The sequence below is a fragment of the Ricinus communis genome, chromosome 3 (assembly GCF_019578655.1).
Source record: "Ricinus communis isolate WT05 ecotype wild-type chromosome 3, ASM1957865v1, whole genome shotgun sequence".
NCBI classification, from domain to species: domain Eukaryota; kingdom Viridiplantae; phylum Streptophyta; class Magnoliopsida; order Malpighiales; family Euphorbiaceae; genus Ricinus; species Ricinus communis.
In genome coordinates, this window is record NC_063258.1 from 30,488,710 (window position 1) to 30,559,510 (window position 70,801).

Consider the following 70,801-nt stretch of genomic DNA (forward strand, 5'->3'; position numbering starts at 1 on the left):
TTTCATTAAAATTTTAAACTTTAAATTAGCATAATTAAACTTTAAAATTTAAATAATATTGAACAATTAAGTTTCTGTATATAATTTCGGTACTACTACCTTAACTATTTTTATTAATAATGATTCATATAAAATGACACATCTAGATTATTAATTTTATTTTTTTATATTTCTAAAAAATAATACAAAATTAAAAGATAATGCAAAATTAAAATTATTATTTAAATAAAAAATATACAACCTACATTTCTACATCTAAGTTTTATCTTAATCTTTTTATTTTTCATATCTAGATTTTATCTTTTTTTAGTTTAAATATTTTTTTAATATTTATATTATTTTTTAAAAATATAAAAAATAGAATTTATAATCTAAGTGTCTTATGGTATTGGTTGTCATTTTATGTGGTCATTATCAATAAAAATAATTAACGGTGGTAGTAATGAAATTGTATATAGGGATTTAATTATGCTATATTATTAGATTTAAGGATTTAATTGTTCTAATTTAAGTTTTAATAGTTGAATTGAAATTTTACCAAAATTTAAAGAGCTATATGTACCTTTGCATAAAATGGTTTAATTATTTTATATTATTTAATTAAATGGACTTAATTGTTTCAACCTAAAATTTAAGAGTTTAATTGAAATTCGGCCAAACATTTAAAAGATTATCCGTATCTTTTTACCCTCAATAAAATATTTATTCAATAAATTATTTATATAATTAGAATTATTTATTAAATTGATTTAAATTAAAATTGAGTTTAATAATTTTATGGAGTCGAAATTGAATCTAATAGAGTGTAGTTCATTAAATTGTGAATTTATTTGTTAATTAGCTTATGAGTTCGAGTCTATAAAGGGTTTATGATTTGTTTTATGATTAAATTTGTTTATAATTAATTTTAAAAGAGTGTTAAGGACTTTCTGTTTATTATATTTTTTATAAATAAGACATGTCATATTTCATAATCAATTTTAATTTATTAAAAAAGACAAATAAATATTATATTTTTGTATATACTCTTATAAATTTAGGATCTTTTTATTTTGAAATATTATATTTTATTAATTTATTTTATATTTTTTCACTTTTTTAATCTATCTTTAATTTTTTTCATTTATTTTATTAGTACGGTTATTTTTTAAATAAAATATTTCATGATTCTATAGACATAAAAATAATTGTAAATATATTAAAAGTATAATTTATAATTTAAAATCTTTTTGATATAATTCTTTAATCAATTAAAAATGTAATTTCTGTAAAAACTTGAGCTTCAATCTTTTGAACAGTCATTTTATAATAATAATAAATATTCTATTGTTAATAAAATAAAATATCTTTTAATTAACAAATCTATTTAGAGATATTAATAAAGTGCTGAAATAAATATAAAAACTAGATAATAATATTAAGTTTGTATGATAGAATAAAGTAAGAAAATTTTAATATTTTAAGAGTATTACAAAAATGCTATTATTATTATTATTATTCACTTTAATTACGGATAAAAGATAAAAAGAAGATGCTTAGCATTCCTTTTAATTATTATTATTAGTAGTATTATATACATACATTTTTTATCCAATTTTAATAGATTATGTTTTCTTTTTAATCTATCAATAAATATGGATCAGTTTTTTTCTTAATTGTTAATTTAATGATTAAACTTTTAAAATATTTTTTAATTAGTTAGTAATTAACATTGAAATAAATAATTAATTTTTATTTCCTTAATTTTAAAATAAAAAATTATTATATAAACATTTTTAAATTCTAGTGTAAATAGGTTCTTATTTGAAACTTAATAATTATGATATTCATCCTTACTCAGTTGAAGAGTTTATCAATATTTAGATTATTATATAATTTTAAATAAATAATAATAATAATATAATCTAAAAATAATTTTTTAAAATTAAAATTAATATTAATAATAATAATAAATACTAAAAACATTTAAAACAATTGAACTTTTCTTTATATATAAGTATAATCACTAAATATTAAAATGGAAATAAAAACCACATATGCCCTAACGCATTAAAAGAGAAGCACAGATATTAAGTAAAAGCGTCTAAGTATAAGGTTTTTTGGTCAATTTATTTTTTACAACATAAATTTTACTTTTACTATATAATATTTTATTTCTTCTCCTTTTATTTTTATTTTGGAATAATTATATATTTTTTATGTTTAAATTTATCAAAGAATGACAATCGAGTAGTTGAATTTTTAAAATGAATAATTAAGTATGACAATCTATAAAAAAATAACAAGTTTAGTATTTTTAACAGGTCATACATTATAAATACTGGTGCAAATTTTTTTTTAATGTCAGATGAGATGAAAAATAAGAAATATATGGTAAAAATATGTTTTAAATAAAATAATTAATTTATTCATCATAGTATTTTTACTAAGTCATTAAAATTTTACAGCGCAATAAATATTAAGATTTATAAATTAAGAATTAAAATGATTATAACTATTAAATTGAGGATTAATAGAAGTTAGAGAACGAAAGCTATATAAAATAAAATTTACTCTAAGGCTGTATCACTCATAAATATATTTTAATTTTTGACGTGTTTAATAATTTTTGCTCTCTTATCTGCATCTGTAAAAATTAAAAATAAAAATAAAAATGAAAGTCACATGCTAAACACACCACTTTATTATTATTTTACTAGTTGTCACGCTCAATTATTAGTTTTAAGAAGAGTTTAACAAATAAAGTATAGAAAATATTAAATAAAAAAATTTAATGAAAGAAAGAGTAGTAGTAGTCCATTAGTAAGTGTGTAATACAAAACAATATCAAACTTACTAGTTAATAACAATCAACAACAGAGAAAGATAATGAGTTAAGGTTGGTAATTATTCTCAAATTATAAAGTAGAATCCTCCAATTTCGTAGCACATCGGGGAGCTTAAATAGAACGAAACTAAAATTGGCAATCATCCTCAAATCAAATAGTTAAAATCCTCCAATCTCCTTGGATTTCACATTCTTAAGTAGTAATTAAATGGAAAAAGGAGAAAGGGAAAAGAAAAAAGAAATGTTGCACCAAATATTTATATCTGGAAACCCTAATGAGGCTGGGCTACCCAAAGAGGATTTTTTGGTGCTAATTGGTGTCTCATTCCAGGAGTGGACCGCCAAAAAATACTAAATCAAATACAGTTGATATTTAAAAGAAAAGTTAATAGCCGAAAATTGGAAAGCCCATAATTAACAGTTAAAAGAAGGCCTACCAACTGAAATCAGTGACCCACCACGTGTCACAACCACGTGACGTTGAGCGATCTTAAGACACTGAACCGAAGACGCTCCCCTTCTCTGTAAAGAAAAAAGAAAAAAGCCACCTCAAAAAGGACAAAATTATTTTGAAAAAGAACTCGAGCGGGATTGGGCCACGTGGCCTACGCTACTAATTCGACCGTTGTGAAAGCGTTTATTGATTGAAACCAAACCAGGATTTCCCATTCTTATTCCTTTCCTTCTTTGTCTCTCCTCATCTTCTCCACCAAATCTCTCTCTCTCTCTAAATCTCTCTCTTCTTTACCGGTTCTATCTGATGGCGATTGCTGCAGAGACCCAACCTCAAGACAAGGTATTATCTCTCTTTAGATTTTTGTTTGAAAAGAAATAATAAGAAAGGAGTTTCTTTTCTTGATTCTTTACATGTATTTTCCTTTAATAAAGAAATCTGCAATTTTTAGGGGTTTCATGACTAATTTAGGTCCAGCTGAACATTGTAGGTCCAAATTTGCAATGGGTTTGTGGTTTCTTTGTTGTAATCTTTTATGTCTACAATAAAATCTTTAGGAATTAATGATGCGGGTGTGTATTTGGATTGGGTACACAGGCAAGTACAGAGGTGGCGGCGACGGAGAAAAGGAGATGGACACTTAATGATTTCGATATAGGGAAGCCACTTGGGCGAGGAAAGTTTGGACATGTCTATTTAGCAAGAGAGAAAAGGGTTAGTTGCTTCTTACAACACCCATTTCCTGTGCTAGTTTTTGATGTTTATGGTTATTTATTGCCGGTGCTTTTGAAATAATCAGTTTTCATTTATTGTCAAATGCATGCCCTTTTTCTTTAGTGTTCGATTGCCTTAGTTGAGTTGCTACAATATGCAACAACGTATGTCAGATCGTAGCATATATTCTTGGATTTAGCCAATGCCTTATTGAACAGCATTGATCGTGGATTTACCTGTATCCGAACTGAATATTTTAAAGTCTGCACTTGTCTAATTAATTGGATCTATGTGGGAACAGAGCAATCATATTGTGGCTCTTAAGGTGCTCTTTAAGAGCCAGTTGCAACAGTCGCAAGTTGAACATCAGCTCCGACGCGAAGTTGAAATTCAAAGTCATCTTCGACATCCCAACATTTTGCGCCTTTATGGTTACTTTTATGATCAAGTATGTTTCTAGGATCCGTGTATATATTGCCAGTCTCTTAAAAACAATGAAAAGAAAAGTTCAATGCTTGGAAATGATATTGATGTGTCTTTCGTGAATACAATTACTACAGAAGCGGGTTTATCTGATACTGGAGTATGCAGCGAAGGGGGAACTCTACAAAGAACTGCAGAAGTGTAAATACTTTAGTGAAAGACGTGCTGCTACGGTGAGTTATTTTATACCAAAGCTCTCTTTGAACTTCAGTTTACATTTTCAAACAGTGAAAGTACCTGATCTTGTTCTTTTTGTTTATTTAATTGCTGATTTAGAAACATGGCACTATTATGTCATTTGCCATGCTACTCATGGTGTGATAGGAAGAGACAAGTGCTTATCTATATGGATGACTCGATTCTTCGTTTTTAACTTACAATTGAACTTGCTATGATTAAATACTGATTACAGCTTTCAATGTTCATATATGTTATGAATGTGGCAGTATGTGGCATCATTGGCTCGGGCCCTCATTTATTGCCATGGCAAGCATGTAATACACAGAGACATCAAACCAGAGAACCTTTTGGTTGGTGCACAGGTGCTGGCAAATATCCTCCATAATATCTCACTTGTAGTTCAATAATGATAGAGTTGTTATGTGATTTTCTTTCTCTTTTATTAGGGAGAGCTCAAGATTGCAGATTTTGGTTGGTCAGTGCACACATTTAACCGAAGACGGACAATGTGTGGTACATTGGATTACCTGCCCCCTGAGATGGGTATGTAGATAAACTATTATTGTTGCTTTGATTTGCTTCTAACAGACCATCAGATTCATATTGACCATATGTTTTTGTTGATGGTGCAGTGGAAAGTGTAGAGCATGATGCTAGTGTTGATATCTGGAGTCTTGGGGTTTTGTGTTATGAGTTTTTATATGGTTCTCCTCCTTTTGAGGCCAAAGAACACTCAGACACTTACAGAAGGTGAGATGATGTCAATAGTAGACTAGGGTAAATATAGTGTGCAATTAAGCTACAAGTTTTCCTGCAAATGAGGCGGATGAATTTGCTCATAAACTATGAGTTTTGATGTAAATGAATGACTCGGGCTGCTGAATTTGCCTATCATAGAGGACTTTATTTTCTTGCAAATGCAATTGATAATTAGAGAGAAGGTAGAAATCTTATAATGGTTCTTTTTTAAGATTGCTGATGTGTTTGTGTATTGTCTATACAGGATTGTGCAAGTAGATCTTAAGTTCCCTCCAAAACCCATTGTTTCTTCTTCTGCCAAGGACCTTATTAGCCAGGTGAAATTCTTTTTAAAGTATCATATCCACAACAGCTTTAACAATATGATGTTTGAATTTTATGATGTTTTTTCTTTTACGACAGATGCTTGTCAAGGATTCTTCACAGCGCCTGCCACTACACAAGCTACTTGAGCACCCCTGGATTGTTCAGAATGCGGATCCTTCTGGTCTCTATAGGGGTTAATCTGCTTCATCAAATGTCATCTGATTAAATCATGGTTTAGTATTCTAAATGGAAATCTCACAAGAGCTCTATGGTTGGATTGTCAGAACTGGATCCCTCCCTGTGAACGACTTCTGGAAACGAAATGTGCCAGACAGACCTGTTCTTATGAGTTCATTGCACATGGTGTCTCTTAAGCTTTGTGGAATGAGAATCATTGCTTTATTGAATTATGTTAATTCATTTGTACGTTTTGGTATCCCACAATTAGTAAAAGCATATGTGTTTTTATATCTCCTTTCATTCTTTAGCATTAAGGCATTACCAACTTCTGAGATACAACTGCATGGCAATTTCAGTTGCACTGTCTCAGCTTCAAGTTAATCGCAAGTCTACTAATAAAATGCTGGTGAAAAGTTGTAAAAAGTTACATCTTGTTTAATATTATTATTATTTTAGTTTTTCTTTTCCAGCCAAATTCAATTGTTGAAGAGCCAAAATAATAACAGCACATAAAGATCAACAATGATAACAGCATAACAGCACCTGTTCCCCAAAAAATCATTCGGTACAACCAACCATTAACCAGCTATGATTTTCTCCACAAATTTCTCCAGAACTTGTTTAATCGCAAAACAAAAGAGTAAAAAAAGGTGTATAGGACAAGTATGTAAATCAGAAATAATAATAAAGTCGATATATTAATCCCTGACAGGACAGCTTCCGACTAAATATAGATCCTCTTAGCTTCTTTCATGTCATAGTCATATAAGGAGCCTATGTTGTTCCCAATTATTGGTTTCCGTCTTTCAAATTATCGCCATCCAGCTTGGTTGGAGGATCTTCCTGTTTCTTGACTTTAGTTAACACTTTGGGGCTCATGAAACTTGGCTGGTCAGTTGAAGATAGGAGCCTTGCCCACATTCTATCCGTAATGACAACATTGTTCTGCTTCTCAGTGATACGCTGGAAAAGAAAATTTCACAGAAATGAGTAATATAGAACCATTTGACATTTGTTTGGAGCTTGCAGGCAATCTCTAAAAGGAAATGCTCCTAACTATATCTGTGCAGCAAACTAAATTATGACTTCATGCATTAAATCCAAAAGCAGACCTATCTATTAATGATCAGATCAGAAAATATAGTTTGGGAAAGCTGGTACAAGTACTAATATTAAAAAAAGAAATATCATATTCAGTTCCCAAACTTGTTGAGCAAGTGATACAAGATCAAATAAGACTGATTTAGCTCATTAGGATTGACAAAGAGACTTCACCTGAAACAGTCAGTTGACACTTTTGTTCAAGTTTTGTTTTACAGCATAGTCTAGATGCAAAAACACTAGAGTCCAAATTGAAGAATATGCTGGAGCACGCATATCACTATTAAGCGTCCAGCACAACCGAAGTGTTAATGATATGAATATGCACCCAGTACTGAATTAGTAGTACTTTCCTAACAGCATGACAATAAAAAAAATTGTGGCAGTTGATACTATATCACCAATTAACTCCACAAGGTTTAGTTTTCTAATACAAAAGGTTTTTCAGAGCATAGAGGAACTTACATTGAAAGGAATATAAGCATGTCGACCATTAACAGGTCCAACCGTGAAGCCTGTGTATCCAGCCATTGCCCCATGAACTGCACTGTGAGCAAGGAGAGTGCAGTACACATTATCGGATGCGTTGCTTGGAATTGCACGGATCATGTATGTAGGATCTGCCAGATGGTTTAACATGTCATCCACATATGTATATGATTCGAATTCAAGTGGAAAGACAATGGAAACATAAAACAAATGAAAGGCACATACCAATATACTTCAGAGTGATGTTCATTCTATGTTCTCTCGCAAAATGATCCTAAAATAGAGAAAAATGAAAATAGAAAAGACAGTAACTCAGCCAACAAAGAATTATTCATAAATCCTATGTAATTTACAGGGAGTGCAATTTTATGTTTTAACTTTTCAACCAAGAGTGCAAATTCTTTATCAATAAGAACTAGACATCCGGCTCAACCATAAAATGGAGAGCAACTCTCACAAAAAGGAGTATCATAAAAATAAAACTCATGCGGAATGCTTAAGATGCTGTAGACAGACAAGAAAATCAACAAAGTACAAGACTGAGACACTGATTAAGAAATCTCTGTAGTAATTTTTTCAGCCAAAGAATTATAGTATCTAGATTTAGTCTAAACTGTCACAAGAGAAAATGACTAGTGCTTAAGAAATTTAATATGAGATTCTGTAAAATATTGTATATTATGATAAATACCTTGATCCTCTGAGATATCCATAACCCAACATCCTGAAGCAGCTTATTCCCTGAAGCATCCTGTTGGTTCATGGATTGCAGACTTTTTGAAACAAGATCCTGTCCTGCTCCCTCGGCAATAACAATAACCATGTGCCCATTTTCTTTAAGTCGTTTTCCAATAAATTCAAGAAGACCACCCTGTCCTTCGAGATAGAATGGTGACTCTGGAATCAGACAGCAATCAACATCCCGGCTGGCAAGTGTAGCATACATTGCAATGAACCCTATACCAGTAATTCCCATTAAACTAGAGAAAGGCTCTATAAGGATAGTACATAAATCCTAATGATGAAACCATATACAGATTTTACCATGTCAACATAGTTGTTAGAACTGAAATCCGCCTATGACTAACATTAACTTACCACTATATCGCCCCATTAGCTTCACAACACCAATACCATTCTCAGTACTTTCGGCCTCAACATGTGCTGCATTAATTGCACGTTGAGCCTCTTCAACCGCAGAGTCAAAACCAAAGGATTTGTCAATAACCTGAATCAAAAGAAGGAAGCTTAATCAAAACAGAAACAAGAATTTGTAAATGATTACTGTCGAGGAATGATAGGAAACAAATTAAATAGTCATAACAAGTCAGAGGTGTTGAAGATAAGCACAGGAATATCATTGTCGATGGTTTTTGGAATTCCAGCAACTGCAACTTTTAGGCCACGCCGTTGGATTTCCTGTACGGCAAGAACCATGCTGTTTAAAATTTAGTAGTAAATAGAAGCATATATATAAACAAGGCAATTAGAAGTGCTGAGCAATATCATAGACATAAAAGACAGTGTTGCAAATTCATATTCGACAGAGCTAAAAAACACTTCAGTAGGCATTGAAATCAAATTATAATTTTAACTGTCAAATCTTCAGAAACTTCCTGTACTGTGATAGAGACCATTCCATCATATATGGAGAGAAGTTCATTATAAGAGTCAAAATAGAACCTCAGAAGGACTACAATACTCTACTAATAGCTAACATAGAACAAATTAATTCTATTCAACCAAGTTAAAAACATGCAAATATATATTTTGGCCGGAAAAGAACTGAGCCTACTGAAGTTATACATTGCACAGAGGAGAAAATTAAATAGTTGAAGGAAACTTTGTACAAGTGTTTAGTATATGATCAAATTTATTCCTAGTAAAGATAGACTTGATCCTCTTTCTGTCGCATGTTTTCTAATGTTATTTACAAATATTGTCATGCTGTGTTTAACGTGATCTCAAAAAATGTAATCATTATCTTTCAGAAGTGGTGTACATAAAGGTTACCTCATAAATGACCGCTGCTCCTTTTTGAGTTCCATCGCCTCCAATTATGTAGACCTGGATAATCACAGGGGACAATCAGGACCTACACATAGAATTCAAATGCTACAACAATTTAAATTCACAAGGGATTGAAGTTTGTTCTGACAAATTTAAATTGAATGGAAAATCCTACCACATGCAGACCTGATTAATTCCACGATCCTGAATGCTGTCAACTATCTTGGATTTATCATGGCCACCTCTTGATGTACCCAATATAGTACCACCACGTTTATGAATGTCATTGACAACCTTAGGGGTCAAAGCAACGGTGTTTTTGGAATAGAAACCCCTGTAGCCTCCCTATAATTGTGGCAAGGAAAATGTGCTAATAAGTGAGACCCTCAAAATCATTAAGTACAAATCTTAACTTTAGAAAGATAACATGCATTAAAAGCATAAAAAGAACTTGATGCTTATCTGAGAAGCAATAACTCACATCAATTCCGAGAACTTTGGTAACACCGTACATATGATGAAGGCCACAGACAATCTCTCTGATCACCGTATTGAGACCAGGACAAAGACCACCACATGTTACAATACACGCGTGCACTTCATCAGACTTAAAATACACCTGATACCAGCAAACAGGTAAGCAACATAGTGAGTAATGAGCAAAATGCCAATAGCAAATGCTTTAATGAATCTCATCAATTCAACAGAACTAGACACACCAATAAAGTAGTAGAGATACCTTCTGCCGAGGTCCAGCACGCCGAAAGTGTGTCCCTCTTGGACCATCCTTGTGAACAACAATCTATAAATCACAGAACTAAATAATCTTAGATTACATTAATTTGAAAAATAAATGGATTAGAAAGTAAGAACACCACGAAAAAGTTTTTCTTTTTTTTAAATAACCTTTTGCGCAACAGTATCATCCACATTAACAAAGTACTGCCTGAAACACAAAAAACAATGATCAAATAAATAGGCAATAAGAACTAATAATGCCAAATCCAAAGCAGAGAGACACGAAAACTATATTCGAGTTACTTGACCGCTGAGTAGGCTGGATTATCTTGCAACGGATTCGGATACGTCTGCAAACCAGCACCATTCCCAAGAAAGAAAAAAAAAAAGAAAGAAACCAAATGCACTGAGAAAGATGCACGCATTACTTGCATATGACTAAAAAAAAAAACCAAATATATGAATCCCTAAGCGATAAAAGAGGAGGCAAGCGTTATTTACAGGGAGATCAGGAATATAATCAGTTAAGTGAGGAACATCTTCAAGCAGATAACCAGCTTCTCCATTTACTATTTTCATCATCTGCGACTGCAAATTACCGTCTGCGTTTCCCATCTCTTTTAAAACGAAATGACTGCGTGCTTTTTTTTTCGTTTTTTCTTTTCTGTTTACTTGGATTTGAAACAGAGAGGAAAGCAAGAAATGGAATCTGATTTGTAATTATAGCTGAGAAGTATGTATCTGTATTCGCGCATTTGCTTCCACTTACAAGGCCATGTTTAGAAGTGAACACGTGAGTGGAGTGATGCCTGCCGGGATGTGGAGTGCGAAAGCGATGTCGTTTTAAAGAGAATAAAGGAAAAACAGGTGGCGTGGATTTAGCATGTTTGCCCACTGGTTTTGAAAATTCCTTCACATTTTGATTTTGGTTTTACTTTGATACTGCTATTGCTATCCTATTTGCCATGGGCTTAGCTCATTGGTTTTCTAAATCAGATTTTATCTTGGCTATTCGGTACGAATTGCATTCAATCATTGGATAAAAATTATTCATGTCTTTTTGCCAAAAAAAATAAAATTAAAAAAACAAATTATAGATAATTCTAATTATAAATTTCTCTCTAATTATCGATTACTTTTAATTATTTATTTTTTGGATTATCAACGAATATATCCAACCAAAAGCTACATATTTAATTATGTTTATCAATTGCTTCAAAGAAAACATGTCTTTAAAGAATATTATCCAACGCTTTATGCTCAATTCCATTCAAGTAAATAATGTCAGAGTTTGAATCTTCACCGGCTGACACTATTTTTAATTTACATCTTTCACATGACAAATGTTATATTTTCTAATTGAGCTATAAGATTAAAATAAAAAATCAGTTCAACAATTTAGTCCCCAGAATTAATTGAATTGCACTTTAACCCCTTAAAAGCTTGTCAATTTTTTATATCTTTTTATGAATGGAAATGTAGCTTAAAAGTCGTATTTTGAAATAACAAAGGCAAACCTAAAGAGAATATTTGTAGTTTTTCTTCTCAAGTCTTTTCTTTTTGACTGGCTTTCTTCTTAATTTCCAAACCAGACAGGAAGTATCGGAAAGTTTTGATCAAGGGTCGAGTAATAAGCCAAATGGGCTTTTCACTTCTGGACTTTCTCTTTGAACTTCCTAATCATTGACGCCTTGAAACTTTTTTGATTAAGAGCTAATCAATCATATCATATGATTACTAATCAGTCTATTTTAAAACCATGAACGAGCAGTGTATACACCTAGTTATATAAACGGTCGACATATGTTTTTAGCTGTGATATATTTGGATTATAGATCATTCACCTGAGTACATAGATTGAGAGATATTCCTGAAGTAAATATTATCCAAATCTGAAAGCTTTATTACGTGAAGTTTTGCAATTGGGTCGGTAAAAATACTCCATGAAAACCATATGGGACCCTGGAAGGCAATGTGAACTTCGCAACTGGTTCAGCAGTGAACTTCTTGGCGTCAATTATATATGCCTGCAAAAGAAGAAGAAAAAAAAAAATTAAAATACAGAGGATATATTAATTGATATCAAAATGTAACTCTCATTTGTAGTTATGAAAAAAAAACTTTGGACCGAAAAATGTATAAAGACTTCAAAAACATATAAATATAAAATATGACTTACTTTAGAGACATTAGTATCTTCATTGTGGACGAAAGTGATGATCCAACCATCGTCTTCTTCAGGAGTACTTGCTGTTTTAGGAACAAAAGCAGCTCCAGTGCAAAAGGTGTTCTTCTCAAATTTATGGTATTCCACCTTTATCACCTCATCGAATTTGTTCTCTCCCTATCTCCAAGAATTAAAATTTAGTTACCATATACCAAAATGGAAAAATAAAAGTGCACTTGGTTTCTACCTCTTCAAAGTACAATTTGGCTAGACCTCCATATTTTGCCATGCCTGAAAAGTAATCATTCTAGCATAAGCCCCTGCAAATCTTCAGACAGTAATTATACACACAGAAAAGACTTTGTATTATCACCTGAGACATAACTAGCCTCAGAGTCCACAACTTGTGTGTAGCCATATTTATTTCTGAGACCAGTAAAGTCTGCATTGATTATTGGAAAGTCCATAGAGAATTCAGTTCCTGTAAGATATTTCTCCTTAACCTCTCCGGTTTGCATGTTTAATCTCCATTCGTGGCAACGACTAAACGACAAGCCAACTTCATTACTGCTATTAGTTATTTCTTCAACTGATGATGATTGTATAGGTCTAAACCTTCTTGAAAACCACTCAAATTTATCTAATCCCTTATCAGGTCCTGGTATGATTGAATCAAGAGCCTTACATCCCCACACCACGACCTGTTTCTCATATAAATGTTTAAAAACATAATACGTCAAGAATCTGATAGCAGGTGCATGTAAAATGAACCAGATACTGCAACCTTTGGTTTAACCGTATTGAATGAAAAAATATATAAAGAAAAGGAGAGAATTAATTTAAGATTCCTCGTGCATATCAGTTACCTCATCACCGTCCTCGAAGCAATTAAGGATGTGAAATGTGCAGTTTGGTTCCACCTTAAACCACTTGATGGAATTTGCATCACCATAGCGAGGCATTATCCCTATCCTTGAATATTCTTCCTTATTATACTGAATTAACCTATACAAAACATGGAAAGTTTTCTTTATTTGGCAACTGGAAACTCATTTCTACTCCAAAGTCTACGAAAAGTTTTGAAATCCAAGAATTTGTACTCACGGGCCTCCTCTAAGTAGCCGGGTTATGTCTATGGTTAGTGCAAAATCCAAGATCACATTGTACCTGCAAACATGGAAGAAACATTTTCATCAAAAGTATCTTCTTCTTTTCCTTTCCCTTTCTTTTGGTTATTAATCATGAAATATAATGGAATCGTCTTCTGAACTAGGAAATTAAGTGTGGAGAGAAAAGAAAAACTATTTAGTTTCCATGTCAGGCCGAACACACTCACCTCTCTGTAACTCCAATATCATGGCAAAGGGTGCATCTATTAAATCTTAGATCCGCTTTATGAACCAATCTCTTCCCATCAGCTGAAAATCGGATGTTCATTTGATGCATTAGAATTTAGAAAAAGTAAAATTCTGTACTAATTACAAAGTTTTGATAATGCAAAACTTGTTCTGGAAATAGATATTGAGAAGCAAATATACCAGAAATTACTCCCACTTCCATGAAAGGTTTTGTTGCATCCACTCCCATTATTACCAGCTCCCCAGTCCCTGGAACTCTCTATAAAAACTAAAAGGACAATTTAGAACCAGACAAGCAGGTTATCCTTAATACACACATATACACATAGAGTGCAGGCAGGAACCTTTGGGTGGCTAGTAAAAGGTCGGTTCCAGGATCCATTGACATCCCAATTGCCTAATGTTTTGAGTGTGAAGATGTCAATTTCTTGAGGAATGTAATTTTCAGCAACTGAGTAGAATCTCCCCGCATGCTCAAATACATTGGTGTTACTAAGGTGCTTGTTAATTTTTCCGAACCGCAGCTGAAAATATATATAGATATTATTATTAATTAGATGGTAATGCTTGCCAATTATGCCTAAATCAACTTTTCGATGAATTTGATCAAAAGATTAAAGCTAGCATATGGCTACCAGACAGACACTCGACTACTAAACTCTAATCGAATAGCACCAAGTAGGTTAGCTAATGGTAAATAATTTCAGTGATAAATTTAATTAGTATGCACGCACCAGATTCAGGAAGAAAGCTGATAAAATTGCTGCTGAATTGCCTTCTATTGCAGGAAGAAAAGATGGTTTGTTTCTATGTTTTTCTAGCTTAAACGTTTCGGTTTCGACATGTCGATTATTGTAGAGGACAGTCCAGCTTCCATCAATAGATTTATTAAAGTACAGAACATGAAGCATCCCTTCTCCTTCCACCCAAATGTTACTTGACCTTCCAAATAAAGAAACTGTTGATTTCAGTCCCCCGAAAAGTGGATTTGGTCCTGCAGTTAAATTAAAGATTAGCTGCATTTTTACCTTCCATGGTCGAAACAGTAAGAGCTTCGACTTCTCTTCCTATTTGTTGAACAAGTTAGTAAGCTAACTGGGTTTTGTTCTGTTATTAAAAGCATCATTGAATAAGAAATAGAGAGAATCTCTCTGAAACACTATTGGATTTGTTGACTTATTTAATCGTCGCACTGAAACTTGTTTAATTAATCTTAGATAGCTCCAACTAATCTGATCTGATAAAATTCTTTATTAATTCTATCTAATGGCCCTGTTGCTTCCATGGATTATCTAAAAGTTTCTTGTTTTCCACTGTAAATGTCTTTGGGTTTTTTGTCCTAACCTATGAGGATGCGACAATGACAAACTGTCAGGTATTAAGGCAGAGCGACTCTGTTCTATGTTTGATCTTATGTCTTGTTGCATGCTTTTCAAGGTATATCCACCGGAAAGATGCCAGTTTAACTTTCCAATGCTTGTCATCATCTAATAGGATTTCCTTGTTGGATTTAGAAAAGAACAAAAATGAATGATAACATCTTCTAAAAGATATAATGACGGATTGGGGAAAAAAAAACTATACATAATATACCATTTCTGATATAGACACCACCAGGAAAATCATCTGGAACCGTCCCTTCAATGCCGGTGACAAGAACAGCTTTCTTCAATTCATCAACCGGAGCAAGGTTGCTCTGCAAGGACTAAGTTAACTTAGTCTACGTCATGGCACTCGTAAACCAAGCCTGGCAATGTCTTATTATTGTAACAGGATTAATGCAATGAACCTGAGATGGGAGCAATGAGTGGTCAACAAACACAAAAACAGAATCAACAAAGGCATCCAACAGTTTCAAAGAAGCGTTCTTGATGGCTTTGGAGACGTCAATTTGCAGAGGATGTACCTGCAACTCTCTTGAGAATGGCTGCTCATGAGATGACGAAAAGAAACACATATTAAATTTGGGTACACCCTTAAATTTTTGCTAGTGAATACAATGTCAGAAAATGAATATCCTGGTTTTTGTTTTTTCTGGAGATTGGTGTAACTTACTTTGAGAGTAGAGAAGACTGTGGTTTTGATGCCATGAAATCTGTCTGAGAAGGAAGGCTTGTGTATGGAGCAATTCACTTGTAAGAAAGGTAATGAAGAGGCCATGGACATCTAATTGCGTAGCCGGTTACCAAGTTCATGACATGACAACTATAAATAGTACATCACTCGAGTCCTGAGGACCGAAGTGACGTGTTCAGTTTTCTCTTATGCCATAGAAATTTCCTCGCCACTACCTCTATGAAACCGACCGTCCTACAAAGCTTACTAGTCTCTTTAATTATTAATCTTTTCCAAATTTGTAAATAGCACAATTAAGTGATATATAGGAAATGAGGAAAAGGGAATTATCTCCATCAAATAATAGGAAGATTTAGATAATGAATTTTTTATTTTTAATTTGTTGTGATAAAAAAGATATATTCTATTTCTTACTAATTATGGAGGTAAATTTTCTTTTGGATAAAATGATGATTATTTTTACAATTAAATCTCTCTTCCTAATGAAAATGACTGAACATTAGTAAAACCAAAACTCATGATCTGTTTGTTATGTAATAAAAGTTTATCTCAATATAGAAAATGACACATGTACATCTTTATTGGGTTAATATATCTAAATTTATTTTTTGATAGAATATTTAAATTTATTTTGATAAAACTAGTTCTTATATATTAATATTATTATTTTCACAACCTAAATAATTACTATAATATTGAAAAAAATTGATATTAATATTATTTCAAGAGCCTATATAATCAAGTCTATCTTTTAGTCTTTTAATTTTTTTTTTATCTATATAGATTCATAGGGCTAGCAAATCGGATCATGCGTGTTAAAACACGTCTATAACATAAAATGGCTAATCTGAACACGACTCTTTTAACTAATTGTGTCAAAACATCAAATTAAAACATGAAGACATTTATTAACTAGATTAAATATATCAATTCTTATAACCCGTTTAATAAATTAAATTTTTAAAAATTATATATTTAAATAAAAAATTAATCATTATAATTCTTAAAAATATATTTATTTAATCATAGAATGACTCAAGTTTGAATTATTATTTTAAATCATAATTATATCTTTATAAATAATAAAATTAGTTAAAATAATAATTATATCTTTATATATAAACATATGAAGAGAAAGAATAAATATATTTATACATATATCGTATGTACTTATTAATTAATATATCCATTTAAGTAAATGTGTTTAATCGTGTGATTTGCGGATTAGGCAAGTCAATCTATTAAATTTAATTTTTTTCGTGTGATCCAAACTTTTTTATTTTAAATTCAAATAATGTTTAATTATGTGTCATTGAACATGTCGTGTTAAAGATAATTGGATATTCATCTCTTTTTTTTTTTTTATTAAAAAAAGATAATTATCTTTTTATATTTGAGATAAAGCTATAAATTTATTTAATGCGGAAGATGAAACTTGAATATTTCTAATTTCAACTAGAACTGGAGTATTAGCCTCTTAACATCTTTCATTATGTTTATTCAATATTATTCGTTTCATTTCCTTTCTTCTTAACTTTTCTTTCACCGTAAATCGTGTTTTGTTCAGATATAAAAAAGACATGGAAACCTAGAAATCTTTTTGTCTTGCTCACTACAGTCGATAATCATTTGGGTTTAAAATAAAAATAGTAGTTCTTGGCACCTCGGCTTGCGAGTGCATATGCTAGTGGGAAGTGTGTTTTGTATTTGGAAGGATTGTCTCCATTGTAAGCATTTTTGTTTTAGTATTATTAGTTAGGCTAATCTGGCAGAATTCTTCAATTTTCTGTGTCTTTTCAATTGCATTCTATTTTCTAATTCAGTAAGTACTGAAATTCACATATTAATTATTAATTATTATAAAAAAACCTGTTTACAATCGTTGACATACATACAATATATATATAATAAATAAATTTTGGTAGTTCAATAGTGGCAAATCCTCTAGAGGTCAAGTGGGTTGGGTCTGCAGAAGCAACTCAGCCACTGTTCCTTGAGGTTCCAAGAGATGATTGATGGGAATGCCGCATTTTGGATGTAGCAAAGGGAATAGACAGGCATTTGGAGATTTTGGAATATTCTCTTTGGGAAATGCACATACATATTATATAAGGACAAACTTGCAAATGTATGATGTCCAGGTAGAGATTATTTTTAATAATAATTGTGGAGCTGATCAGACATTGAATATGATAAGCACTCGCATAACAACTGAGGACTATTTTAATTATAGGATTACTTAATCATATACGTATGCTGGATAGTTGCCTTGCATGGTTTTATGTGCGGGGAATCATATCATTTCTAGACACAAAACATAGTATTATTATTCACTTTCATATCATATCTGCACTAGCCAGTGATTTCTATTATATTATCCATATACATCCATCTTTTCATGAATAAAAAAAAATTATAGAAAAAAAGAATTCAAGTCTTTTCATTCGTTAACATTTATTATTATTTTCCCCTGCTTTCGTCTAATTATGTCATCAAGGAGAGCATATTCTAAAAGATCCTCTTCTTCTTTTTCTAAGTAAAAAAATGAATTTTATTGATGATTTGAAGACAATGAGGTTCTCATCAATCCAAATACGTTCTAAACTTGGGTCACGTTCGTAATGAGCTAAACAATATACAATTTTATTATTATCTCCACAGATCCATCATGAATGCCACTGTCCTGAACAATGTAGAGTGCCATCTCCAGCCATTGCTTCAGCAATAACGCTGGTACAAATGAACCGAAATTCCTTATAAGTTTTTTTCTGACTAGTTCCAATGTATATTCCTACATATTTATTAATCTGATAAATAATTGATATGTATATATATATATTCTCACTGTAAGTAAGAATTATCTATCTCCTGTAGCACCAACAACCATGACCCCACCCCTTCCATATCCAATCACAAAATCAGAACCCCATTATTCCATCTTTGAGAATTACTGTTATCTTTATTCACTTTGCCCCATACCTTGAGGAAAGAGACCATAACTCATTCTTCTCCACTATAGGCGTCGGCATGTCCTATGCACTTCTACAAGATTGATATCCCAATCTTAAATTGATAGTAACAATGGTTCAATTGAGAAACAAAGCCTGATCAAGTTTATACCATAAAGACCATGCCACCATTTTAACTAGAAGGTATCAAAATTGTTACCTGCCCATTAATGAGAGACAATTTAATCCATCTCTTAAAAAGAAAAGGTCATTTGTTATAATTGAAGTTATGGCCTTATGGGTACTTTTTGATTATTTTTTGAAATTGAATAAGTGTTAAAATTATATATAGTTCAATGTAATTTGGAGAAACTTTGGAAATTGAGTGGTATGGCTAAGCAAAATACACCAATAAAAGATTTAATTGCAAAGAGTAACTCTCAATCCTTCCTCCTAAAAAGGATAAACAAAAAGATGGATTGACCTTTTCTTTTATTTACATAAAAATCTCCTCATATGCTCTTAGGATCTTAGAGGAGTCCATGGTTACATTAATGATGTAATCTGTGCAACTATTTTAACTGGGCAAAGGGATTGGCATGAAAGCTCCATGAAATCCGTAGGGTACTCTGCAAGGCAGTGTTATCTTGGCAACCGGCTTGTCAGAAAAATTCTTTGCATCAATTATACAAACCTGAAACAACAAAGTCAGGTTAATGATTTGATATATGTATTCTGTATTATTCAAGTTAGAATCCTCTGTTTTTGCTATCAATTTTGTGACTCTACTTCAGATAACTCCGTATCTTCATTGTGAACAAAAGTGACAATCCAGCCATCATCTTCTGCAAGGCCTCCTTCTTTAGCGATAAAGGTTGCTCCCGTGCAGAAGGTTTTCACCTCAAATTTATGGTATTCCACCTTTATAAAACCAAAATTCAGCCTAGCTAATAAAAATTATGGGGGCGCACACACGTATATATACATGTTTACCTCAGTGGCTGTCCCTCTGAAGTGTAGCTTGGCCAGAGCTCCAAATTTTGGCAGGCCTGAAACATGCACAATTGAGAACTTTTTTTCCTTTTCATACTAAATAAAAGATCAGCGCGCATATATATAAAGGAAAATTCATAGGACCATGGCCCCATTTTAGGTGGAAGATAAGATAGCATGGCCCGTTCCTGTACGTGTAAAGATGACGAGCACAAGATTTTTAATCAGGACAAACTTTTCTTCTATGTTTGTGCTGTGGACTTTAAAATTACCTGAGATAGAGCTTGCAATGGAATCAACAACTTGTGTGTAGCCATATCTATTTTTGGTCCCAGTAAATTCTCCATTGATCATAGGAAACTCCAAAGAGAACTCAGTTCCTGTAACGTTTTTCCCCTTCACTTCTCCTGTTCGCATGTTCAATCTCCACTCATAGCAACGACAGAAAAATAGCTCATCTTTTGTCAAGGTTTTCTTGTCTTCTTCGACTGTTTCAGTATATGTCAGTCTTCCTGAAACCCACTCAAATTTTTCCAAATTTGTATCAGCTGATCCTGATATGATCGATTCAAGTGACCTGCAACCCCACTCGACAACCTGTTCATCCACCAAAGTAAAGGCATATATTAAGCAATCTTTAATCATAATTTAACTGAACTAGATGGTCTTTTTTATTTTACTAAATTACCTCGTCACCATCCTCAAAACAGTTGAGAATGTGAAATGTGCAACAGGGTTCCACATCAAACCAACAGATAGAGTCTGCATTTCCATATCGAGGCATAATCCCAATCCTTGCATATTCTGTCTTATCATACTTCAACAATCTGTATATCGAAACAGATTAATTACACAACTAATTTACTGTACTTCAAAAAACAAATTTAATTCATTGTAACGATGTTCAAGAATTCAAATACTTATGGCCCGCCTTTAATGAGTCTTTGGATGTCAACCGTTAGTGGAAAATCCAACAACACATTGTATCTGCAACAGCATGCCATGAATTGTTAATGCATATCAAGACTACAATTTTCGTGCTGTACTTTCACTTTCAGACTGAAGAGAAGACAACAGATTATCACTTACTTCTGTGTAACCCCAAAGTCATGACAAAGAGTGCACCTATTGAATTTGAGGTCGACTTTGTGTACTAGTCTCTCTCCATCAGCTGCATATTTCAGGTTCATCCGATGCACAAGAAACATAGCACAAAGCATTTAATTCGCCTTATTTTGTATCGGAAAATATATCAAACAAAAACACTGAATCATTTCTAGAGTGTACATACTTCCTAAAGACAGGAATTGCCAGAGTGCCCCTATAGGACAAAGTATGAAACTTTTTAGCCACTGGCCCAGTGCTATAAAATTTTATCTTAAAAATGATAATCTTACCAGAAATTACTCCCAATTCTAAGAAAGGCTTTGTTGCGTCCAGTCCAATTGTGACCGATACCCAGTTCCTGGAGCTCTCTGTAACAGGAAAGGAATGATTTAGGAAACAGTCATTCAGATTTGATGTTAAATGTGGACGATGTTTTCTTTCTCCTTTTTTTGGAGTAAAATTTGTACTTTTGGGTGGCTGGAAAAGGGACGATTCCAAGCTCCATTGACATCCCAATTGCCTAAAGTTTGAAGTGAAAAGATGTCAATCTCTTGAGGCATGTGATTTCAGGCAATTGAGTACAACTTCCCCGAATGCTCAAAAACATTAGTATTGCTGAGGTACTTGTTAACTTTGCCAAATCTCAACTGAAATGTTCCCACAGAGAGATTCATCAGATACAATTACAAAATTTGATTAACAAAAAGGACAAAATATAGAATAAAAAGATTTATATGCTTCCAACATTATGGGCAAGTTTTTAATTTTATCAGAAGTGGTTTCTTATTTTGGGATACATGCAATTATCTTCTCTAGCTTTGCTAAATACGTCTCTGTCGTATATGCGGATTCCATATGCAGACTTCTTGTTGTGGCTATTACTTTTTCAAAAAAAAAAAATTATTAATTTAAATTGTATTTGGTTATGGATTAGTATTGCCTACCACATTCAGTAAATATGCCAATAAAATGGCCGGCGAATCACCGTCAATGGCCGGAAGAAATGAGGGCTTGTTTCTTTGCTTTTCAAGTCTGTACGTTTCAGTTTCCACATGTCTATTGTTGTAGCGGACAGTCCATCCTCCTCCATCATTATTTTTATCAAAGTAAATGGCATGAAGCATTCCTTCTCCCTCTATCCAAATGTGCCCCGTTTTTCCGAACACAGAAGATGTAGATTTTAGTCCTCCAAACAGAGGATTTGGACCTGCAATTACAATGGATTTTAAGCATATTATATATTACTTCGAATACAATTAATGAACAAGAAGCATAAAGACATATTGAGAAAGCTGACCATTTCTTATGTAAATGCCCTCTTGGAAATCGTCAGGAATTCTTCCTTCAATGCTGCTTACAAGAACAGCTTCTTTCAATTCATCAACAGGAGCAAAATTACTCTGCAGAAGTTTACCCGTGTATTAGGAAAAGAAATACTGATTAGTTCATTTTTATTCATTTCAATGGTACCTGGGATGGAAGCACTGGCTGATCAACAAACTCAAACGCAAAATCAACAAAGGCGTCCAAGAAGTTTCAAGGAAGCATTCCTGATAGTTTTCAAGATGTCGATTTGAAGGGGAAGCTGCTGCAAATCTTTCATGAATGTACTCTATCGGTAGATTACTGTCACATATTATTAATTTTAGATAATTAAATAAATATTAATTATTTAATATTAAAATATAAAATCTTTATATATAGATATTATTTATTTATTATAGTGTATATATGCAGTGTAAATAAAAATTAAAAAATGAAAAGTCCCGCTTTCTTTTAATAAGATAAAATAGCAAGTGAAACAAGTTTATATCCTTGGAATTATTAATATCCTCTGAATTTCAAACTAAATATTCACAAGCAGGCTGAGACATACGGTCAATTAAAAGCTTAAGTTTTTTCGTCCAAATAATTGAAGGGATTCAATAATAATAATAATAATAAATAAATAAATAAATAATCAAGAATACTTAAATATCATATCAGAACTCAAATAAAAAGAAAAATAAAGAGCCATTAATATAGCCTAGAAAGATATTGGTATCTTTTATAAGGATAAATCTTTATAGTTGAATTTGACTAAATTAAAAGAGTAATGGAAGCTGAGCAGACCACTGACAGCACACACGGCAACTTTCATGTGAATATCCAGAGAATTCAATTCTTTGCTAAGCAAAGATTAGTAGGAATTATAGGTGGCCGGATAAATTAAAATAGTAATAAATAGATTTGGAATGAGATTAAAATTTAATTTTATTATTTTATTGGTGGGTCGGTACATATTTAAACCGGTATATTAAAATTTATTATACTTTATTTTATTTTGTTATTTTAAATATATATTTTAAGTTTTATTAAATGTATATTTAGATTGTATTAATATATTGAATATCTAATATTAAATATTTAGATTAGTTTATATGTTATTATATTTATATTAGTTTTTATACATTTTACTAATACTATCAGCTTTTTCATAAATATGCCTAAAATTTTATTTTTATTTCTAAAATATTGTCCGGCCAACTGGAAATTATTTTTTCATAGAAAAGCTTTAAAAAATATATATATATTGCTGAGCCATCAAGCTCATAAAATGCACCGTATGTTAGAATGACTAATGCATCGCTTTAAATTCATCCTCTTGTATCGAAACTTTTTAATATAACAATGAACTTTAGTTTTGAAACAAAATCGTTTATTCTTAATATCTATTATGCCTTTGGCAAGCCAAAAATTATAGAATCACGAGAATCAAACATTATACATGGTGGGCGCATCAGATGTTAAAGTGTTGAAATTCAAAGCAAAATATTAGCTCGGATCTATATCAACAAAGAGCACATAAAAGCGACTCCAACAATAGATAAAACGATACTGTTTCTGTTAAAAAACCAGCTCCATTATTTGAAGAATTCTCAGAGTATCAGCTGGTTTTCCGGTAGCAGTATCTGGAGGAAGAGCAATGGAAAGAAAAGAGCTGATCGGTGCTCCGGTGGGGGCAGGTGTAGCAGGAGCGAAGACATGTGGCGCTCGGGTTAGAGCAGGTGCTGGAGTTGCAGCCTAAAGAGCAAGTGCAGCTAGTGATTTAGACGGCGGAGAAATTGTCGGTGCAGCTCCAAGAGCAGCAAAAGCAAACAGAGCTAAAAAGTATGAAAGTAACAACGCTTTTTGCGGCTATTATTTGGCAGATCAAAATGAAAACTTGATTATTAGCTTCTTTTGAAACAGAAAATTAAAGATAAAACTAATCAAAACATAGATGAATTAAGGAGAGAAAATATAGAGATAGTGTTGTTTAGAGCATCACATCTGTGGCCGCGGTTTTTAATATAATAAATTTGCATCTTAAAACATATTAAAATATAAAAAAATAAAAATATTTTATTTAAATTCAATAAACTTTTTATTTTTTATTTTTTATTTTTATAATATTAAAAATAAAATAGAGAGTCTTAAGAAAAAAAATACACCTAAACTATTATTTCATGATATAAATTACTAAAATTAAGAATTTTATGTATATTGAAAAGAATTAATGAAAGAAGTAAAATTAAAAGAGAAAACAAAAATGGGCACAAGCAATGCCTTTTGAGTAAAGTGGATGAATCTGTGAATTTAAAATGTGGATAGCCCAATTGTATTTTAAAAATAGAAAAGAAATATTAGGTATTAGGCCTTCAAAAATTTTACCAACCAAAATGCATTTAATCTCAGCTTATTGCTACGGAATTCTCTCAACATACAATTTCCTCAGAATGCATCTAAATATGCTCAATGGGACAACAAGAAAAAACAAAAACAAAAACAAAATATTAATATCAAAATCCATTATTTTTAGCACTAACAAAGGAAAATGCTGATATTTCTTTTTACAATTTGAAGCAAACATTTCAGTACAATTTGGTCAGGAAGACTACACAAAATGACCTCCATCTTCTTCATAAGTTCTAGTTTTACTACAATCATTACATTTACCTCTTTAAGTTTGGTTCACACTCGTATGTGGCTGCCAATTTCCCTGCTGCTGATGAGAGCAGACATATCACACGGGTAATCTCCAAAAATAGTTGCAACTTTATGCAGTATATTTCCGACCATATTACAAATCACCCAGCTTTAGAAAAATCACTTGGAAGATGCAATTTTAAGCTCCTTCTAAGAAAATCAGACAGCTTTGCACAGGCTGCACGCCCTCGTTGCAGACAACTGAGATATTCTTCCACTAGTGAAAGGGGTAAAGAGGAAACATATTACAAACAGATCAGGCAGGCATGACAAATCTTAAATTATTCATAACTATGAAGAGATACTTGAGATCAACGAAAAAGCCAAAGAATAGAAAACCTGCCATGATAACAGCCACTCTTTCAAACTTTAAAATCTTTCAATAATAGAAGGAAAACGAAAACAAAGGAGCCTCTTTATAACAAGAAAATTCAATAGTGGCCAATAAGCACCAGTAATTGATATATGCTTATCAATGTTAGCTTTACTGTTTGATTCTCAGGCTAAGAAAGGAGAAAAGGAGGGGTTAATTAAACTTTGATAAAAATATATGGGTTCTATCTATCTTTTTCTATGGAAAAAAGAGATACATCAACACTCTTGCTAAGCTTCCATTAAACATGGTCAGACTAGCTACCTCATCATAATCTAAATTAATGGGAAACAAATTCAAATAATGCATCTCTTCTTTTGAATTGCAGTAATCACCTTGTATCTCTTTGTTTCTTTTCGATAAAGTTTTAAGTCAGACAGGAACCGATACTTGATAAAATTGTAGGATATATGATATATGCTGATAATGTATGCTTAGTTTTGTACAAATAAAACTGAAGAACCGAATTAATGCTAACTTCTACAGGTTTGACTGTTTCAACAATGTAACTATTTTAAAGCATGTACCTGACATCACTCCGTGTGTAACAGAGGTAATGATCCCATGATCCATAGGTTCACCTTCTACAAGCACTGACTCTTTCTGTAGAACAGAGTGAACTGAGTTTGGGAAGACTAAATAAGTGAATCCCTTCATTTTCTGCCAAACGATAAAATGAACATGTAGAAATTAGGAAGGAAAATTCAAGTGTAAATAAGAAGCAGCAAGTTATCTATCTTCTATATAAACTCTTAGATTCTACATAACAAAGCATGAGTTCTGTACTAATGAAGTTGAAAATAAATTTATGGAAACTGAGATTTTTGATGGCCTGCTTGAGAATATATGCCCTCATCATAACTAATTACAGTGGAGAGAACATATAATGAACTTTAAAAGAAAAAATAGCTATTCTAAAACCTGTTCTTCCAGCTTGGTGGGATCCAGTATAACATATCCACTTTCTGATAAACAACAACAAATAGCAACTGCATAAACCAATATCACATTAGTCACACGCCAAACAAAAAAAATGAAGATGACGATAACTGTAAATCTAAATTACCGGCGAGATGCTTCATAGGAATTCCAGCATCAACCAGGGCAGCACAAGCTGCATTTATGGCACATGTCAGAAGCTACAAATTTCAGTCAAGAATATACTCATTGTATCAGATGCTTGAGATAAAATCAGAACAAAAAGAAGAGAAGGAAGTCACAGCTCAGTGTCCAGCACATTCACGTCCAATGTTCATAAGAAATTGCTTTTTTTTTTTTCCATCGACCAAAAAGGAAAAAGTTCTATGACCCTAACATGTAGCGCAGAGCAAACGCATTTGAACTGATTCAGGAAAGAAAATAAGGGAGGAAGTGAAGCAAAAATGTGCTCATTGAAAAGCAAATAATGGAATTGTTAGCCAGAAAGCAAAAAGTTCCATGATCCTTGTAACGCAGGACAAATTCATTTGAAATGATATAGGGAAGAAAATATGGGGAAGAAGTGAAGCAAAAATGTTCTCGTTGAAAAGAAAATGGAATTATTAGCCAGAAAGGAAAAGGAATGCATGATCCCCTTGAACATTGAAAAGTAACCACTTTTTCCATGCTAATAGAGGGCACAAGATAAGGATGGAAGCATAGGAAGAACATCAAGAACATAAGTAGAGATTACTAATAAAGATATTAGATTAGTGAAGATATATTTAAGAGGAAAAGGAAGAGAGAGATATCAGTGACCAGTGAGTTAGCCAGTGAGTGAGAGTATTGGACTGGTCTCTCATTAAGTAGAGATACAAAAATACAAAGGATACAGCACCATCATCATGAACAACCTGTACAGTAGAGATAAAACATTGAGTGGCATGATGTATGAGACTGGTTATGGGTTAACAGTATTAACGTAAAGAGAAACAAGTAAACTCTTCACTGCAAACATAATCTTCTAGCATAGTGTTTAATCAGAACAAGAAACACTAAACATTTTCACTATCCAAGCTACAATTTTATTTTATGCATGTCCAATAGTAAAAAATGGCACTAACAATTTGCATAAATGAATAAAAAGGTAACAAGTATCTACTCACTGACCTGAACAATAACTGACGTGGTGGTATTTGGATTGATAGTCAAAACACAGATGGTTTGCAAGGTTCTCTTCAAAATCATCTCATATTCCTTTTCCACTTTACCTAAAAAGAAATTGGCAAATGCCCATTACAATCACAGAAAAATAACTAAATAAGACTGCTAAATAAGTTTATAAGAAAAAAAACAGCATATAGAAAGCTAACACTCACCAATCTGTCCAGTTTTGGGTTTCCAAATAACTTCAATGCAAGCCTTTTCAGGATTCTCATTCTTTTTAGTTCCAGGTTTAGGTCCGTAAACAGCAGCTAGAACCTTCGTATCTCCTAATGATTCAATTCACAGAATGTAACACTTTTAAATAAAATTAAATTAAACACAGTCCAAAACAAGGACAATAACAATTATATTACAGGGGGAAAAAAACCATTACCTTGACACCAACTAGCAGAGCCATGGGCACGGTTGAGCACATTGCGTGAACAGGCCAAAGGTCTTAGCTGGTTCGGAGTGCGGCCATCGTCTCTATCGATATCCATTTTGCTTTTCAAATTTCGGATTTTTATTTTGAATTTTTGTAATTGACTCAATAATTTGCTGATTAGGAAGCGGGGAAATAAGTAGGGTGCTGGGGTTAGGGTTTTAGAATTCTAACGGGGCTCTCGGCTGAGAGGGATGGACAGGTATCCGCCCACTTAAAAATATTCAAATTTGAATATATACTTATTTGAATTCGTCGTAAATTCAAATAAAAATATTTATATATTATTCGAACTCAATTAAAATTTATTTAAAATAAATAATTAATAAATATATTTATTAATATTTAATTAAATATATAGAATACTCTATCTATTTATATAAATATTTCAATAATTAAATATATATGTTTATAATAAATAAATATTAACAATAAGTAATATAAACAAAAAGTATAAAATATAAACTGATCAACTTTAAATATTTTAAATTAAATATTTAATATATTAATACAATCCAAATATAAATTTCATAAAATTTAAAATAACATTCTAAATAATAAAATAAAATAAAATAAATAATTTTAATATAATAGGGTTTGAATAACAGGTAATTGCGAATTCAAATCCAAATCCAACAAAAATAGTAAAATTAAATCTCAAATCCGTTTATTGTTATCAAAATTTGTCTTATTACAATTCGGTTTGGTAAGATATCCAATAATACACGTCCGACTGTCATCCCTAACTTTGATCCCAATTTCTATTCCCAACAACATTTCATTATTGTTTCTTTTTATGGATGATAATGACTTTTTTGTTTTTCTTTTTCCTCTCTTATAAATATTAACTATTTATACATATATATATGGGTAAATTATATCTTGAACTCAAATACATATAGCATAATCTTAGGACAAAAGAAAAAGAAAAAAAAAAAACTTTGATTAACTAGGTTTAATGGAAGTGAGGTGGAAACAAAACTTAGTAAAGAAAATAGAAAGATTGCATTAATGGTTGTCTTTTTTTTTAAATTTTTAAAATTAAAATATATCAATTTCTCTAAAAAAATTATATAAGTGGTTAAGTTTTTGTATTTATTTAATTCATCTAATGATAAATTTAGTATGATAATAAAAAAACAAAGAATATTTTGTATAAAATTCTTCAATATAATTTTTTATTTGTAAATTCCAATATTTTTAAAGTTAATATTTAAGAGTTTTTAATCTAATGATAGTTTTATATTTTTATAAAATATTATATTTATTTTTATATAGATTAGATTTTTATTATCAGATATATCTATATATAAAAAATTATAAATTTATTAAATCTAAATTACATATTCATTAGTAGTATAATGTAAGTTGATTAAAATTAATTGTTAAATATAATTATGAATAACATGATCATTAATTGTTATTTATATATTCATCAAACATAAAATATTGATTGATAATTTTTGAACCTTAAATTCATTAAATAATATATAATTTTACTTTTTAATTTATAAATTTCTAAATTATAATAAAAAAAAGTTAAAAGAAAAAGAAGATGCAATTAGCAAGTGCCAAACTCACACTTCAATGAAAGAAGGTATTAGGCAATCTCTATTAGATCTATAACCGTTTTCTCATCTTTTTTATTTTCCATTTATTTTAAAAAGAGACTGAAAGAAGAAAAAAGGAAAAATGGAAAACAAAGAGAATACAATAATCTTTTTTATTATTTATCTGTTGAAATTCATATTTTACGATTCATATGACTTGAGAAGTAAGTGCCAAGCACACACAGCTAATTACAAAGTTGGAAGGTTTAAATATATCAATCAGAACTCGAGGGACCTAAAGCCAAAAAATGACAAGTTCAGGGGACCAAAACGCTTTTTGCCTTATTTCTATTGACTCTCGTATAATCGAGGACATGGCGTAATCTTTGGCTCTTTCTGTGACAAAGAAAGTAGAGAAACAAAACAAGGACCAATAGAAGAGATACGAGTGTCGGCGAGTTCATTCATTCGGAAAACGTGTAATGGCAGGAGCATAGCAGGTGAAGATGGTTATGAGACTGGCGGTGACTGCATCAGAAACCACATGCAAGATGAAGAAAACATAGAAAAGAGGTGATACCAAAAAAGGAAAATAAATAACATCATTAATGAATGATTATCAATCAACAACAGGCCAAATATCACCGCTCGATTATTACCAAACAGCGGTTCACATCTGCCCATTTAGGACTTTTCCGATTTTCATTGCTCAAATAGTGGGCCTGTTATGCTCACTCTCAATTGCAGCGCGTGTCTTATCATTCCCTTGGGGAATTACTCCTAAAATTAATATGTCATCCGCTTCTACAAATTTTCATATCATAAATTGATAGGAATTCACCTTTTGTAATACACAGCTGATACTTTATTTATGATTTTGTCGACTATAGCAAATAATGAGACATCATTAGTTAAAATTTTACAAGGAGTCTTAAATAATTAAATATATATTTGATCAATTTATATAATAAAATTTATTAAATTAATTATATAAAAATAAAAATATTATTTTCTAATACTTATATTCCAGTAAAAGAAAAAATAAAATCAAATAATTTTTGAAAGACTATTTGGTTTGCTTCTTTTATTTCTTATTTTCTGAAATTTATCATTAAAATATTTTATATTCTTATAACAAATAATTCTATTGGTTGTATCAAAATCACTTAATATCTTGAAAGCATTTAAAATATAACAATCATGTACAAGCATTATATACTAATTTTCTATCAACTATGTATAAAAATAAAATAGAAATAAAAATAGAAATAGATTAACTTATTAATAACTTTATATTAAACTAAAATCAAATATTTTTAAAATAAATTATTCTGAATATTAGAAATACGATGCGTATTGTCTTTAAAATTAAGTTGTTATTTAATTAAAAGTAATATATATTAATATTAACAATATACTATAACAATAAATTTGTATAAGAAATTATAAATTTTAGAAATAGATCGCAATTATATAACATTAATTTTAATTATAATATCAACTTAGAATGGATTAAGAATAAAAATATTAAATAAAATATTTTAAAGATATATACAATCAAATTCTAAAATTAAAAAATAAAAGATTATAATATAATCATCTTAGTTTATCATGTATAATAATAAGAAATAATATCTTGTTAGTATTTTAATTTTTTATATTTATGTTTTAAATATTATTATATTTATTTATTAATTATAATCAATGTTCTTTTAAAATTATTTATTAATCAATGATATATATATATATATATATATACAATAACATAGCTTTTTTCATATTATTAATATCTATATAAATAATTGTTTGAACATCAGCTCAAATTGCGCGTGGACTATTGCAATGGGAAAGAAAAGTAAGAAAAGGGCAGCGTTTGAGTAAAAAATCTTCACTGCCCAAACAGCGAATGGCTGCTGTACAAAAAGAAACGTGTAGGAAGTGAAAGAACTGACGAGGAAGAAGAAGAGGCAACGCTATATATTTATATATTTTTCTTGAAAACCAATACCCATTTCTTCAACAACAGACCCAGGTAAATTTTACTTTAGATTATTATTACCATTACTACTGCATTTTTTTTATGGCGCGCAAAAATGGAGATCAGAAAAAAGAAAGAAAAACAGTGTTTGGTGGCTGATTTAATGAATTAAAAGAAGGAACCTGGAATCCGAATTTACAACTGGCAACTCTTTTTGACCCGAAACTTGTTCCTTTGCTGTAGCTTCTAAAGAAAGGGAAAAAAATGTTTTCCTGCATTTTCCTTTTACTTTCTCAGCATTCAATCAAGTGCATATGAGAAACAGTCACATCTCTCTTCCTTTCTTCTTTTTTCTTTTCTCTGATATGGTAATTTAATTTCTTCTTTTGCATGTAGGATTTGCTTTTTAATTCTGGGGTTTTTGTTGTTTGGTGATGATGTGTTCTACTCAAGAAGATATATTCTTGAGTTACTGTTTGGATTGTATGTCTTGTTTGAGTTGAGAATGTCTTGTTTATTCATTATTTGTTGCATGATGGGTTACTTTTATATCTAATGATGATTTTTAACTATTAAGATGTTTTTACTTGGTGGTTGAGTTGGCAGTTTATACTGATACTACTGCATTTGATTGCAGCGAGACATTTGCTTTTACTGTAATTAAATTGTTTGAAGTTTTAACTATTGTTGGGATGATTTTATGGTTATTTACTATTTTAATTCTTGCATTTAAGTTGTTAGGTAACCCACCAACTGGCCATTACCCACCTTTTTCGTCCTATTTGTTGATTTGTTCTTCTTTGAACTCGGTTTTGATATTGTAAAAATGTTTTAAGATTGTGTTGAGTATCAGGAAATTGGGGAAAAGGTTTTGTTTCTATAAAATCTGATTCTAGTAACAGGATCAAAAAGAAAAATTCATGGGTTCCACATCCTTTTTTTTATGATATCTTTCCATTTTGAACTTTTAACTGTCTAATATCTTTGCTCAACTTTGATGAAATCTAAGAGGATATCATAATACTTTCACTTACTAATTAGAAGAGTGTGTTATGGGTATGTGCTGAACAAATGAAATATTAGCTCCATAGAGATTTCTAACAGTTTTCTGCTTATGCACTTATGTATTGAATTTTGGGTTTACATCATACTATCACAGTTATGCTCTTACAGATGAGGAGTTGTTGCACATGCATTCATTTCTTGAATGTTTGGAAAAGGGACTTCCTTCTAACTTGATTCGGGGGTTTTGTTTTTCCTATTACATGCAGTGATGTTATTTACTACTGAAAATCAGAAAGCTTCTGTTCAAGTGGTTTTCCAATGGGTCAAGACTTTAGATACCAGTGCCCAGTGGAAACCTGGAGATTGCTGTGGTTTTTGGGAATCATGTTTGTTGTGATAATGGCATTCCAGCATTTTGAATTGCCGTCTGGCTATATTCTGTCATCTATATCTTCTGTTCATTCAAATCAAATAGCTGAAAATGGTAGTGTCTCAACTATTGGTGCATTATCAAAACCTGAAATAGTTAGTAACATGACTCATTTAAATGCTGTGAACCCTAAAGATGCTGATGATTCTCATGGTCATGGAAGAGAAAAGCATCCAGATGTAAATAATGATTTTGCATCAGACACAAGCGTAGTCTCAAACAATTCTTCTTTAATAGATAACCATGATAAGGAATCTTCAATTCAGCAGGCAGTTCAACCAACTGTACGCTCTACTGCGGATCCGCTCAGAACTTCAGGCAATAGGTATGTACCAGAAGAAACTGGATTATCCAAAAATCCGAGAATCTCAGATTCTGGTATTGCTCCATTTATGCCGGTCTTACCACCAGAGGTTTCATCATCTAACATGACATTCCCAATGAATGTGGAGAGTAACATGGTAACTCCTGTTGTAGATGTTGATTCTAATACATCTGCTGTGGAGAAATATGAAACACCCATTTTAGCCAATCATGGAAAATCAGGCGAACTGAAAAATAAAATTACCAGATTGTATGATAATTCTTCTTCAGCCCCTAATTCTTACTTGAAGAAAACACCAGAAACGCAAACATCAGGGGTTATTTCAGTTATGGAGATGAACAATTTATTGCTCCAGAGTTGGTCTTCTCCTATGATGGTACTAATCAAACTTCTGCTGTGAGTTTATATGGGTAATTTTTCTTTTAATTCTTTGTGGTATCTAGTTGCTTAAACTTTTCTTTCTTTTGCCAAAATGATTCTAGAGATCACCAAGATGGGCTTCCCCAGTTGATCAAGAGTTACTACAGGCAAAATCGCAGATTGAGAATGCTCCCATTATAAAAAATGATCCAAAACTTTATGCTCATCTTTATTGGAATCTTTCCATGTTCAAAAGGTAAGCTTATTTGCTCCATTCAATGTCAATTTATCTATTGTGGTATACAAATGTTTATTCTCATTGATAATACAAGCCTGCATACTTGGTCTATCTTAAGCAAATTCGTTAAACTGAAAAGGTTATATAATACAATTCGATATCATGAAATTTTCAGGAGCTATGAAATAATGGAAGAAAACCTGAAAGTTTATATTTATAAAGAAGGAGAAAAGCCCATACTACATCAGCCAGTACTCAAGGGAATATATGCTTCTGAGGGATGGTTCATGAAACAGCTGGAAGCCAGCAAAAAGTTCGTTACAAAGAAGTCAAGAAAAGCTCACCTGTTTTACTTGCCGTTTAGTTCCCGAAACTTGGAGTTACAATTATATGTTCCTGATTCACATAGTCGTAAGAACCTCATAAAATATTTGAAGAACTACTTGGACTTGATAGTGGCAAAATATCCTTTCTGGAACAGAACTGAAGGAGTGGATCATTTCCTTGTTGCTTGTCATGACTGGGTATGTTCTTACTGATTCCTCAGGTTTTTATCCCATTTACAATCGGTCTTGGACTTTTGGAGTTTTGCATAGCATGCATAATAATTCTTTTTTTTTTCTTTTTTACTTATTACTTTCTTTTTTCCTTATTAAGTTCACTGCCTAATTGTGCAATGTCTTTTAACTATGAATTCCCCCTTTTGTTTTTGAGCTCTTGTTCCTCGTCTTTTGTTTGACACTATAGTCACTGCTGTTCCTGGTTATTAACTTTTATCTAGAAAATGACATGTCAAATGAAAACTGGATGTAGAAAAATTAATGTTGTTTTTTAGAATTTTTATTTTATATTCATGCAACACAAAAATCTTATAATAAACACAACTTTTTCAGGCTGCATCTGAAACAGAACAGCTTATGTTCAATTGCATTAGAGCCCTCTGCAATGCTGATGTTAAAGAGGGTTTTATTTTTGGCAAAGACGCATCTCTTCCGGAGACAAATGTGCGCACACCTCAAAATCCTCTTAGAGATCTTGGTGGCAAACCTCCTTCCAAGAGGTCAATTTTGGCTTTCTTTGCAGGTAGCATGCATGGGTATTTGCGGCCAATTCTGTTGAAACACTGGGGAAATAAAGATCCTGACATGAAAATATTCAGTCAGATGCCTAAGGCTAGAGGCAAAATGAACTACGTCCAGCACATGAAGAGCAGCAGATACTGTATCTGTGCAAGAGGTTATGAAGTCAATAGTCCGAGAATTGTGGAGGCCATTTTATACGAGTGTGTTCCAGTGATTATATCAGACAATTATGTGCCCCCATTTTTTGAAGTTCTGAACTGGGAATCCTTTGCTGTTTTTGTGTTGGAGAAAGATATTCCGAATTTGAAGAACATACTCCTTTCAATCCCGGAAAAAAGGTATAGAGAGATGCAGATGAGGGTGAAAATGGTACAGCAGCATTTCCTTTGGCATGCTAGACCTGTGAAGTATGATCTCTTTCACATGATCCTTCACTCAGTCTGGTACAATAGAGTTTTTCAAATGCATCCCAGATGAATAAGAATGAAATGCAGAAGCAACATGTCTGTCAGTGTGCACGTATTTATTTCATTGTTTTCTGTACATAGTTTTGGAGAAAACATATAATAATTTTGGCATCTTCTTTTTCTGAACATACAATAATAAACAGGTAATAAAATAATTAATTTAGGAGAAGACGCAATTTTCTCCTGCTTTTGGCATCTTCCTTTTCTTCTCTCCTCTTTCACCCGCTCCCAAGCTTGACAAAAAGTTGAAAACACATCCGTAACAAATGCCAAAATCAAAAATCTTATGGGCGCCACCAGCAAAATGTAATACTGAAAAACTGCCCCGTCACGGCCCCCTTGTCATAACGTAAAACAAAATTGGCTTGGAAAAGACTCAGTTTGACACTCTTTCAATTTTTACAGTCAATTTAACTTTTAAGTTTTTAGAATTAGATTCAATTTATTTTACGCGATTCAGTTAGAGATGGTTCATCGAGAGCGTGAAAATGGGCGAAATTGAGTCTGAACAATAAGCTAGAAAATCAAAAAAATTGAGAGACTGTATTATATTTTATTCTATTTTTAAATTAAAAACTAAAAGTAATAAATTTAAATCTTTTTAAAATAAATTTAAATTTAAATCATCAAAATCAACTTTTCCACCACTACATTGACACCTTTTTAAAATAAAGGTCACCAGTATTATCGTAAAACATAAAAAATAGAGATGAATATTTACAATCTAACACATCACTTCTTTATTAGTCCCCATACTATTTATTACCTTTAATTAAAAATAATATATGCATAATCATCATTAGCACTAAGAACATCAACATCATTACAATGAAATAAACACAATCTAAAAAACCAAAGTCATTATTAACATAAATACCAAACCACAATACCACCAACTAATTAAAAATATAAAATATATATCAAAACTTAACATATGAACTTAATTAAATAATTAAATTATTTCATAAAAAGATTAAGTCGAGCCTTATAAAAGGTTGAGTGGTCAAATTAAGTTGGTATTGAAAATTGGACGGCGCAATTGAGCTCTACCAGGCTTGCAATTCAGTTTCTAAAAAAATTATTTGAGAAATTAGGGGTTAAACGGGCAGTTATAGTGAAAGAGGTGTCAAATTAACTCTGACTGTAAAATTTGGGGGCCAAATTGAATCTTATTCCGTTTAGAAATTAGATGTAACTGTGCTCCCTCAAGTATCTGAGCCAGCTCCATCCTTTTCTTTTTTTCTTCTTTGACAGGGAGCCAGCTCCTTCTTTCCTCGTCCCATATTCATGTGAGTATCGCTATCAGACTCTTTTCTCAGTTCCTTGGGATCACTATTGTTCATTTCACAGTTGACTAAATCTTCATTTTCCTATTCATTTATCTGCTAAATTTCCTGTAAATTTAAGGGTCTTCTTTTGGATTTTCAGTTTGTTGACCATCGCATTCTTTCTCTTGGATCTCAGTACCCAGATTGTTGGCAGTGCTAATCTATTTTTGCTACTGCTAATGATTGTTTCTTTACGTCCCACAAGGTTGAAAGGACTGTTTTTTTATTCTTTTGTTAATCTCGTGCCAGATGGATCAAGGGTTTCGATTTCTATGTCAAGCAGAAGTCAAGAGATTACTTTTTTTGATGGGAGCTGCTTTTTCTTTAGTTATAGCGATTCAATACTTTGAAGTTCCATCTAGTGCAGTTTTATCCTTATTTTCCGTTGTTAACAATAGTAGCAATTTTTTCTCTAGAGAATCATCATCAAATTCTAAATTACTAGGTAATAGTAATACCACTCTTTCTAATGGTTTAAATTCAACAATTGTAAGTTCACTTCATGACACTACAAATATTAGCGAGGTCTCGTTTTCCAAGAAAGAAAGTAGTTTCATAGGAGATAGTGATCGAGGTGCAGTTAACAGTTCCGGATTAGTCCCTAATGGGACTATATTAGATGATCACACAGAGCAAAACAAAAGTTCGGTATTGGAGAAAGGTGGAAATTCAGTCAATAGCTCTATTTCCCTTATGAATGTTACAGAAGAAATGGCTTCGGTATTACAAAATAATAGAAGCTCAGATACAGTAAGCACAATTAACAAAGAAGGGAATTCTGGATTGGTGTCGAGTAATTCTTCCGTGTCGAGCAGTGATTCTTCTGCTTCTAAAGCTTCTGCAATGAAGAAGTCCAAAAAGCCACCGACAAGAGTATTCTCAATTTCTCAGATGAATGATTTCTTGCGGCAGAGTCGTGCTTCTTTCAATTCCGTGGTATGTAAGGACTTCGAATCTGAATTTTGGTTCCAGGAGTAAGGTTAATACCAGATTTTGATTAATGCCCCCCTCCCCTTTCGTCCTCATTGTGTTTCTAGAGACCACACTGGCCTTTGGAGGTCGATCAGCAACTGATGTTTGCAAGATCACAAATTGAGAATGCACCGGGCGTAAAGAATGATACTGTACTATATGCACCTATATATCGTAACGTGTCAATGTTTGAAAGGTATGCTTTTAACGCGCTAAGATTGTTCTTTAGATCTATTTTTGTTCCAGTTTTGAATCGTCCAAGAAAGAACATGTTATTAGACCACGGCCAGATTCTGAAAAAAAGAAAGACAGAGAATATTCAACTCCTTATTTCCTTAAAAATCTTGCTTGCTCAACTGATTTGGTTCATTTGGCTACTATTATTTTCAACATCATGCCGTGTTAGCTATAGTGATATAAATAATAAAGAACGAGAAAGGCTACATTTAGAGGGTCCTCCATGGACTATTTTAGGACTTTTATGTTATCCATTTAGCAACAGATACTGGAGTATGTGAATGAGTTCGATCTTCATGGAAGTTCCTTTTACTTGAAAAAATATCCTCTTGCTTTCTTTTTTCTTTTCTTTTTTTCTCTAGATGGAGCTTCAGGTGCTACTTCCTAGCACCTTAGATAGCATAGACCATAGATTTTTTTTCTATTCAGTTTTTAGAAATTCTGAATCGGGTAATACTTGCAGGAGTTATGAACTGATGGAGAACATGCTCAAAGTTTTCATCTACCAAGAGGGAGAAAAACCTATTTTTCATCAGTCTATACTAGAGGGAATATATGCATCAGAAGGATGGTTCATAAAGCTCATGGAAGCAAACGAAAAATTTGTCACAAAAGACCCCAAAGAAGCTCATCTATTTTACATTCCTTTTAGTTCACGACTTCTGGAATTAACACTCTATGTACGGAAATCACACAGCCGCAACAACCTTATTGAGTACATGAAAAATTATACAGATATGATAGCGGCTAAGTACCCATTCTGGAGCAGAACTGGTGGAGCAGATCATTTTGTTGCTGCATGCCATGACTGGGTATACTCTTCCACCTCATGTATATATATTCTTTTGGGGTTTGATTCGATTCTGCAAATTTAATCTTTAATTCAGATATCATAGAATTTCTGGGAAAGTGTTTTTGTCAAGCAAACTATTATTTCTTGAGAAACATTAACATCTAAATTGGCAGTGAAAGCAACCTCTAATTATTTTGTAATGAAGAATTTCCTCAGCAATTGTCTAACATAACAGTATTTTCTTAGGCACCAGCTGAAACTAGAGGACGTATGCTTAATTGTATCAGGGCTCTCTGCAATGCTGATATTGATGTAGGCTTCAGGATAGGCAAGGATGTATCTCTTCCAGAAACATATGTGCGCTCAGCTCAGAATCCTCTCAAGAATTTGGATGGCAACCCTCCCTCCCAGAGACCTATCCTTGCATTTTTTGCAGGTAATGTACATGGTTTTGTCAGGCCAATTCTATTGGAGTACTGGGAAAACAAAGACCCTGAAATGAAAATATTTGGTCCAATGCCTCGTGTGAAGGGCAACACAAACTACATTCAACTCATGAAGAGCAGCAAGTACTGTATTTGTCCAAGAGGGCATGAAGTCAATAGCCCAAGAATAGTTGAGTCAATATTCTATGAATGCGTTCCAGTAATAATATCCGACAACTATGTGCCTCCTTTCTTCGAGGTGTTGGACTGGGAATCATTTGCTGTTTTTGTGTTGGAGAAGGATATCCCAAACTTGAAGAAAATACTCCTTTCTATCCCAGAGGAGACATATGTGGAGATGCATAAGAGAGTGAAAAAGGTACAACAGCATTTCCTTTGGCATTCAGAGCCTGAAAAACATGATTTATTTCATATGATTCTTCACTCAGTTTGGTACAACAGAGTTTTTCAAACGAGACCTGCTTAAATCCTCTTGTATAGATACTGTTTTGGATGAGAAATGTAGCAGCAATGTATAACCACAAGAAGAATGCTGAAAATGACCCCTTTTTTTCTAACACATAATTCTGCGTACTCATTGTTGAATACAATTTTCATGGTTGTGAGAAACATAAGATGATGAAAATCTATAATACTGAACTGAAATTAGATATGCTTGTAGCTAGTGGATGTTACTAATCGTAAAAGCACTTCTTTTGGCTATTGTTATTTCATAAGGAAAAAATAAAAAAAGTCGCTTCATCATGAAATTACAGGAAGAGAGTCCCTTTTGTTATAATTAAAAATGGATAACTGCAAATTTGTTGGTTAATTGTCCGATTAATGTCTAAACTTGATTAAGAAAATTTATATGAAGTGTATGCTTGTGGTAAATTTCCTCTCATTGGAATGCTGATTAGTTGTTAGTTTACTTGAGTGGATAGTCATTCACTTGAGCATATATGGGTCCATTCATCTTTACTCGGCATTCCGACGGGGGAGAATTGGATGCTGAGTTCAGAGACTTGGTTAAATAAAAATAAAAAATTTATGGATTAATTATAATAAAATGTATTTAGATGAATATTCAAATATAGAAATTAAAAAGCTTTATTTATATTTAATAAACTCTTTCTATATTCCTTATAGTGTCCATGTTTTCTATAATTACTAATGGTTTCAGTTTCTTTTTTATTCTTTTAATTTTTGTTAATAGAAAATTAACAATATATAAATAAAATTTTACTATATCTATTAAAATCAAAATAAAAAATAAAGTTTAATTCCTTGAACGTGAAAAGCTAAATTTATATTTTAAAAATAAAAAGTACATTAAAGTATTACTTTAAGAAATAACTAAAAAAACATAGAAACAATAATTGAATTAAGAAATTGAAAACTTTTTAATAGTCTAAAAACATACGGTGCTGTTAAATATATAAAATATATTTTCTTTAAATGTTCTATAAATTAATAATTTTATTAATTAATAAATTATCCTGAAATACATCCTATTAATTTGGAGAGAAATTACCGCATAATATTATTATGAGAAGATATTTTACAAATTTTAATCGAATAGAAAAAGAAAAATCAAAAGCCAAGTCAAGTAACGGAAAAGTAATCCATCACGTGTTCGCAGTTAGTTCACGTTAAAATCAGTGCAAAAATGATCCCACATTGAGAAATTTAGCTACGAAAGGAACGTAACAACAAACAGATTGCTAAATACGCCTGTTTCCACCGTCTGATCATATCTTTCTCAGATCTCTCGGCCATTATTTCAATCCAAGAAGCTGTTTTTACATTTTACAAAGAGATTGCTCATACCACAGCTGATACTCCCAATCAACAAACTCTTTTTTTTCTTTTTCTTTTTAAATAATTATTAACCGCAAATAACCTTCGTTACCTTCTATGGAATGGAATCTTATCCACGTTACCATCAGTGAGGGCAAATGTGTAATATAAACTTGACGTCCTTCAGACTAACCACAAGGTACAACCTAGTAATGCGATCGTTCAATTAACTACCCGACAGTCTTAAAGCAGTTAAACGGCAATAAACAGAAAAATAGAATTAAAAACAAAATTCACACGTTTTCTTATCTACCTAATTTCTTTTTTTTCTTTTTTTTTTTTTTTTTTGGTTTTTCCATTTTTCTTTTTCGTGTTTAGCTTCGTAGATTCTTCTAAGCGAAGAAGAAGAAGAAGAAGAAAGAAAGAAAGAAAGAAGATAAAGAAAAGGTTAAATTTGGTTGATGAGATCAATATTAAAGAAAAGAATTGGTTTGGATTGATAGATAGATAAATCAATATGGCCACCGAGACAAAGCAGAGTGTGGTGGCCAGGGTTAAACCAAGCAACTGTCAAGATGGTTCTTCTTCTTCTTCTTCTATCAAGAAGAAGATTAATAATTTTAATACCTCCAGCAAACAACAACAACCACCTGCTTCTGATTCTAAGCCTAAATCTGCATCAACTGTTACTAAAACTGAGGTGCTTCTCCTGAAAGCTTGTTTCTTATCTCTCAGATTTGTTTGTTTATTGTTCTATTTTGATCAAGGCTTCTTCTTTGTGTTTGATTTGTTCGTTTGTCATTTGGGCTTCTGAGTATCTGAATTTCTGATCTTTTTTTCTTTTTAATTTCATTCTTGGAATTTTGTTATCTACTTTAAAATGAGTCATTCGCTGATTGTGATGCGGGCAAACTATAATTTACAATCTGTGATTAATTTGTGATGCAGGGCAAACTATAATTTACAATCTGTGATTAATTTGTTCACTGGGATATGACAGCTTTTGCGTCGAATTTATTGATTTGATATAATACTATCTTTACTGTGTCATTTATAATTGGTTCTTGGCATCTAATATTTTCCATGTTCGGTCTAATGAATTTTATTGGGTATCTTTTTTTATTAGTTATTATTTTCTTGGATTTGAAGGTGAAATCAAAAACAACAACCAGTTCATCAAAGACCACAACAACCAGTTCATCAAAGACCACAATAACAACAACAACAAAAACTAGAGTGAGGGAGAAGAAAGTGTTCTCCTTGCCTGGCCAGAGATATGATCCTCCTGAGGAGGTTGTGACTTTTGACCTTGAACTCGTTCTTTTGCATAACGATTTATGTGATGGAAGTGGCAATCATTCTAGTGTTTATTCCTTATTGTTGACAGAGGGAGCCCCTTAGGATATTCTACGAGTCATTGTCTAAACAGATACCATCTAGTGAGATGGCAGAATTTTGGTGAGTCTTTCTTCTCTTCTTGCAAGAGCACCCTAGTCCCTAGATATAATCCTCAAGTCTGTGAATTTTAAGATGAATCTTTAATATTCTTGCATTCATTTTATTGTGCCTAGAAACACTGGGCAGTTTGGGGAGATGCAACATCTAACATCATCAAGTTATATTATTTTCCTCCTCTAACGTCTTTGAATATAAGTCCGTTCAGTTTTGCCAATTCGGTATCTTTGTCTTTCCATGCTCTATTTTTTTATGCACAAGCAGATAAGTAAATTTGTAACTTATCCAACAATATGCAATGACATGATAATATTTAACCTTGTACTTGAGGGAGACTATGTCAATGCAGCAATTCAAATCTTCTCTTCATGGCTTATTTCTTTGTCTGGGTCCAATCTTTATATATCTTTGCTTTATTGCTCATATAATATTACATTGCTTTTCAATTATGCAATAGGAAGCATCCCTTGTGTGTTCACAGGAACCATTTGTCCAAACTATTAGCTTTAAACATTACTTTTAAGAGTAAGTTGCTCCCCCTTATTCTCATAAATTGTCCAAGGCAACAGGTTTGCCAACTCATTAATCTTAGTTGGAGAGTGAAACCTATCCTAACACAGCACCTGGCTCCTGTTGTTGATCTCAAACCACCTATTTTCTCTTACCTGTTAGCTAGGCGTTGTGTTAGCATAAATTTGGCTCTAGTTGGCAAACCTGTTGCAATATATAATTTCTCCGTTATTCCTGTGCTAGCCTGAGATGAAGTGATTCCTACTGCCTAGGGACTTTGAATTAGCTTGGTACATAGAATAGTCTCATTTTTCAATTATTCAACCATTTCATTTTACCAAGTTCTCTCTTCATTGCAATTTCTAGCCTTCATCACTGTCTGTTGGCCTAAGTGAGATGCTCAAAGGACCTCTGTTTCAAGCAACTAGTTTTTCAGCACTTATGATTTCAAACAACAGTGAACCTCACACTTCCTTCCATGCTCGAGACATGTAAAATATTTCCAATTTGAACGGTTGAATTAATGATGATTGGTTATATCAAGTGATTTTTACAGGAATTGCTCAATGTAATATGACTGGAAAGCAAGTGGTCCTTAACGAGTTCAGAGATTCTTGCTTCTAGCATGATTTCAAGTAGTTTTATTCTTGACTGCTGTATGATGTGTTTGAAGTTTTTAGCTTCTAACTCAATTACAAGTTTTGCCAATCTTAGAGGGACGTTCATCTTTAAGGTGTTGTTCCTTATTCTGCTTTTGCTGCATTAGTTCAAGCATTCTCATGCACATCATTTACAGTCACAGATGCTGTCCAAAAAGCTAAATCTAGTTTATCATTTTGTCTCCATCACGAGTTCTTTCTGGTAGAAGTTTTTAATTTTAGTTTGAGGCACATATATGTAATCAAACATTATATACATTTTTCAGAGAGGTCTTAATAGATCTAAAGAATTTCTTTATGTTACAACTGTAATTTTTCTATGGCAGTATCTTTGCTTTTTTATTTTTGTTTCAATCATTGGTCACAAAACAGGCAGTAGCCTGGTTATCCTTCTATATTGTTTTCTATGTAGCCTGTACCTGGTTCTTCTTTTTGCCTACATATTTACCCTAATCTGCATCTCTTGCTGGGTCTTGACTGAGGTGGGGACAGTGAAAATAAAGGCATACCTCTTTAAATGAAGTGCTACGACACACAAAGGCATACCTCTTTAAAGAAACATAATAAGAAAAGCCACCACTTGTCCATGAGTAGATTTGGAAATGTGCAGATGTGATCATAATTATATTTTCTTCATTTCTTTTCTCTTTTATAATTTTACCAAAAACTTTTATAAAAGGCAGCATTTGTTATGAGTTGACATCTGTGTTGAATGAAAATATTAAGTGTATCTTTTTGCCGGACCCTTTCATATATATTCACAATCCATGGTGATGGTTTGACTATAAAAATGTACATAAAGAGACTGATATTTTTGGATGAGTATTACATGCTCAAAGGAAGGGAACTAGTTGCTTGTGTGTCCTAATGGGCACCAATTGTACAATTTAGTTTTCTTTGAACCCCTTTCCACCTGATCTAATGCAAATAATTCAGTACAATTTTAGGCATAGAGCTAGCCTTAGATTTTCAAACTATTGAGACTTGATTTTCTTGCCCTGCTTTGAGTCCTGAACATCTCTAAGTCTGATCCACTGATTATTCTGTCATTTCAAATATGCATTGATTGTATAAATAATCAAAGCCCTATATGGAGGTTGTTTTGTCCTGGGGCAACCTACTCAATCCAAAAATCGGATAATTGTTATCCTTTGACTTGAAATTGAAATTCTGATCCTGGATCCTTTAGCAGCATAACACTAGCAGACCAACTTCTGTTCATAGTTCGAAAGAATTATAATATCTGATGTTTTCAGTTCCAAATAAGGCCATACGTGGTAGGATAGTGCTCTCAGGCATTTGTATAGTGTTCAGATGGATGAAATGCCTCAATTGATAAAGGAACTGCAATACCTTGGTGAACTCCTGCGACCATCACCATCGGTTTGCATCTCAAACATGGCTGGAAGGGTACCAAAAATATATAACAGGAGCATGGTCTAAAATTATGGCCGGAATTTTAACCAGGTTAATTTTGTTCTGTCATAGAACGCCGTATTGAGTGAGTATTCTTTCTCACTTTCTTCACTAGAATTGATTGCAGGTAACACCATCCAAGGATAGTTTGCTGAACTTATGGAACGAGCTGAGCAACTCTTACAGACTTATAGTTTGCCACTCTCATAGTGGGACATTCTATGATAGTTCTTTCTGGACTGCTTTTTGTTTATTTATTTGCTTGCAGAATAATAAGATTTGCAATAGGAGTGTGTTATTGCTTTTATAAGAAATAGCATGCCACATTAGCTTATGTGATGCGAAATATTATCTTTCGTCTCTTGTATGGAGGACACATTAATGCTTGGTCTTCTGTATGTTTGTTTCTTGCCGTATATCATGTGCTTGATTTTCAATATTAAATTATTGTGTGTCAAAGTCCAACACTAGGAAATTTCAAAGGTCTTGTCATACTGTAATTTGCAGGATGATGGAACATGGCTTGCTATCCCCTGATAAAGCAAAAAGGGCATATGAGAAGAAACAGAGAAAACAAAAGATGCAACGAATGGGAACTCCCATGAAATCTGCCAAACCACCTAGTAAACCTGAAAGTTCTCAGAAGCAGCAACAGGCTTCAAAGAACGGTGAGTTAAAACCCAAGAAGAGAATTATTGACGACAATGACGATGATGACTTTGTTTTAAGTCCCAAAAGAAGGAAAGTGTAAGAAAGAAAAGGGACTTTATTCTTTTCTTTTATTTTTTCCCTTTTTTTCTGGGTAATGGTGTACTATTTCTAGAAGGCACCCCATTTAGATTTCTTTACATTGAACTGGTTAAGGGGCAGAATTTCTGAGCACCCTAGCAACTGATAGATTGAGACATTCTTTATATTTACTAACTTTTGGAAACAATAAGCATGGACCAATTTCCGAGTTCTTGGTCATTTTTTGTTCTTCATGATATATATATGCATGCTTGGCAACTAAAAACTAAATTATGCTCATAATATAGTCTGAACACCATTTAATCTGATGCTATCTCCTTTTACTAGAAGAGAAACACAATCTATAACATTTTAATTTTTCTGGTAATTTGGAAATTCTTTGAAGTGAAGGAGCTGTGAGGGTCTCAACCCCTTATGTCCTCCATTACGAGGAAGCAGGCAGTCAACCATGAGGCTACTGCACAGTAGCATTTTATCTAGAACTTTGCTTCTTAATACGGTGCTGCTGACATTTTACCTTAGCTGATAACCCGATCATGTCCCTGTCCTGTCTTTTGGCCAGGCTTTGCCTTTGACTCATAAATCTAAAATAGGAGGGACCGATGTACATCGGTTGAGTATTAAGAAAATGGGGGTGACCACTATTTCTGCTCTATTTTTGATGCATGAATCGCTCTTTTCAATGTAGCTTCTAAAATATCCATTTACTGTGTATGGCACACAAAACTAACATTAGAGGATGAACGAGAATTGTGACTTGCAATTTATCGGAACTAATTCTTTCTTCTTTTCTTTTTTCCCCTCAAAAAGTGGGCTAACACTGTACCATGCATATGCCCTGCTGCTCAACTCAAGTCTTAATCCCAGAAATCTAACCCATCAATTAAACAGTTGCTCTGCATGTGTTTCCATTTTCTAATGGCTCCTGCTTCCCAGTTCTTTTTTTTTTCTTTCAAAACAGATCTTATTCTGTAATTCGTACAAAAGCTTGCTGAAAGCTATTTAGTATACGAGGACTACTACAGTAAATCTACCATATAAGGAAAAATTCCTGTTAAGAAGTAGCCATTCTATAGGCATCTAATATTGTGCTCTTGGGGGGGTCAATTTCTGGCATATGGTTCACGCATCAGTTTGACAGCAACTGCATTCAAAGAATACACAGGAAGCTTGTGATGACTTGAGGATCGTCATGCTTAGATCACACAACTAAATATGTTCTTCATATGCTAAACCGAGTAGAGGACCTAATTAATAGGAATTAGTACTAGAATACGACAATAACATGTGGACATAAAATAATTCATTTCACAATCCTAAACTGAACCTTAATTACTGATAACTGGGCTATGGTATAGTTGTTGTCCAAATGTAGCCGTATTCTGTTTTGTAGTTTTTCCTTTTCTCGCCCCAACATTTCTCTTATTTTACTGATGTTTTATGAAATCTTGACGGAAATGAGAAGGAAACCTAAAACAAGAGTAAGGAATCACCTGATTAGCATTAAGGAAGAATAATCCCTTGCTATTATTATATATTTTCTGTAACTATGTAGCACAGATGTGAAAACGTAGAAATGTAACGTGGAGGAAGCAAATATGACATTTTTTCAAGAAAATAAGAAATGACCGAAAGAGATTCGGAAATAGGGAAATGTTTTGGAAAATGGAAATGAAAAATGGTGAAAACGTTTTACAGGAGCTTTATCTACCATTAAACGTAAAAAATAATATCCTTAAATCAAGCACATACACATCAGTTCAAGCTTGCAATGAGAACAAGCTTACAATCAATATGCAATCGGTGATGAATTCCATGGTTTTTGGCTTATAAAATCATCATATCATCTGCTTGGTTGACAGCCACAACCTCTGGACCGGGGAAGATAAGCTACATATACTAATAAAAGAAAGGTCCCCTACTGTACGTTCCTGACGTTGGATGTTCCTGGAGTGTCATTTCCTGCATATTTTAGCTTCATATAGATAATAGTATTGACAGCAACTGGGATTTCTCAAAGACTAAAATTAGAACCTTGTAATACGTAAGTGATGAGACAGAGTCATCATGCTCATGTCATTTTCAGATCTATACGTATGTATACATATGAATATATTGGAACATAAGAAATACAAGTTTATTATTATTACTACTGGGTCATCTCCGAACTGTAAAATTTGCGTGTTGAAAAATTTAATAATTATTCTTTTAGAGAAAGAAAGGGTCCCAGTGGGCATATAGGAAATAAATGTGGGCGAAGTAAGTCATACTGACTATATATGGGCAATACATGTGACAGACAAGCGGTGAATCCGCATGCATGATTCAGACTCTGTTTGCTATCCCTTGCTCTCAAAACAGTGCAGCTGGGCATTAAAAGACGGTGAAAAGCAGCTTCTGTTTTTCCCCTTTTTACCTTTCACAGTATCATTGACAAAATGTCTTGTATATTGACGGATCCGAAAACTTCCTTCATGGGGTTTTAACGAGATTGTTATGGTAATCTTCAGTGAGGATGCCTTTATTTACGTATTAATTTTATGAAATTTGTTATATTATTCTTAGCTTAATGTTGAGCATAGAGCTTATAGAAATGGTATTCCATCAATACTATAGATTCTAGTTTTAATATAATTTCGGATCTTACGGTCCGAACTTATCAAAAGCGAACCTCCGAGAACAACTTATGCTCTATCATATATATAGGCTATGGTTAAGAATCATCATCCTGCACTACTGTGTGTTTAAGTTTGCAGGTGAAAGAAAGAAAGATTTGACTGTGAGCAGTTGAGTCAATGTTCCTGCCATAGCTCCGAGGTGCCTACGACTGAATACTAACTTGCGTATAAAGACAACATGGAGGCTTTCTTTCTGCACAATGTATGAGAGAGATATAATATATAACTAGGGTTCTTCTATAGATAAATCAAGGACAGACTTCTGATCGAACTCTGTCAACTCACTTGTGTCTAAAACTGTTAATTTGAAAAGAGAAAAGAGATGTCTTTTTGTAACTACTAGCCAAATTAATAATGCTTATTGAATGCCTTGGAATTTATATAAGAAAATATCCAGAAATTACATCACCACTCTCAACGTATTTCACTCACTCGTTGGACGAATGATCCGTGCTTTGAGTATTTTATAGTTAGACAATGAAAGAGCGGTAACTTATCACTTAAAATTAATCTAGAGTTTTAGATTTCAATTACTGCCTAAAAAGAGTTTATAGAAAGAAACCAATATATATGTACCTCACACATATAATATTGTTTCTTTAATTATTGTTATCATTATTAACCAATCTTGGAAGGGAAGTTTTCGTGGTTGTAACCTGGCAAGGTTGAAGATGAATTTAAGTAATATCTTGTCAAAGGGGAAACTTCCCAGGTTGAAACAACATGAAAATAGTCTCTGCAAAATATTCGAAAAACAAATTAGAGAAGAAGAATAAAGAATTCCGGACAAGCAGCGAATGCAGCATCAGCGGCAGCAATGGCAGTAGAAGTAAATTAGGTGTAAAGGGCTTGTTATCTGTCTGTCTGAATCCGTTATAGCGTCGAGCTTTGCCAGAAAGAGGTAGAGGACATATTCAATTTAACTCTTCTCAACTCATATAATATTTTCTGTTTTCTCACTGTCTAACCTTGACTGCAGGGAGTGGCAAAAATTGGTTTTGCACTGGACTCTCCGGCATTTTACACAGTCTGTGAGGTAAGGCGTTTATATCTATATAATATCGATGAAAATATAGTTAAGGAGATACATCTGACATAACCTGTCACTCTTTTAACATCAGGTTTTGGTTTTATATGGCCTGCAGCATTTTTAAGATCATGCTCAATGATTCAGTGTATTTCATTAGATCAAACTAGATCATTTCCTGGTTGCCTTGCAGCATTTATAATTGCTTATATTGCATCCTTAACTTGTTGATGACAGACTGCCTTTTTCTTTCTTTTCAAAAAATCTAGATGCAGAGTGTAAATACTAAAAACTTCTTCTTTCTTATTTAGAGCTTTGACCAAAAGAAGAACGGAAGATTTCGTCTGGATGACTTCATATCTCTCTGTATCTTCTTACAATCTGCTCGGTGCGTGATCATAGATCCAACATAGTTAATTCTTTATGTTGAATGGACTACAGTAAGTTTGTTATGCACAATAACGTGACACGTTTGTGGGGTTAATTAGCTATTAAAAAGAATGTTTACATTCAAATCTTTTGCTAAACATTAGATGGATTCATCAATCCAATTAATAAATTAACAAAAAGAAATGCAGTCAGAATCGGGGAGGCTTTCTAGAAAGTTAATTGTAATGACTGGAAATGTGGCAAGGGTTTTTCTTTTATTAGGTCCGCCATTTATCCAAAAAATAGCTGCAAATTAGGTAGAGATGTACCGCAGACATGAATGTTACTCTGTGATATTGATTGATCGTACTGGTCCACTCAGTCATTGTTTTCATTTTCCGAACTTCAAATTTTTCTAATATTGTTATTTGATTAAATATAAAGAAAATGGTTTTATGTTTTGAACTTTAGAAAAACTGTGATTCATTTTTATGATAATATTTTGTATTTTATTTTTATTTATTTTAACCCTTTAATTTTGGCGCCAAACTAATGATTTAGTATAATAAATATATTATGAGTAATTTGACACCTAATTCAGCATGTAGAATTTAGGATAAATCACAAGCATACAATGTTTTATGACCTTTTAGTTGAATTAAAAAATAATATTGGTTAGGCAGATTTTTAATATGTTTAGGCCACAAGAGTATATGCTCTTAAGAAATATTTTAAAGGACACAATTCTAAAATAAAAAATATTTTAAGAAATATTAACGGATAAAGAGTAAAATAGAACACTTCATTAGCTTGAGTGACTTATAGAAAAAGCACATCACCATTTCATCCATTAGATTTCGATTTTAGAGAAATTAGGGGATTACTAAGTATAACCTAGACTAAATGTTATTTAAAAATACATATTTCTATACTAATAATTACTAAAATGCCTTAATTATATAATCATAATATGAACCTATCAAAGGGTCAATTTGCCCCCTAATTTATGTCAAAGGTTTAGATACATTTCATTTAAGTATTTTTAGTAAATAGTACTCTAAATTTATGTATAAGGGTCAAATATACTTAATTTAAAACTTTTAGCAAATAATTCACTGAAGTTGTATCCAATAGTCAAAGACAACTAATTTAAATATTTTTAAAAGTAAAAGAAAATTAGATTTTTAGGTCTTAATTAAATTATAAATTAAAAATAATATTTATTTTATTAATTTACTGATACAATATCTTATGTCGCATTATACAAGTGCGTGTTTGACAAAATCTAAAATTAGAATTTAATTGATAAAAAAATAATAAGTTTTAACCTTTTATTAAGAAAATTAATATTTAACTTATTTAATTCTTAAAAAATAGAAATTTGACTTATCTAATCCTTAAAGGTTAAAATTTGAATGTCTTCCATTTTAAAAAAAAAAAAATCTAAATTGAATGTATTTTGACCTTTAGACACAAATTTAGAGAATTATTTACTAAAAAATTTAAATTGAGTGTATTTGAACGTTAGATTATTTATTAAAAAATTTAAATTAAATATATTTACCTATTAAATATATAATTTAGAGGGAAATTAACCCTTTATATTGTATTAATATAGATATAAAGGAGGATTTTCGTTTATAAATGAAACTTAAAACTAATCCTAACAATAAGAAAATCTAAATCAAAGCTAATCAAATCACTCATATTTATTATATTAATAAAATCAAACTAATTACGTGAACTGATTTGTCGGTAGACTCGGAAACTACGAGTGGAATTGCCTTTGAACACAATGTTCGCAAATCCCATGAGAACTCCTGGCTATTATCAGAGAGTTTTGTTTAGAGTGTTTCATGAAAGTTACTTCTGTCCCCGCTGCTGCTCTCTTATTCTCCACGTGTTTTTATTATGCTCGTATAACTGGTATTATTCTTATAAATAATGTTTTTATAATTACTCTGAAAAATTTAAAATAAAATTTATGAGCAGTCTCATTAATCATGCCGATTAATAATGTGTTAAAAATCAATATTATGGGTCCAAATCTAAAACCATCAGACCCTTTCTTTATAATTCTTTTGTATATATTTTAATTCGCTACTATATTTACTGTTAAAAAACATTATAAATTTAGTATTTATTAATTAGCAGCTTATTTTTCTGTTAACGTACAATTTTATCGACTTGTGCAAGTACGCACTCAAGGACATATATACGGTGGACAATGTTCATTCAATTTTGTTAGCCGTTATTAACCAGACAATAGAGTCCATGTACGCAGTGCTCAAAGAACACAGGTTTTTGTTCATCAATTAAATTAAAAACCCACCATATTTACTTAGTATTCAGCAACCATGGAGTTCAATAATAATAATAACAATAATTTAAAAAATAACAATCAAAGATCAAAACAAATCTTATTTAAGAATTTCTTAAAAGTATTTGTTGAATGTTGGAAAACTAAAACTTAAAATTTTTTTCTCTTTTTCTGAGCTTCTTATCATATAACCCATGTCACATCTTTTTTAAAATATATATATATATATATATATATATATATATATATATATATATATATATATATTACCCCAAAAAATTCATGTATGAGTTCTACCATGTAATCTAGCTCTAGATCGAATTCGTTGGTCATTTTGGTATAAAAACTGGATTCAATTCGATATTGGCTAACTAATAACAATCGATATGCATGTATAAGTTTATTTGAATTTGATTGGTTTAATATTTAATGTTATTATTTGCATGACTGTTTAAATAATAAACTTTTTATTCTATTAAATTAAAATAGAGAAACTTACATTTATGTGGAACTATTCACATTAATGGATTATATACATATATATTAGAAATAATCCTATTTTTATTCAATTATAAGGAAAAAAATAACTTATATTGAGATGTAACAAAAAAAAATTTTCTTCAGATAGATTCAGTATATCGTATTATTCATTAAAAAGAATTAATTGTATTGGCTATCAAACAAATTCAAGAGAAACATAATGGAACGGATCTGTTAATATGTTTTTTTAATGGATTAAATTTAAATATTTTCATCCAACTCTTTAAAATTGGTCAAAAGTAACTATATAATTAGTGGTCTCTATATTCAAATGATTCTCAAATTACTGTCATTTACTAAGATAAGTTTCTATTTCATGATGACTGCAATTTAAACTTTATTTTTAATGAATTTCAACGATAATAATAAATTTTTAGTTATCATATTTATAGAAATAATCATTCTTAAAATTCTGACAAATATATATGTTACATAAGTTTTTTCTTCGGTTTCACTTTTGATGCTAAAATACAAAATGCCATAACAATCAATACATAATTTATAGATGTAAAATCATGAATAAATTACTATTTTTTTTGTTTAATAATTAACAATTATTAAAAACTGTAATGATTTATGTACATCAAAAGAATTAGGAATCTAGCCATTTCAAAAAAAATAAAATTGTTTTCCTTATTAAGAACATAAAGAATAATTATTCAGTGGAAAGTACTTTATCTTGTTTATCAAACAAAAGAAAAATAAAAAGAATTTTATTTTTTTGTTAATAATTTAAATTTATCATACATCTTAATGATGCTGTGACAACTTTTTCGGTATTAAAAACTGTACTGAAATTAAGGACAATTTTTGGCCCCTCAAATTAAGTGGCCAAAGCTCCACAAACATTTGCATATGCATACTTTACAAAAAAGAAACATTGGAAAATTCTTGAGAGGATGCTAATCGACTTTATCATACAGTAAATGATTATACTTCTTTACATGATAAATGATAATGACAAGTTCCTTAAGACCCATATAAAATTATCTATTGTCTTAAAAGGATTTAAAAGAAGAAAAATAAAAGGGAACAAAAGAATAGCTTTGTGTTAAAAGGAAAATATAAAAATAAATGTCGTGTTGATAAGGGAAGAAGAAAAAGAAGGATAAATTATATGTTCCCTTGATGAGGATGCGCATTAAATTAAACCACATTCTCAATTAATAATAGCTTTCAAATCACTAATCCCTTAGCACAACCACTTCTACTCATCTAAGATAAACAGAAACTACAATTTTTGATATTTGAATTGTGACACTCATTTTCAAAATGGCGTTTCTTTATTACTTTATCAGATATTAATTTGTTCAGAAAAGGTGATTCATCTGTTAACATGCATCATTTATTCAATTTTCTTGCTTTGAGATTTTAAATTTAACTGAATACATTTTTTTTAATTTAATTATTAATTTGAATTTCAGTATTGCATGCCATGATAATGGATGAGTTAGCAAATCCAGTGATATTCATGTTAATAGTTGACATTTAAAACGTTTAATACTGATGTTTTAATAAAAATAGTAAAATTCAGTGATATCAAATATTGAAACAAAATTAATTTAAAACTGAATTGTCTTATTAAGATAAAGAAAGTGATAAAAAGAAAACAAAAAATTGCAATTTTGATGAAATACAATCATTATGCAAAAACTTTTAAAGGGTACATTGATGAAGATTTAGGGCGACACACATATTCAAGATCCTGTGGAGGAGAAAGGAATTGGGTCTTGACTCAATTCGATGTTGTTTTTATTTTTGGCTGAAGGAGAAACAAATATTTAACAAGTGGGGTAACTGCATTAATTGACACTAAACCACCCTTATTAAGGTAGAGAGCCCACGTTTCGAGCCACCATTGCATCACAAGTCTCAATACCACCTCAAAAATGCTGTTAGGGTCTGGGGTTCGGGACCCAGTTGATGAGATGGGTTTTGGGTCAGTGTCTCGATTTGTTTGGTGGCTGAGGAGAGAAAGGATCTGATGGAATGATCAATGCAACTGCTACCAAGACCATGTATATAAATTTGTACTAAACTATCACTAATCATAGGGAGTTATATGTCAATTTTTATGAAAGATTTTCTCTTCATTTAAAACCTACTATATATATATATATATATATATGCAAGACTTGTTGTAGAAACAATGGAATGTGTTTAATGAGGAAATAATATGCAAGCTATGTAAATTAATCTTTATGATCTAATTAACTAAACATAAATTTCTCATATTAAAATGAAAAGGTTCGTAGAAAATAAAATACTATTTCAGAATTAATTTACAATTTAATTCTATTAATAAAAAAAAGACAGTAAATGCCTTTTTTAGTGATATTCTTTTATCAAATTAAAGATCATGTTATTTAGTTACGAGTTTGTTAATAGATAAATAAAATTTAAATTTAGTTCTATGAGTTAGATTTCAAGGGTTGAAATATTATTATGTATTATTTAACACCTTATAGTACTTGTGCTTATTGTAAAATCTATTTCTTGTAGCTAGATTTGATTTATTTAGAATCAATATTCATTAATTAGATTTGTAGATTACCTCAAGTGTATTTGATATTTATTGTTCCTAGTTGTTATTTTAGTGATTTACTCTCTTCGAATGCAAACTTATGTAATAGTTAATTTGAAACATAATAATATACTAAACTCTAATATTATACTTGGTTATATTTTGATTATTATTAATTTATTTTACTTTAATTACTTAATTTTAATTTTAGCTACAATTTAGTTTCTATACATATGAGAAATTGATATATTATATATTTTTTAGTTATCTTTTCTCATTTGCTATTTTTTATTGCATTGCGAAAAGATTAAATTGAAATACAATTATAATTAAATAATTTAAATTAAATAAATTGAAGTTAGATGACTAAAATAAAATTAAATATAAAATTCAGTGATCATTTATATCTCTATCCCTTTAATTTTGATAAAAATAAGTTTATTTCATATAAAAAAATTAATAATGATAAAAAGAAGCATTACAATGGGAATGTGCTGTTTAATAGCTTGATTCCACTTCAGCCACTTTTGTTTTTCTTTTTAAACTCTTTTTCTAAAACCTGTTTAATAGCACGTGGTACTTTAATTTTATTTAATTGGCAGCAACTAGCGAAGGCATTGACAGGGTGACAAGAAACGCAGAACAGCAGCTATAACTAGTGTTTATCAGTGAGGAGAGGAGGATTTTTATTTAAGGTTTAAGCCTAACTTCTTTTTTGTTTATTGGTCTATTCCATGTCTACTTTCACATGGTTGTCTCTGAATCCCATTAAATTTGGAACACAGTGGATAAATTACATAAGAAACATAGTTATTCAATGAGGAGGATTTTAGTTTAAGGTTTAAATTTAACCTTTCCTTTTTCTGTTTGTGCGTGTGTGTGTGTGTGTGTGTCTATTTCATGTGCAGTCAATTGCTAATCTCACATATTTGTCTTCGAATGCCATCAAAGTTGGAACACGGTGATTTAAATGTAGAAGAAAGATGGTATATTTATTATTGTACAATCAACAATAAATGACAAAAGGAAAAAAAAAAACGTTAAAGACCTTACCTTTGATCATTGGCCGCCTAGACAAGATATTGACATTAATCGCTCCCTCTATCAGAAGAGTTGAAAGATTCAGTTCAGTTGGCATAATATGTAAATAATTTAATTCTTCAGTGAAAATTACTATCACCAATAAGTATCAGGTTGTGTGTTTTCCTGTGACATTAGCTGATGGCAGAATGTTTAACAGTATAACCCTGCAACCGGATTCCACAGGAGCCACAAATTTTATGGCCACATTATTTACGGTTCATGTGAAATTATCATTACTTTTAAAAGGAAGTCTATGTCTGATATCGGATTCAGTAAATCTTGATTTTCCTTTTCATTGTGAATGGATCTGTAAGAAGAGAAACATATCAAGTATTTGCTTGGAGTCGTATCTTCTTAGGGCAACTCAATTTCTATAATAATATTCCATCTCAGTTGGACAATGCAGTCAAATATATGAGATAGTACAACTGATCAAGGGGCGGAAACTCAGTACATTGACAAAGCTGATGCCCTTTTGGAGCTACAGTTTCTTTTCTGGGAACTTTTCGGCTATTTGGCTATGCAGTTAGCCCAGAAAATTTGTTTTGATGTTGACATGGTCTTGCTTGATGTAAGAAAAAAAGACCATGGATTTTGTATTTATCTGTGATTTTGAGGTTTCTAGCATTTTCGCATAAATTTATGCTGTATTAATTCCTAGTATTTTCGGGTATAAAAGAGAAAATCTGGATTTGGGTAGCTTGCGGCATCTATCCATATCATCTTTTTTCCATCTATGATAATAAAAAGATATCTGCTTTATTATCAAAAAGATTGTGAGCAATTGGAATGTCAATCATTTTAGTGAAAAGCAAAAGACAATATACACTTCTCAGCTTTGCTTTTTTTTTTTTTTTTTTTTTTAACTATGACATTTCTAATGGAAGAAAGAAAAATTTATTGTATAAGTTCTGATTGTTGTTTTTTTCTTTTATTATTTATGGAAGGCCAACCGTCAATACATTCCAAAACATGAATAGTCATTCTTTTATATTTGTTGAAAAAATTAAAACACATCTTATATAGAATAAAAAACTTTAAACCCTAGTTCACCCTAAGCCTCATTTGTCTGGCCTTTGTTATTTTAATTGGCTGAATGGGTGATCTTTTATTTTAAGAAAAGCACTTCGGGAGTATTTAGTCTGCTCCAGAGTTGGGACCAAATAGATAAAAGCCTCAATCGATTGAATGAGCTCTGAAGATTTGAAAATCCTACAGCTAGCTCGTTTGGTACTTGAAATATATCATACACACAGATGTAATAACATATTAAATTGAAGAGCACAAAAATATTTGTATGTATAGCCACCGGAGACCTAAGCAATATACAAAATTCAATATCAAATGATATTTTTTGCCCTTTTCCACTGTTAATGATACATAGCTTACCTCATGCCATATTCTCACCAACCAAGCTGGGGAAGAGCTCTAACATTCATGGTTTAGCTATTTAAAAAGAACAAGATTTAATTCACTTTAAAAATTGGAAGGTTCTGAATTCCAACTCAAACATATTTTAATTATTTAATTAAAGTTCTTTTGTAAAAGAAAAAAGAGTTAAGAATTCACACTCAATGCCTCGATGTGATCAATTTATAGAAGATTTTATGGGGAGAAAAAGAGGGGCAAAATAGTTTAAAAGAGGGGTAAAATTATCATTTTTTTGTAATTTTAATAATATATTTCACAGATTTACTAATTTTTGTAAATTTATTAAATTTTTTCGCAAAATCATAAAATTTTATAAAAATAATCGATTTTTTTGCAACTAGTAACACTTATGAAAAATTAATATAATTTGTGAAAAAGATTATCATTTTTCATAATTTGACAATATATTTAGCGATTATGAAAATTATAATATTTTATATATTTGTCACTTTTTTTGTAAATCATTAGATTTTGTAAAAGTAGTTATTATTTTGTAACATTATTTTTTTCTCTTAACTAGTAATATTTATGAAAAATTAGTTATCATTTTTTGTAATTTAGCAATATATTTTGCGATTACGAAAAAATTAGTATTTTTTATAGATTTATCAACTCTTTTGTAAATCATTAAATTTTGTAAAAATAATTATCTTTTTATAATATCATTCATTTTTTTTTTACAATTAGCAACTCTTATAAAAAAGTATAAAATTTAAAAAATAAATTTTAACCTGATTAATAACCAAAGCAAAATAAAATTACTTTTGTTTTAAATAAAGTAATATAGAAAGCTTTTTTAGATATTTTGATTGTTATTTATTATAGTTAAAATTATGATTAAAAAGTAGTTTAATTTTGAAATGGGCGGAATAATTGAGTGGGCGGGCAGAGTAAGTTGAATTGAGTTAAAAGGGTTGGGTGGAATGCAGGCGTCTAGAGAAGCACCCAAGAATTTACAAAATGAAAAATGAAAAAGGTTTTGGATAGAGCAGAAGAAGAGATGTGGGAAAAATGAATAGTTGGACGCAGGTGAAACTAGTAAAGTTAGATATAAATGATAGGGGTTGCGTGGAAGTAGAGGAGGGGACACCATTTTTTATTTTTTATTTTTCTCTTTTTCTTCTTCTTCTTCTTCTTTTTCTTTTTTTTTTTTTTAATTTTTTTGTATCATCTAGAGACTCTGCGACCCATTTTCTCTTCTTGGGTCCACCCATCTCTATTCTATCAATGCTTATAAGTGTTGTGTGATTCATTGGGAAATGATGGAATGCCCAACACCCCCCCCCCCCCCCCTCTCAATCCCTTCTCTTCTTCTTCTCCTTCTTCTCCTTAATTCCTTTGCCCAACTGCTGTGTATTTCTTTTTCTCTTCCCTAAAGCACTTACTCACAGTCCACATGCTTCTCATTGGCCCTTTCTATCATCTGTTAGTCTTTTCTTTCACTTTACAAGCATACAGTCTTTCCATTTGCATAACCTTTTAAGGAATCAAGCTAGAATTTTGCATCCTCAATATTTATACTGTCATCTTTAGCACTACTAAACGGAAGAATTGAGAAATGACTGATCGAACACAAAATTCAGAGCCTGAATACACATCCTCGTCTTCGTTGTCATCATCGTCTTCTTCTCCATCTTCCCCTTCCTCACCCGGTGCAGCCCTCTCAACGTCTAACAAAGCCGCTAACTTTGCATCAAAAACTCAACGCCAAGAAGCACTAGTAGAGGAACAACAAGACCCGGAATCACCAACCAATAAGAAGATAAAACGCATAAGAGACACGAACAAACACCCAGTGTATCGTGGCGTTCGCATGCGGAACTGGGGGAAATGGGTCTCAGAAATCCGTGAACCACGCAAGAAATCCCGCATTTGGCTTGGTACTTTCCCTACACCTGAAATGGCAGCAAGGGCACATGATGTTGCTGCTTTAAGCATCAAAGGAAACTCTGCCATTCTTAACTTCCCTGAGCTCGCCGACTCACTACCACGCCCAGCTTCACTCGCTCCTCGCGACGTCCAAATTGCGGCTGCTAAAGCTGCACAAATGGATACATTTGACAAAAAGATAACTGATTCCACAGCAGCAACACCGATGACGGCAACAACAACAACATCTTCATCTTCATTGTCATTATCCTCTTCAGATTCTTGTTTATCATCACTAGTATCTGCTATGGACCTATCAACAACAGGGCCAGAGGAGGAGTTGAGTGAGATTGTGGAGTTGCCGAGTCTCGGAACGAGTTATGAGTCATCTGAGTTGAGGAGCGATTTTGTATATGTTGACTCGGTTGATGGGTGGGTTTATCCTCCTCCGTGGCTGGAGGAGAGTCACGTTGGTGGCGGTGGGTGTCTTTTTGATGATTTGACAGTGGCTATTGAAGGGTTGATGCCTAATCTTTCTACTGCTAGTAGCAGTAGCTTTGGACAAGGTTGGTTTTGGAATAATTAGTGCTTCTTGTTCTTTCTCCTTTTGTGAATAATGCATTTTGAAGTGTGTGTTGTGTTTTCTTCTTCTTTTCCTCTTTTGCAGCTCTCTCTCTCTCTCTCTCTCTTTTTATGTAATTTAAAATGTTTAGCCTTTTCTGTTTTTCTTCAAAGGGCTAAAAACTCTCCCTGTCTTGCTGTGTTTATGTAACATTATTTATGACCTCCTTAATCAAATCTAACTGTACAGTACTGAGGAAAGAGGAAAATGCCATAAGTTTTTCCCTTTCCTGTATTGGTTGGTGGAAGTTCATTAGTGCTCTCTTCTCTTGTCTTTCCCTTTTTCTTTCTCCAGACTCCCAAAAAATAAAAAAAAAACAAAAGGAAAAAGAAAACAGCTTTCGAGATTACCTAGCTGATAATCTACGTAAGACAACTCTGTTTTTTCAGAAAGAGTCACTCAATTTGGTTTAATTGATATATATGTAACAGTAATTTAGTTAGTTCATGCTCCAAAATGATATATCAAATCTCCATCTTTTTCTTATGCAATTACTTACAGAACTTTATGAGATTTTATTCGCTGCGCATCTCATAAAATCTAGCTTCAAAAATCTTGATAAAGCTGATTTTTTGACCCTATTATGTATCTTCTGAGATCTGCTTACGGCTTGTGTTGAAACAAATACAGACAAGATTATATGTAATTGAAAAGAAAAAAAAAAAAGAGAGAATAATGCTAAAAAAGGCAGGGGACCTCCAATATAGAACACTTCAATTATTAGTTTTCACCTCGATGAATGTTAAGGAATTCTCCTTTTAAATAAAAAAATATATATATATATTTTGCAGATGCTAAGATGGTGAAACTTACTGAATTAATACTTTGACACTGACAATTTACATTTATATGCTTCTTTAGGGTAACAGCTTAGAACCAGCAGTAGTACTTGGCTATTTTAACATTTCCACATTCTTTGCTGTTCTCCTAGATTTATCTGTTCTGTTTCGGACAGTTTTCTATTTGGATTTTTCTTTTCTTTTTCCCAAGAACTGGAGCATTTATTTTGAACATTAGACAGTGACTGTCAATTCTAGATATGATATTTTCCTTTCTCCTTTTGGTTGAAGATGACGAAACTGGGATCCGAGTATCTCTTTGCAAATATAGGTCGAGAACCAGAACAAGAACTGAAGAAGTCTAGCTCTAGCTTCTTTGTTAAAAAGGGCAACGACTGTTTTTAATATTACATTTATATATACACTGAACAAGGAAATATATGTTCTTTTGCTATCTCGATCGAATAATTGTGTTCGTTGAAAAGATTTACAAATTCTGCACCAATTCATTTCTTTAATTGATTATGTTGTAAGGGGTTGCATCAGGATTTCTCTTTTTTATTTTATTTTTCTTAAAAGAAATTGGCCTGTGTGTGTGTGTCTACGTTCTTTGCTTAATTTGTTGACGTTCAAAAAGGTGTCTTTAGCTTTTTGAGGTTTTCTATTTTGGTAGGTTTAAAAAAAAAAAAAACTTGAAAGTGAAACTGTTTGGCTATTTGTTAATTCGCCATATGATGAAATAAAAATAAAAGAAAAGAAAAAGAAAGACGATGAAGATAAAGATCATGGGGTTATCTCAAAAGAATTAAAGGCTTAAATCTTGATTTTCTTGGTTGACCTCCTAACGAACTTTGCTTAATTAGATATCTTAAAATTTAATCGTTTCTTTTGGAATGGGATGGATTAGATAAATTAAAAAAAAAAGATAAAAAAAGAAGAAACCCACTTAACGAGAGCACAGACAGACCCACTTCCTCTCTCAAGAGAACATGAATGAATGTATCTATGGTCTCTTCTTGCATGGTACTGAGATGTTAATTAGTGGAAAAGGAAACCCATATTTGTCAACAAACAGTAACTTTCAATTATTAGAAAAAGGAGTGGTCTTTTTCTTTTCATGTCTTTTGTTTTGTATGCATCTTTGTATGTTTTTCTTTCTTCTTCATTCTATGGCAACACACATCTTGAAGAAAAGAAAAAATCTCTTGAAGAAAACTGCTAAAAATAATCAATGTTTATTTTTATAAATTCATGCACAAACCCAAATGATTGTAGGATACACGAATCCATTTTTAGAAGATCTTAAGGCGGATAATTGAGTTGTTTCTTCTTATATATATAACATATTTACACAGATTGGATGGTGATCGTGGTTTCCTCTAAAATGGACCCATTAACAACAGCCAATTCCTAATAAAATCAAGCAAAAGTTTTATAAATATATAAACTCAAAATTAGTATACATTTTGTGTTCTGCTTTGCATGCACCAGCATGAAAACCCAAATACTCCATACTTCCAGCAAAGTAAAAACCCAGATCATCATCATTTAAGGGTCTTTTTCTCACGTGTTGGACCAAAAGACAGGAACCACCTCTCTTTCTGCTGATACATGTATTACTACTAAAAATCATTTTCTTTTGAATAAAAATGACTTACTTTTTCTTAGTCATTATGTTTTGTCGTTTCTGCAGACAAATTTTTATAACGTTGAGAAAAGAAAAAGAAATTAATGGGATATGCCATTTTTTTTTATTCAATTATATCATCATCATAAGCGTCATGTTTTATATACATATATATTGTATGTATGTGTACATGTATTATTATTTGGTAGGCACAAAGAAATCAATTTCTTTTTAATTTATTTGGTAGGGCATAGAACTAAACACCACAGGAATGTATAAGATACCTAACCCTGATTGTATTTTTTAATATGATTTAAAAATATATATATTTTTAGTAATCATCACTCAATCTTAGAATCTTGATCCCCTGAAATAAGATAATGATAAAAATAATTACCAATTTGCTAAATTGAGTAAGAGACAATGCTGCATATATATGGATGGGGATTTTAATTAATATATCTATAGTACTAATTGTGGCCATTAATATAGTGATATCCTAACTGTCTTTGCCTTCTATGATTTTCTTTTCCTATTCTATGAAATTCATCTTCATTTTTATATTTCGGTTTTCTGTATAAGATTCTTTATGTTCTTGACTTTGCACTTCATATTATTTCATAGAATACTAAGAATTTTGATATTTCCAATAAACTTTGCATTTTCTTCTTATACCATTCCTTTTATATTGGGATCCAGTAGCAAGAAGTAAAAACATATTTCCATTCATGCTAGATAATTGTCGAACCAAGTTTTTGTTATTTGTCCAAAAGTCATAAAGTATAACCTTTTACTTTTGGCTCATAAGTTGCCCCACAATTTTATTCTTGCTCCCCTTTTCATCTCTTACCCTCTAACTTACACTTTTGAAAGTTGTGGCAGAGAAAAGCCCCAAGGCAATTTACTTGATGATCAATAGTATGGAACATTTTATTTCTCTAAAAAAAAAAAAGAATAACATGGGCAGTATGAAACATATCCAGAGAAACAAGTTAAGGGCGAGGGAGCGAGAGAAATAAATAGTTGTCTAAAATTTAATGGTTGGAATGGACCAGTAAAGCTATCAGTTGTACCTCAGACAAGGATGTTATAGCTAGCGAACCCTAGCTAGGTTTAATTTCCATGGTCCAGAAAGAAGACATTTAGTACAAGATCATTTTAATGGCAACATTTACAAATACTGTATAATATTTTAAGGACAGTTGGACTACTCGTCACTGTTTTATGTCCGAACCATTTTGGCTATTTCTAGTCTCCCCCAGTGCATGCACATTTCACCCTTTTGAAAATGCAACATATAATATATATATATATTTAAGTTGTATAAAAACAAAAAATACATTTTTTTTGCAAATTTAGCATGTGGGTATATCTAAACATCACACGGTTTCAAAATTAGCAAAGTTTTTCCAAGACTGCATACCGCATGCTTTTTTTGTTCATATCTCCAGTTTCAAAACAACTTAGAAGATGAAAGCCCACCAATCTTTTTGTTCAATTTTTTTGTTCATTTTCCTCAAAAGTAAACTTTTTGCATACATATGTTTGTGTGTGTATACAGAGGGTCCAAAATAATCGAGAAAGATGAAGAAGAAAGACTTTATAGTGAATCTTTTTTGAAATTCATTCCACATATGGGTTCCATGGCCAAACACTCCCTCAATTAGGTTAGAGCCATACATATCATATCAGACACCAAAATCTTGATGCCCACTTCTCCATCTCTCTTTTTATTGAACGCGTTTTCTAACACCTCTTTTAGATTTATTTTGTACCCGTTTACATATCTCATGACCCCATATTAATATTATATTTGTGTAGAAGTGGAGCCTTTTCTTTTCTATGTGCTTCTTCAAAAGCATTTGCAGGCCCCCTTCTGTTGTCTCATCTCCTACCTTTCGGGTCTTCTTTTTCTTTTCTCTTTTTTCTTTAAAGGAGAAGTTTAATTGATTCAGAAATTATAAGTATGTAATTGACCTGGTTCCTAATGATGAACTCCTTATATTCATTTTACGCGTCTTAAGAATTACTTTCTATGGTCGCCAACAAAACTAATTCCTTTTTATTGATTCAGTTAGTTCATATAATATGAAAAGAGGGTTGGACAAACAATATTTACACAGTGCTCTCAATTATTATTATTAGTCAAGTATTATTTACATAGGTTTTTTGAATGAAAGAATACAGCTCTAGTTAATAAGTTAGTATCTCCATTAAAATAAAAATTAGTCATATCAAGCATAGTTTTATATATAATTAACGACGAAATTAATAAATAATTTAAAATAATCTTTATATTACTATATCAATAAAATCTAAAATATTCAAAAAAATTCAAAAAAGAAGCTTAATATATTTTAAATTATTAACATTTTCTAATTTATATTATTATCTATAATTAAAATAATAACACCAACAGTGTAATAACTGAAAAAATGAACAGTAGAGAAAAGTGAAAACTAATATTTTTCTTAAGAAAAAGAGAAGAAAAGTTAAGCTACGGTGGCTTGATACATGCTGCATGCTACTAATGAATTGCTAAACACGTTTTCCTAATGCAGAGAATAGGCTTAATCACGTGGTTTTTGTCAATAATCTCTTAGATTAAGATAAAATATGAACAGTACGTCATTGGATAAAATATTCTTTCTCGTCGCTAATATTAACCATGTTTCTAATAATAATCTCTTAATTTTAATTTACATCATCAAATCTTTAACTTGACTTCAAAAAATATTTAACTAAAATATAAAGTGATATACATATACATATATTATTATGAATTTTCAAATTTATAAAAATTATAAGTTTATATGTAGCTGTGTTATATTATGTCTACGACAAAAGTCTTGTAATATAAATATAAATAAATTAATTCAAAGTTTCTAAATAATCTTGGTATTATAAATATATAAAAGTTGAGATACTAAAATGGAAAAGTATTTAAAGTTAAGGACTGCTAATGAGATTCATCTATACGTTAATAATAAAGTAATATAGAATGTTAACAAACTTGTGATTGTCAGAACTTTTATTATTATTATTATTATTATTATTATTCAATAATGTCAAGATCAATCAACTAATCATTCTCCTGTCCGACATCAATTTGCTTCCATTTTTTATTTTATTTGTTATGCAATTACATCACATGCATTATCAAATACTCACTCACTAGCTAATTAAACAATCAGCACTTTGCCCTTTTCTTTAATCATTTTTTCTAGATGCATGCCCCAAAATCACCCACCATTACTGTACCTGTGGAAGCTAGCTAGATTCCTGCTGACCACCATACATGATTCTGTTCAATTATTATTATTAACAACAAAGTCTTAATTTCTTATTGAAAAAAAATATAATCATGGTTTCTTACAGATGGTAACATTTAATTTTAATATGTATTAATCTTAAAAGGGAATATTCGTCCTTGAAATGTTGTTGAGGTTGAAATATGCAATTTCTTTTTTTTTTTTCTTTTTTTTATAACTAAAACTCATGTCATAATTAAGTTGAATAAAGACTAAAACAATTGTGATTTTCGGGGAATAACGTCAAATTATAAGCCTTTTATTTTATTTTAGTCGTGAACAATTTGGTCTAATGATTTTGCAACTTGGCAAGTTGATCGGTTTTATTCGTATTTTAATAAAAATAAACTAATAATTAAAGAAGAATGCTTCGGAGTGCCCACTATGATCAGGAAGGATCTCAATTATTTTAGTTGCAGGGTGGGTATTTTATTAGAAAGAAATTCCCTATGTAAAATGATATTCTTTTCATTCATGCTTAGAAATAAACTTTCTTAACCACACTTGATGATGGTTCGATCCGGCCTAGACTGAGCTGGTGATCCCCGTGCACTAAGTACTAAGAATAAGGGTTCAAGGGGCTAACTGTTTAATAGACTTAAATTGCGTAGCTAGTTTAGATTTTAGTGACATTATAATAGAATTTTATAATATAATCAGAGTTTTTCCAGCCTAAAAGTCAGGTCTAGTATTGAGTTCATATATTATATTTTGATTGGTTTATTAAAGGTATAATTTTTCTTAAAAAGTATTTCCTTTCGTCTAGGTCAGAGATTGAAGATTAATCTTTTTTACGGCTTTATTTTATCACTTGAGTTTATAAATTTTTAGGTTAAGATTTTAGAATTTTTATTTATATGATTATATAACAACTACAAAATTATTTTATAATATAAAATTTTGAAATTCGATTGATAATTAATTAAAACTATTAAATTAAATGATTAGTAAAAATATCTAACATCAATCCATTCTAATTGATTCGTTATAAAACTATATATAATTATTTTCTCTTCTTCAATTCCAACAAGAGGCATTTTACAGTGACAACTCGACGAAAAGTGGGAGTTTTTTTATTACAATTATGTATATAATGTTTACATGACATTTGAAATGTTTAATTAACTTAATTAGAACATTTAGCTTAACTAAAACTTTCTGCTTCCTAAATTTTGGTTTCAACCCTTCCCTATCTTCATTAGTTACTTTTAAACCATATTAAATTTTTAATATCTAAAAATCCTCCTCACTTTTGGTCCTCTGTTAAAATCAATAGCATTATTATAAGTACGTGTGTGTTTTTTTAAAATGCCAAGCATATATGGACCGTGGAACCAGAGATTTCTGTGTCCCAAAACAGACAAGAAGATGACAGTGATTTGTCTTTACTGTTTGGTTTACACAGCTATACAACTCCAACTCCATTTCTTGTATCTCTACAATCGATTTGAAGAACAGATGACAATGATTTGTCAGAGTCTTTGTTTTGTACAACTTGAAAGACACAATCAGAATTTTTAATACCAAAATATACAGATGCCACCTTCATGGTCAAATGGTGTTGAAAGTACTGACCTTTACGTGAAACTCCTTTGCTTTCTCAATGAATATCCATTACCTTTGCAATGAATTATCGTATATTTGTCTTTGTTCTTAAGTGATCTTATCCGTTTCAGATGAATCATAAATATAGATCCATCACATTAAAAAAAAAAAAAAAATTATATTAAAAATTGTTATTCATTACCATATTTTTATTTGGATGCGGTTTTTCTTCTTCCAACACAAAAGCTTGCCATACATTTGTAATATATTATTTTTCTTTGTGAATTTCTTTTTTCCGAGTAGTTAGATCATTTTGGTTGAAAATATAAAATATTCTTAAAGCCTCACCTAACATCTTAAATTAGAAAAAAATAGTACTTTTTATAAAATATCAAAATTTCTATAATTAAAAATTTTAGAATTCAATTTTTAATTAAAAAATAGTACGAATTAAGTATTTTAATATAAGATAAAAAAAAAGTAATATACAAGAGATATATGAATGTATTAGAAATTTAAATTAATGTTGGAATCTCAAATTAATTTAAAATATTTAATTGGAATAACAAATACTGAAAATTTTAATAGCGCTAAAAAAGAATTTTATATAACAAACACCGGTAATAAACAAAACATCCAGTTTAATACCTACACTTTACATAAAATTTAATTAAATATGTTATTAATAAATTATATACATTTTATTTCAAATTAATTATATATATGTATTTTATTTAATAATTATATTAGTTATTTTTATTTAAACTATTATAATTTCTAATATAAATTAGATAATATTTTCTATTGATATTAATTTGTAAATGTAATAACCATCTACTATAAAATATATATATATATATATATATATATATATATATATATATATATATATATATATATATATATGTCATCAGTAATAAACAAAGCAATTAGGACCTGAATGACTGATGCAACACGAAATGGCAATAATACATATTTCCACGATCACAAATTGCAAAACAAATTCTAATAAGAAATCATCCGTTAGCATTTTGGTGGGATGAAGAAGCTTCTGTTCATAATTATTATGGAAAATTTCAACGTCGATTGCAACATTCTTTGTCATCATCGAAAACTATGTGCAATACCCAAATGATTAAAACCTTGATTAATTAGCTCTAATAAACATGCATTTACTCACTTCTCATCAGTCCCTACATGATTAGCTTATCAATAGATGATGCAATGTGAACGTGTCAGGTATTCACTAATACCTGCGTGCCAAATGGCGACTTAATGTTGATCAGATGACATTAATTCTGGTTTTCTGTGCTAGATTTATTCTGATGAGCAATGAATTAAATTTAACAGAAAACCCATGAGGAAAATAAATACTTCAGATTACACTTTTAAATTAAAGAAATTGTCTTTAAAATCATGAGAAAAAGGTCTAGTCCCATTAGCCAAGTTCAGATGATACAAATTATCATAGAGATCGATTTAAATTAGAATATAATATCACGAGAAGGGCCATTACATAATGATGAAGAAGAAAAAGATTATCTTATATTAACAATCATTTAAATTGGACTTTATATATGTATATAACCAACAAATAATTTGTACCCACTTACCACTTAAAACAAGTGCGTCATGAACCAAGGTTATTATCAGTCTTTGATATAATAATGATTTCTTTTATTATTTTGATGAAAAAAATTAAAATAAAAAAATATCACAATCTACCCAAATTAATAGTCTAATTATTTAAACCTGAAATATAAAAATACAAAAAAAAAAAAAATAGAATTAGTATATCACGTTGTTCGTGAACCAGACGTATATAATATAACAAGCAACTTCTATTTGTCAGTCAAACAAACAACATTGACGAGCTGTTCACAAGTGTAGCAACTTAGCAAATGCAGCATTACAGGTCAGGAAGCATCAGCGGTCACTGAACCGGAAAAGCTGCCGCATGATAAACTAGTAGGGCGCACGCAGTGAAGAACAGGAGCAACTGCAACTTATTCGAACATCAGAGCAGTGTAGAAATCTGCTATTAGATATAATCCATATTAATTTCTGATGGCCATAAATGCGCGCGCACACACACACAAGCATTAACACATCTAATTCTTATTTGATTCACAATTCTGTAAATAAATGTCCTCCACATCCTTAATACTATACTTCAAGAAGGATAAAGGAAAAAGGTTAAAAAGCTCTTTAAAATCAGATGATTTTGTACTTTGATTAACGCTTATACCCTGTTTGGCTACAGGAAAAGTACAGGTTTCTTGACTAAATGATTCAAGACATGTTCAGCTAATCTGTATTGACGATTGCGTTTGATAAAATTATTTATAACCGTTGTTATTTATATGTTCAGTGACCAATGTAAATATTAATTTAATAGTGTTATTATTTTGAAATTATTTTCATAGCAACATTGTTAATTTAACAAAAAAAAATAAAAAGAAATAATGATAAAAAATGCTGACTAACTAAAACATAAGAAATACTTTAAATTGTTATGTATTATTTTAAAAAATTAAGATAAATTATAATTAAAATGAATAATAAATGATATTAAATAAATAATAAAAAATGTCAATTTAGTCCATTCATAAGAGTTATTAGTAAAAAGTTTCAAATTAGAGCTATTGGATGTCCTAATAACTACTGGTTGTTATTAGATGTCCTAACACCATGATATAACTGTTATAAACTAAAAACTATCTACTGGTTACCAATAATTATGTTAAACACCCTCTTTGCTGAAGTCTTATATGGGTCCGCTTAAGCTAATAATAAGTTTCTAGTATTCTTTTGTCAAATGATTCTAAATTTAAAATCCGATTTGTTGTGAAGTTTATTTATAATAAAAATTAAAATTTTCATTTTTAAACTAATTAAATTAGGCTTTTCACAAAAACTGACTTCAAGAAAGTCCATAAAAAGAAATCGAAATTTTATTAATAGAGAATTAGGAGATTAATTCGATAAAAACCGTGTGGTCAGTAATTAAGCATGGTGTAAAAAAAATAAAAAATAATTCACATATTAAGTAAAAAACTAAACTAAAAAATATTTGACGCTTTCTATTTGTTATTTTTTTTAAATAACTTTTTATTTAATTTTGCATAAAAATGTAATGAAAAAAGTCGCAAAAAGTGGGAAAAATTAAAAATTAAAAATGCGGAGAGGTATAATAAAATGTAAAAATTATAAAAAATAATATTTAATGATTTATTAAAAATATATTTTATTTTGTAAGAACTATGTTTTTAAAACAACTTTAACAAATATAATTTACTTTTAAATTTGAGAAAATAAATGAAAAATATGAAACAGAAAAAATAACAAACACCTTGTTGAATTTGAAACTGAGTCGAATATGAGATATTTTTCATTTATAATCAATTTATTACTTGTTATATTATATAGGAAAACAAAATCATTTCTAAATAAAAGTTA

The 70,801-nt window shown here is 31.2% G+C and overlaps 8 protein-coding genes and 1 pseudogene across 10 annotated transcripts; 5 read left to right on the forward strand and 4 right to left on the reverse strand.

Moving 5' to 3' along the window:
- Positions 1-3,464: 3,464 nt before the first annotated feature.
- On the forward strand, positions 3,465-6,193 carry LOC8275647 (serine/threonine-protein kinase Aurora-2). Its single transcript, XM_002516448.4, has 9 exons — positions 3,465-3,623; positions 3,879-3,995; positions 4,297-4,443; positions 4,556-4,651; positions 4,925-5,020; positions 5,105-5,201; positions 5,291-5,408; positions 5,662-5,734; positions 5,820-6,193. Exons 1-9 carry the CDS (start codon positions 3,588-3,590, stop codon positions 5,919-5,921), a joined length of 882 nt encoding a protein of 293 aa, XP_002516494.1. The 5' UTR covers positions 3,465-3,587; the 3' UTR covers positions 5,922-6,193.
- Positions 6,194-6,413: 220 nt separating this feature from the next.
- LOC8275648 (ATP-dependent 6-phosphofructokinase 6) lies at positions 6,414-11,085 on the reverse strand. Its single transcript, XM_002516449.4, has 13 exons — positions 10,743-11,085; positions 10,545-10,591; positions 10,410-10,449; positions 10,243-10,305; positions 9,985-10,122; positions 9,690-9,848; positions 9,507-9,560; positions 8,844-8,912; positions 8,592-8,721; positions 8,185-8,450; positions 7,719-7,767; positions 7,470-7,624; positions 6,414-6,866 (listed from the first exon to the last, which is right to left on the reverse strand). The coding sequence occupies exons 1-13, from the start codon at positions 10,854-10,856 to the stop codon at positions 6,693-6,695; spliced, it is 1,458 nt and encodes a 485-aa protein (XP_002516495.1). The 5' UTR covers positions 10,857-11,085; the 3' UTR covers positions 6,414-6,692.
- An 877-nt stretch (positions 11,086-11,962) lies between these two features.
- On the reverse strand, positions 11,963-16,026 carry LOC8275649 (carotenoid 9,10(9',10')-cleavage dioxygenase 1). 2 transcript variants are annotated; one of them, XM_025156898.2, is made up of 13 exons: positions 15,822-16,026; positions 15,556-15,693; positions 15,360-15,462; positions 14,501-14,760; positions 14,111-14,290; positions 13,947-14,025; positions 13,745-13,826; positions 13,513-13,575; positions 13,275-13,413; positions 12,782-13,109; positions 12,656-12,699; positions 12,421-12,585; positions 11,963-12,268 (listed from the first exon to the last, which is right to left on the reverse strand). In XM_025156898.2, exons 1-13 carry the CDS (start codon positions 15,930-15,932, stop codon positions 12,146-12,148), a joined length of 1,815 nt encoding a protein of 604 aa, XP_025012666.1. In that variant the 5' UTR covers positions 15,933-16,026; the 3' UTR covers positions 11,963-12,145. The 2 variants fall into 2 exon arrangements, with proteins under 2 accessions (XP_025012666.1, XP_015573113.2); XM_015717627.3 differs by having other exon boundaries at positions 15,360-15,471.
- Positions 16,027-19,237: 3,211 nt separating this feature from the next.
- Positions 19,238-22,493, reverse strand: LOC8275650 (annotated as a pseudogene).
- Positions 22,494-24,687: 2,194 nt separating this feature from the next.
- On the reverse strand, positions 24,688-28,064 carry LOC8275651 (exosome complex exonuclease RRP46 homolog). The gene is made up of 8 exons (XM_015717607.3): positions 27,790-28,064; positions 27,569-27,682; positions 27,360-27,460; positions 27,083-27,103; positions 26,338-26,410; positions 26,193-26,260; positions 25,799-25,931; positions 24,688-25,115 (listed from the first exon to the last, which is right to left on the reverse strand). Exons 1-8 carry the CDS (start codon positions 27,893-27,895, stop codon positions 25,000-25,002), a joined length of 732 nt encoding a protein of 243 aa, XP_015573093.1. The 5' UTR covers positions 27,896-28,064; the 3' UTR covers positions 24,688-24,999.
- Positions 28,065-31,204: 3,140 nt separating this feature from the next.
- LOC8275652 (probable glycosyltransferase At3g07620) lies at positions 31,205-35,467 on the forward strand. 2 transcript variants are annotated; one of them, XM_048371951.1, is made up of 5 exons: positions 31,205-31,419; positions 32,637-33,501; positions 33,608-33,741; positions 33,899-34,247; positions 34,617-35,467. In XM_048371951.1, exons 2-5 carry the CDS (start codon positions 32,689-32,691, stop codon positions 35,280-35,282), a joined length of 1,962 nt encoding a protein of 653 aa, XP_048227908.1. In that variant the 5' UTR covers positions 31,205-31,419; positions 32,637-32,688; the 3' UTR covers positions 35,283-35,467. The 2 variants fall into 2 exon arrangements, with proteins under 2 accessions (XP_048227908.1, XP_048227907.1); XM_048371950.1 differs by lacking the exon at positions 31,205-31,419 and adding an exon at positions 31,426-31,733.
- Positions 35,468-36,468: 1,001 nt separating this feature from the next.
- Positions 36,469-39,612, forward strand: LOC8275653 (probable glycosyltransferase At5g03795). Its single transcript, XM_002516454.4, has 5 exons — positions 36,469-36,561; positions 36,701-37,536; positions 37,638-37,768; positions 38,273-38,621; positions 38,849-39,612. The coding sequence occupies exons 2-5, from the start codon at positions 36,850-36,852 to the stop codon at positions 39,512-39,514; spliced, it is 1,833 nt and encodes a 610-aa protein (XP_002516500.2). The 5' UTR covers positions 36,469-36,561; positions 36,701-36,849; the 3' UTR covers positions 39,515-39,612.
- Positions 39,613-41,186: 1,574 nt separating this feature from the next.
- Positions 41,187-45,836, forward strand: LOC8275654 (uncharacterized protein DDB_G0284459). Its single transcript, XM_002516455.4, has 4 exons — positions 41,187-41,527; positions 41,977-42,120; positions 42,215-42,285; positions 45,375-45,836. Exons 1-4 carry the CDS (start codon positions 41,345-41,347, stop codon positions 45,616-45,618), a joined length of 642 nt encoding a protein of 213 aa, XP_002516501.2. The 5' UTR covers positions 41,187-41,344; the 3' UTR covers positions 45,619-45,836.
- A 12,679-nt stretch (positions 45,837-58,515) lies between these two features.
- On the forward strand, positions 58,516-60,327 carry LOC8275655 (ethylene-responsive transcription factor TINY). The gene has a single exon (XM_015717594.2). The coding sequence runs from the start codon at positions 59,148-59,150 to the stop codon at positions 60,042-60,044; it is 897 nt and encodes a 298-aa protein (XP_015573080.2). The 5' UTR covers positions 58,516-59,147; the 3' UTR covers positions 60,045-60,327.
- Positions 60,328-70,801: the final 10,474 nt, after the last annotated feature.

Excerpts from the sequence above, each read along its gene's own strand:
- LOC8275652 (XM_048371951.1), top strand. The coding sequence starts at position 32,689 with ATGGGTCAAGACTTTAGATACCAGTGCCCAGTGGAAACCTGGAGATTG. Across the intron at positions 33,502-33,607 it reads GTTGGTCTTCTCCTATGATG|AGATCACCAAGATGGGCTTC; the intron begins GTACTAATCAAA and ends AAATGATTCTAG. Across the intron at positions 33,742-33,898 it reads AATCTTTCCATGTTCAAAAG|GAGCTATGAAATAATGGAAG; the intron begins GTAAGCTTATTT and ends TGAAATTTTCAG.
- LOC8275647 (XM_002516448.4), top strand. The coding sequence starts at position 3,588 with ATGGCGATTGCTGCAGAGACCCAACCTCAAGACAAG. Across the intron at positions 4,444-4,555 it reads ATGGTTACTTTTATGATCAA|AAGCGGGTTTATCTGATACT; the intron begins GTATGTTTCTAG and ends CAATTACTACAG. Across the intron at positions 5,735-5,819 it reads CCAAGGACCTTATTAGCCAG|ATGCTTGTCAAGGATTCTTC; the intron begins GTGAAATTCTTT and ends CTTTTACGACAG.
- LOC8275653 (XM_002516454.4), top strand. The coding sequence starts at position 36,850 with ATGGATCAAGGGTTTCGATTTCTATGTCAAGCAGAAGTCAAGAGATTA. Across the intron at positions 37,537-37,637 it reads GTGCTTCTTTCAATTCCGTG|AGACCACACTGGCCTTTGGA; the intron begins GTATGTAAGGAC and ends TTGTGTTTCTAG. Across the intron at positions 37,769-38,272 it reads AACGTGTCAATGTTTGAAAG|GAGTTATGAACTGATGGAGA; the intron begins GTATGCTTTTAA and ends TAATACTTGCAG.
- LOC8275649 (XM_015717627.3), bottom strand. The coding sequence starts at position 15,932 with ATGTCCATGGCCTCTTCATTACCTTTCTTACAAGTGAATTGCTCCATA. Across the intron at positions 15,472-15,555 it reads ACTCATTGCTCCCATCTCAG|TCCTTGCAGAGCAACCTTGC; the intron begins GTTCATTGCATT and ends AAGTTAACTTAG. Across the intron at positions 13,576-13,744 it reads GATATTGGAGTTACAGAGAG|GTACAATGTGATCTTGGATT; the intron begins GTGAGTGTGTTC and ends CCATGTTTGCAG.
- LOC8275648 (XM_002516449.4), bottom strand. The coding sequence starts at position 10,856 with ATGGGAAACGCAGACGGTAATTTGCAGTCGCAGATGATGAAAATAGTA. Across the intron at positions 10,306-10,409 it reads ATGATACTGTTGCGCAAAAG|ATTGTTGTTCACAAGGATGG; the intron begins GTTATTTAAAAA and ends TGTGATTTATAG. Across the intron at positions 9,849-9,984 it reads CCAAAGTTCTCGGAATTGAT|GGAGGCTACAGGGGTTTCTA; the intron begins GTGAGTTATTGC and ends CCACAATTATAG.
- LOC8275654 (XM_002516455.4), top strand. The coding sequence starts at position 41,345 with ATGGCCACCGAGACAAAGCAGAGTGTGGTGGCCAGGGTTAAACCAAGC. Across the intron at positions 41,528-41,976 it reads CAACTGTTACTAAAACTGAG|GTGAAATCAAAAACAACAAC; the intron begins GTGCTTCTCCTG and ends TTGGATTTGAAG. Across the intron at positions 42,121-42,214 it reads GATATGATCCTCCTGAGGAG|AGGGAGCCCCTTAGGATATT; the intron begins GTTGTGACTTTT and ends TATTGTTGACAG.
- LOC8275651 (XM_015717607.3), bottom strand. The coding sequence starts at position 27,895 with ATGGATATCGATAGAGACGATGGCCGCACTCCGAACCAGCTAAGACCT. Across the intron at positions 26,261-26,337 it reads TCCTATGAAGCATCTCGCCG|TTGCTATTTGTTGTTGTTTA; the intron begins GTAATTTAGATT and ends TGGTTTATGCAG. Across the intron at positions 25,932-26,192 it reads CCACCAAGCTGGAAGAACAG|AAAATGAAGGGATTCACTTA; the intron begins GTTTTAGAATAG and ends ATCGTTTGGCAG.
- LOC8275655 (XM_015717594.2), top strand. The coding sequence starts at position 59,148 with ATGACTGATCGAACACAAAATTCAGAGCCTGAATACACATCCTCGTCT.